At 37.8% G+C, this 72,089-nt stretch overlaps 1 long non-coding RNA gene across 1 annotated transcript; it reads left to right on the forward strand.

Moving 5' to 3' along the window:
* The first annotated feature begins 8,564 nt into the window (after window positions 1-8,564).
* On the forward strand, window positions 8,565-57,897 carry LOC106026926 (uncharacterized). The gene is made up of 8 exons (XR_001200528.2): window positions 8,565-8,610; window positions 18,719-18,757; window positions 19,812-19,941; window positions 21,254-21,415; window positions 23,286-23,415; window positions 41,334-41,429; window positions 41,892-42,002; window positions 56,994-57,897. It is a non-coding gene; the product is annotated as an uncharacterized LOC106026926 (long non-coding RNA).
* The last annotated feature ends 14,192 nt before the right edge of the window (window positions 57,898-72,089 follow it).

Here is a 72,089-nt window from a genome sequence, read left to right on the forward strand (position 1 = left end):
GGAGGAATCTGGGTAGAAGGAAGAGAATCTCCATTGATCATCTCCCATGATACAGCATTGCTTGAATCTTTAAATAAGAGTTGCATTTGCAGTGGCCTTACCAATGAGTCTATAAATATCATTGCCATTATGACTGTTTTTCTATCTTTGTCTCTACTTTGTTCTATTTTACCTTCTTTCTCTGATGCAAGATTAATCTGTGACCACAAAAAACTGTGTTGCCAGAGAATTCAAATGATTTTAAGAGTGGGCTCTGCAGGCCAGCTTGAGTCATGTGCCTATCTATTGAAAAATTGTCCAGTTCAAGTGTTTGATAAGTTTGGATCTTGGCTACTTTTTAAATAACGATTTTCAACTTTGTAGCTGATAACAGAACCTTGAGTTTGTTTGCAGATATTGAGGGTACAACCTCATGCCAAGGATCTTGATCATCCAATGGATCAAGCCAAGCATTGCCATCTTGTTCTATATTTTTCCATTCATTTGTAAATAAACTGGAGGTATCCTTGAAACCTGTTTAATTCTAGTGAGATAACCAGGAAACTGTAGTGGCAGAAATTTCTAAAAGGCCAGATTTTCTTTTGATAAAATTTGGGAGGGGGTGATGAAATTTGTTGAGGTTGTCTTTTCTATTTCTTTTTCCTTATTCTCTCAAAACAGATCTAATGTTTTCAGCTGCAGTAGACAAATAGCGATTGCAGTGGTTAGGGTGGAGCTTCCACTTGATTGATGTTGAGTTGCCTGTAGGTATTGGCTGAGCACACTTCCAGGTAGGCCATGAAACTGTAACCCTGTAGCTTGGTCCCTCCTTGGTACATTTCCTACCCTTCTTCCTAAGCAGGTGAACTAAACACCTTTGTTCCACTGTCTCTTCTACCGTAATGCTCTTGCCTGGGGACCAGCTCGTCACTGACTGAATCTCTCCAAACTGTGAGCTAAACTGTACCTCTCCTCCTTTAAGTTCTGGGTCTATTACACTACATCTCAGCAATACGAAAGCTCACAAATACAGTGATCATAAGTTAATACATTTATGGGAATTTCCAGTGGAGTTGCAAGGATATTTTAAGACTATCACCAGAGAAAGCAACTATCTCTAAGACTCTTAATATGTGAGAAAAATACATCCTGGTTTGCTTAAGTTTCTTACTATCAGACATTTTTTGGTTGCTTGCAACCACATATATTTCTAAGTGTTGTAACACATTTAGTAAAGATAATATGGCTATGGAGGTAAAGTTAGGCAAGAAATTAATAGCTACTATTCAGAACACAGCATTCAGTAAAATGCAGAGATGGGATAGCTTTCAAGGAAGGAAGTGGATCTTGCATAGAGACACTCACTGTTGGAATGATACTAATTAGGGCAGAAGTCCCAATATGAATTCACTGCAGCACTGTTGGGGAGATTCATTGCCTTAGCAAAGCCATAGGTTCTAGACTATCTTTGTCTAGGGGAATGGGGCTAGAGAGGTGACTGTAGGCATCCCACAAGAAAAAGAAAGAAGAGGCTTCTTTCTCAGGTGTAGTATGTAATGGTTTAATGACAAGGATCACTGTAAGTCTAGTAATGACTGTGATTATGTGTGTGTGGTTCATGTGTGTGTATGTGAGAAAGTTTAGTAATAGAAACATAGTATCAAAGAATTTCAAGGGACAATTGCTTGTCTTTTAAATGTCTGTATGTGATGGATCTATCTAGTTTGCCAGATTTCATATTATTAATCACTTCTTTCTGCAAATCTTGCTCATCAGAGAATATTAGTAATTCATAAAGAAGCATGATTATGATAAAATCAAATGAATGTAAATTAAGGTTGCAAAAATTCATACAAAATAATAAAAGGAGCTACGCATGAAGTACGCTTGGAACAAAATCCCTTATCGCTGCTTGGATGGACCAGTGATTGTAGTTAAGTGAGAAACAGAGAGAATAAGTGGAGAGAAGTAAATACCAGTTTACAAGGAATAGAATTCCTTAACCGTGCAGTGTATCCGTGTATAAGGCAAGCCAGATGCTTCCATGCAGTACAATTCCTGGTGTGCAGCTAGAAAAAAAATCCTAAAGTCCTCAGAAATATTTTCAGATCAGTATGTTTTCACTAAACCTGGGGACACGTTTATGATATTTGTCAGACTATCCTTCCCTGTACAATGACTATATATGTCAAGTATAACTCCTAGGATTTTCTCTCAGTTTGGAACAAGAAAGGCGAATCGTCTTGCTTTCCATATTGGTCAAGTGTATCTGAGCTGTTTGGCTCCCAGGAGTGTGTTTTACACAGATTAGATACCAACTGAACAGCATGGTGTACGTGTTGTTTTCTTGGCAGGTTCTCCCTGAATGGATAAGTGATTGAATGAGTGTTTTATCAGTGATTATTACTTGAATGAGAGTGCTCCTGTTCCCTGTCAGAGAGCTTTTATAGTCCAGGAATGGAGCGAATACAAATCTGACTATAAATAAGAACAAATGAAAATAAAATAGAAATTTGAGCAACACTACAAACAATATTAGACAGGGACAATTTATTGTTTAGCAAATGACATCAGTCTGTCACTCTCTCTCTATCTAAACAACGGATTTAAAATAATATTTGCTGAATAAATTTTGAAAAAAAGATGAAATTTAAGAATGTTTATTTTGATAATCTGTTATTGTACATGATAGGAGAGGAGACAAAAGAAAAAAGCAAAGGGAAAAAGCAAACAGACACAGGTTAAACTAGATCTGGTATTTCCCAAGGTCTGAAAAATTACCCATTATGTGAGTCATTAGTAAATGAGTAAAGCAGACTTCCAGCATTTGTGAAGAATTACGCTTGGAAACATACAGCATGAAAATGTGGTATGGGTTTATGTATATATCTGATCCCGAGCCAGGGATAGATTCCAAGCATAGCCACAGACTTGGTTACACATGTGAACATTTTGGAAAATCTGGCCATAATTCTATTTCCCCCAAGTTGCTCAGCCTCTGCCTGAAATATTCTTGGAAATATAAATACGCAGAAAGCAGTAGAAATCAGAACAATTTATATGAATGTTTTTATAGAGAAAAATGTTTCAACTGCGTAGCACATACGATGATTATACCCAGAGAAATTATTCACCAAATTCCGAATAAAATTCTAGTAGTACTAAGAATTATTTACCTTTTCTCTAAAGCATTTTAATAGTTTCCACTTTACTCAAATTCATAGTTTATTTTATATGCAAAAGAGAAAGAAAATGACAAGCCAGGCTACACAGAAGTTAAACTAAAGAATGTAGCCACAAAATTCCAAGTATTTTAATGGATGTTCTTGGTTTTCCCTGGCTTTTAAGAAAAAAGAATTGCTACCGTAGCAATCTAAATCAGATTAGTTTGTAAAATCATGACTATTTACAATTTGAAGTTCACTCAGCCTTTAGGTGAGAGGAAGTGTGCAAGTGTGCACCCACACAGAAATCCTTCCCATAGCTTGGCTGCTCCTTGCCCATCCAATCTCTAGCCAAACCCTTCCACCAAAAAATAAATCAATAGTGCACAAGTCAGCTCATTGCATTGCTGGATTCATTAGATGGCAGAAAAATGCCTTCCCGCATAATTCAGATGCTGTGTGCTTCAGCCTGCGAATATTTGTAAGGTCGTGTTTCTACTAAAGTTCCATGGTGACTTTCAGCCGCTATGCACCCTACAAGGAAGTATCTTTTGTTACAACACTGGTAAGTACTTTTCACACACACACACACACACACACACACACACACACACACACACACGGGCTCTCTAATGCCAGTCACAAGTGTTTTTATTTTGATCCAACCAAGTTCTTCCCCCTGGTCCTCTTGCCAACCCACGGTGGTTCTGTTTTTTCTTTTGGCCATTTATTGTTTTTTTTTTAAAAAAAATCTGCGTAAAATTTTCTGTAACATGGGCTGCAACTCTCACAAATGTTTATTGAAGGTTTGGGATGATTTGTCATGAGAAACGTCTTCTCTGAAACACGCAAGCCACAGGGCTCCCCTGCAGCACCCTTCTCTAACTCGTGGTTCCTCACTTTCCTTGCATTGACCAGTGTCATTTAGTCCCCATAATCGCTAGGCCAGGTAAAGGAAAGCTATTTACCCTTGAACCAATTTCAGGCTGGCATAGTAAAAAGATGTATCCCAAACTTGCTTTTGCTGCAGAGTGGGGTGGGGAATGATCCTGTAAGACCCAAGAAAAATCACATTAGTATATAATATTCTAACATCAGCCGTTTCTTACAGTGTGATTTGTTCAGTGGGGTCATACTAAGTAAAGGACATTCACTTAGCAAAGATTTGTGTTTTAACTGAGAGAAAACAGCAGTGGCTACCTTGAACAGCAAAGAAATGTGCTAGAGGGAAATTAGGCAGCTTCCAGAATCCGGTTCAGGAAACTTGCCAGCAGCCAGCTGCCACCCTGCAGGGAGCTTCTCGGACCTGCAGCCTGGGTGGGTAGCTGCCTTCCACGGGGCCAGCCCTGCCACGCAGTCAGCCTCCTCGGGAAGACTCACGTCTCCCTCATCTCAAACTCGAGGTTGGAGTTCAAAAGCAGTTTTCCTGGTGACACAATTTTTCCTGGGGGTCTAACACAGCGGCCACTTGCCCTGCGTGGCTACTGAGCATTTGCAGTGTGGCTGGTGTGGTTAGAGGACTGAATTTTACTTTTATTTAATTTTAATTCAAATGAATGTAAAGTGAGCTACTAGTTACCACATTAGGTAACACACACTTACCTGTCAGATCTTCTTGTTCAGGATTACTCAATATATTTTTTTCCAGGAGCTATTTTTCCAAGTGTGAAAAATCCAGAAAACTGAAGCCCAGAGTTTTGGGTTAGAATTCTGTCTCGGACAGTACCTTTCAGTGACCTTCAATATGTTTCTTAGCTCAAATATTTGCGCTTTGTTTGTCTCATCCAAAACAAGGATACAGCAAGTGAATGTAACTCAAGGAGTACACGAATAAATTCATTTAACACACAGAAGAGCATCTTGTACTTTGTAAGCTTCTGCCGCTTGTTGGATTTTATTGTCATTAGCACTACAGGCACAGAGGTGACTTACAATGATTAGCCCAGTGGCTTCTGATCCATGTGAATACATGGACAGGAATGTCTACCATACCACTGAGAGTCCCCATAGACACCTTGAACTTAAAGATGCCCCAGTGATGTGGTTGACACCCACAGCCTGACTCCAAGAAGGACAACCTCTATCTTTTTTGATGGCAAAGAATTTATCCTGCTTTGAAATCCCAACCTTCTGGAAACATGAAGCAAGTTGTTTGATAATAAGGTGTCTGTTTAATAGGCCTAAAGATGAGAAAAATTTGGAAAGTTTTGGATTTAGGGTAGAGAATGTGGAAATACACACAGTGAGAGAAACAGTGCCAAGGAAAGTAATTTGTGCTGACTCTGAGGAAAATTTAAGTGGCTTCAGAAATTATTCCTCCACAATAGTGAAGGATTTTATTTTTATAAAAAAATAGAATAAAAAAAGGGGGGGAGAGGAAGGACTTCAACAATCAGAATAATACATGGAGCACGGCAATGGTGAAAGAAATTATGTCTAGCTTGCATTTATGTATGTATTTTTTCAGACTTGAACTTGGCTTACATCTTACTGTGGGCCTTCAGGTGACGTTTCCCACACGGGACTATTTCTGTCTTTCTCTAAAAGAAAAAAAAAAAAAAAAAAAAAAAAGGAACGTAATTCAAAGAAAAGAAAATAATTCTGAGCCTTCAAAGATAGTTTCTTTTGTAAAAAAGATTTCAGAAAAATAGGAAGGATTTTAATATAGTTTTCTTCCTGTTCCTAGAAGTCACTATGTTATCTAGCCGGACAATTTTCTATCTGTTTTTAAAAACAAACACAATGTACTTTCTTTCTGTACTCTGCAATAAGCAGCAAATAAAAGTTATAATGTGATTCATTTTAGAGGGGAAAACCAACCTGGAGAGCCCCTTTCATGGGAGATAAATACATGAGCCCTCATGGGCAGGTCTTTTCCACATGTGTTTCTCAAATGCTACTACTTTATAAAAATAAAAAGATCCTTTAGTTTTCTAGAAACCAAATCAATAAGACACGGAATCAGCGTCAGTCAAGAGCCAAGAACTTTGAAGTACTCATGCGTCCCAGCTGGAAGAAACATACCGTACTGCACTTAAACCTAAACACGTGTACTGCACGATACTACTAAGAAATGGACTATGTTAAGGCTCACAAGTTTCTGGATGAAACACAATATTTTCCTGTAATTTCTACAGTGATAGAGAATTAAAAGAAGATATCTAAACTGATGTTTTAATTTTTTGTTGTTTTCTAAAAGAATATGATAGGTATGTTTTTAAAATATTGTGTTTAAAGTTGGTTTTTTGATAGTAGTTGTGGTCGTGAGATGGATTTTCTTCAATACCTGTGCCTAATGGTTCCCTGACATTCTTGAGACAGCTGGACTGGGTGAAAGAAATTTTTATTCATATGAAGGCGATATATCCATATGTGTATGAACCTACGAGACACTCACGCTAGTGTTCTGTTTTGCCCAACCATAAGATTCAAACTAAGTCTGAAATATTTATATTTACTTGGATTTTTCACAATCCTCTTTGAGATGAAAATTCAGCTAAATTTCACAAGAATTTTCTGCTTTGACATACTACTGGAATCAACAAAGACTGAAAGTCAATTTGTTGTTGTCTCTGAAGACAGAGAGTCAAAGAAAGTATTGGTGACAAAACTAAGCAGCCTTTAATTCTCTGTTTTATACTGAACAGAAACCTGGCCCCTCCCCATCTTACTTTCTATAAAACAGAAGGCTGTTTATCTCACAAGACAGAGGGGAAGCAGTTAGAATTCAGCAAGGAATGCGCTTTCTGTCTCTCAAGTTCTGTAGACAAAAACCTTCAACATGAAATTTATGAAAAATAATATGTTAGTCTATAGAATTGCACTTTCAGTTTACTTAGAAATATCCTCTTCTTCCCTTCCCCACTAGATTTCCCACACACACACTGCTGTGCTAGAACCATCTCTTATTAGTAGAGGAAGAAGTGGATGTGGTATTCAAATGAATTCATAGTCCTTGATGAATAAGAAAGATTAATGAAGACCACTGGAGCCATTTGCTCTTGCTTTGGAAAGAAATTAATAAAGTTATATTATTAATGAGAATTATATAAACGTATATTCTATGAAAATAGGAGAGACCTAGTAGAGATCTAACTGACAGAATTTTCTCAGTGAAAAATAGCGTTAGGAGCTAGGGATTTAGCTCAGTGGCACGGGTGCCTGCCTGGCAAGCGCAAGGCTGTGAGTTCGATCCCTGGTACAAAAATAAATGAATGAATAATAAAATAGCTTTAGGGTTTGGGAAAGCCAAGGATGAATAGATTTCAGAAGCTCATAATCAGACTCTCAAGATTTCCAGTTTAGGTGACCATTTTCTTTGTAAAACCACAGATTTTTTTTTTTTTACTTAACTGTCTAATTGATTAATTTCTCTCCTCTCATAATTCAGGTTTTATGCATGCATACAAACACAAATACATGTCACATATAAGTTTGTTAGGGTATTGGTATAATGTTTGAGTTCTGATAACTTTATGACAATCATATTGTAATTGGATCGCAAGTGGAGTCTTAATGTGAGGATTTAAAAATTTTTTTTTGACACAGGCATTGTAGCTGTGGCTTAACCTTCCCTTTTTTGGGGTGTAGGAATGAATCCCAGTGTAGGCTTTCAAACCACATTTCCAAGGACCAAGATATCCCTTCCCAGTAGTACCCTTCCACACCAGAAGAAAACATGTAGAAACTATAGCACTCACTGCTTGCAAGGTCACCTGAAGTTTATTCTCCCTTTGGCTCATCAGCTAATGAAAACCTCTGGTACCTATTGTAACATGCTGGGGACCTTCAGACAAAAGCAGAGTGGTGAGTCAAAGTTGCAGCTCAAGCCCTGAAACACACTTTCCATTAAAATGGACAACAGATGTGCACAAAGGAAAGCAATAGATCAAAGATGTGAACTCCATCTGTGAGGATATTTGCAAACACAAAGTATGCAGGTTTTTTGTTATTTTAAACTTTCATCAATGCAACTTTCTGGGTGGAGGAGGAAATAACATTAAAAAATAAAATAAATGAGGGAGTAGGCAGCTATGGATAAGAAAGAGATTGTATCCATGCAATGGAGTGAGATTTCAAAGAAAGCAATTTAACACACATTTTAAGGACTTTTTTATACAGACACTGATGAGGTTGCTGAGAATTCAAACAGCACTACAAGATGGCAGGGTCTCCACCTTAAGAAGTCCAAAATTCAAAATAGCTGTACTGAAAGAGAGATTTTTGAATTTATAGCTATACAAAGTCAAGTCATGCATTTTATACATTGATACAAGCTATTGATAGTCTCTGCAAAAAATTTGAGTTGTTTACATAGTTACGTAAGAATTTTCTAAATAAAGGAAAGCTGTTGCACAAGAGCTGAAATAATTTGGAAATACTACAAGTAGATTTTCACTTGTATGACTTATTCTTCTCTTGTGCTAGCAGACAGAAGCAGTTTATGGAGGAAGTAGTGGTGAGCACGGTGAGTTTGGAACTTGTGATTTTCCAGATTTAACTGGATTACTGCTTACAACTGTTTGCTACAGCTCTGAACTGGGTCACGTTCCTATACCTTACTGACTAATTCATGATCAGATCACATGTCATATCGCCTTTTATTTGCTGTTTGGCATTCTTAACTCTAAGCAAATATTCATGAATTAGTACTACGGAGCTCAGCCATGACAGTTCTTTGGTTGTAATTCAGAGGTCTTTGTGTGAAAAGTCGGCGTGATTTTTGTATACTTGTTTGCAGTTTTTATTTTTCTAAAGAAATGTAAAGGTTAGCACCAAGAGTCAGCTAAGTCTTAAAATGGCCTGAGAGCCTTAAAACAACGAAGCACAAAAATACAATGATATTCATTGTTTTTTGATGGTGATTAATCAGATATCAGCAAACCAGGTGGAAAACTTTAGCTTTCTGTAAAGTGAGATAATTGGGGAAAACGTAAGCAAGTATTAGGTTTGTCCTTACCTTGAAACTTTTTTATTTTAAGAAATTTTAACTAGATAAACAGTAGTAGGTACTGTTTATTTTAAGATATTGAAAACTTTCTAAGAGTTGTGGAATAATTTAAGAATTTCTTCTTTTGATAAGGATATTTATACAAGGGGAAAAAGGCTATAGTTCATTATACATCTGTAAGAAAATGAGCTATCATTTAAACTTTTCTGCACAATGAATTTACATAATTAGTGAAACTAAATGAAGTCCACATGCTGTTCCAAAGTCTAAATCAGAAAACAAATGACTTATTCTTAAATATTTAGATAACAGGTAAATTTCAATCAGCTTGTTATGCAAGTCACACAAATCATATTTTTATGTCCTGTATTTCTTTTTAGTGGTGTGCATTTGCACTAATTTTATTAAATGAAAGGCACTATCTTAAGAGATTAAATAATTTGAAAGTTTCTCCTAAAATGTTATTGACTCAAAGCTAAGCCACACAATTGAAGATAGTTTTTTTGTTTATCGTAAGTACCAAAGACTAGTAAAAATAGATAGTATACCTAAATAAATAAAAAGAACAACAAACCAGTATTCTCAGATATTAATTTACTTCTATGAAAAAGTAAGTTACATTAAAAATAGCCTGTTTCGTAACATAGCTTCCACAAAATAAATTATTGCAAGTGGCAAGTTTGTGCCTTTATGTAGTATAACTTCACAGATAAATACACTAATTAATTGGAAAGGGTAGTAGTCAATTTTCTTCTTTTATACAATTTAAAAAGACACAAACCATCAGCAAATCAATAGCATTTTAGACTGATCAAATTGTTTTCACATTGAGTAGACAGATTTACTAATAAAATGAATTTAAAATGGAGACCCAGATCACAGAAAAATAGGCAACTATGATATTTATCACTGGAAGAATATTTATCACTGGAGAGGAAATTAGAATGGGAATTCAACTCAGCAATCTAGTGATTTTGATAACTTATAGTAATGAAAGGTGGGTAAATTACAGTTTATACAGCATTTAAAAGAAAATTTAAAAAGACTAGTAGCTTTTCTAGTAGCTTTTCATACGCTTGCCACCATATTTTTTTTAAAAACCTATTTGTTGATAGCAAAATTGTCTAAAATCAATATGATCCATTCACTTCAGCTTCTTAGTCTGATGAATATAGCAACATATTGAAGTGTTACGGTTGTGTCTAGATGTCCCTCCAAAGCCTCATGCAGCCATGGGGTCAGGTTCCTAGAGTTTGTGAGTAACTCACAGTCCAATACTGAGATTATGGGTACAAGTGCCACTCTAGGGTGGGTAGCCTGCATACACTGTAAGGGACAGAAAGCACTTTCTTTCCTACCTTGCTCCACCCTTTTTGAAAAAGTGGCAGAAGAAATTTCAGGGCAGTCGATTGTTGAGATTGTGACATGGTTATTGTTGGAGACTTTTAGCCAGATTTACATTGTGAATCAAAAGCAAAGAGTCCTGCAGGATGATTTAAAATGTGAGTTTGATCAAGATGGAAGCACCAGGGAGGCTGTGGACTGCAAAGACAGAGCTGAGAAGATCTCAATTACTGAGAAGGCACAGGAGAATACAACAGATGGCCAAGTCTCTATCCTTCGGAGCCTCAAAACTTTGTTTTGAGAAGAAAGTCAGAGTGCCAAAATTGTGGTAGCATAGAGAATTTATTCCTTGGAATTGGATTCAGAGTGTTAAGTGATCCAGACACTCTACCCTATCGTCAAGAGAGAGGAAAGGAATGGTAGGACTCCAGCTGGCAGCAGACCTTCGCATCATCTGCACGGTGTTGGTTTTAGGCAGAGCGTAAGAGTTGAGGGATTAAGAAGATTTCAGAAGGTGTTGGCAGCAAGATAGGTTTCCCCTGAAAGGGCAATGTATAAAACTGTGAGTATGAATCTAAAAGTACAGTGGAGACCCCAGAAGTTTGGATAAGACAGGAATACGAGTTGTCTGAGGAAATCTGCAAGGAGACAGTAGAGTAGGCCTAAGAGAGAAATCTTGGGAACCGTCACCACCAGGAGTGCCACAGGGGTGGAGCCACATAAGCCCTTTGGAACTCACAACTTGCCACAGATTGCTTTGGATCCTCCACCTGGAACCACAGGATTTAATGTTTGCTCTGCCAGATTTTGAATTTGCTTTGGTCCCAATCCTTTGTATTCCCCTGTTTGTAACGTTTGGAATGGAAATACCTATCTTGTGCCATTGTATGTTGGAAGTGTCTAGCTTTTCATCCCACACAGGGGCTCACAGCTAAGATTTATTTGCCATAGATCTCAGAAGAGACTTGAGACTTGGACTTTTCAGTAATGCTGAAATTGTTAGAATTTTGGCAACTCCTGGAGATGAACTAAATCTCTTTTGTATAAAGGATGTACATGGGCCTTTGAGGGGCCAGGGGCAGAATGTTATGGCTTGTATCTGAATGTCCCTTCAAAGCTTTGTATGGCCATCAGGACAGACTTCTAGAGTTTGTGATTGACATGGTCCAATCTGGGATCATGGGTGTGAGTGCTACATGCGACCTAGGTTGGGCAGCCTACATATAATATAAAGGACAGGAAGAGCTTTCTTTCCTGCCCACTGTTCCCTTTTTGCCTCTGTTGCTTTTGCTGTTCTGCCACCATGAACTGTGGCTCCCTCCCAGGCTACCTTGCCTTGGAGCTAGTCCAGTATGAACTGAAAGGTTTCCTTCCTTCATTTTGGGTGCTGGGTATTTTGCCTCAGCAATAAGAGAAAAGTAGTCAAGAAGTAGAGAAATAGAGAGAGAAATAGGATCTACTACAAAGGAGAGAAGTTATAATCTGAAATAGTTCCTAACTGGATGATCAGTGCTTGAAAAATCGGACAATAGTTACACATAGGCACCAAAGAGAATTTAGAGTGAAAAGAAGCCCAGAAAATTTTGAGGGCTGTAAAAAAAGGCTTATGCACACAGTAGAGTTCTCCGGTGTAGATGAGATGTGCAGGAAGTGGGGGTTTTGTGTCTGACTCCCACGTGCTCATCAGGGAAATGGCGCACACAGGAGGAGACTGATTGCTTTCCCTGCCCGGTGCTTCATCGGTTCAGTTCCTGATCTCTAAAAGGCAGACTTTCTGCATCTGCAAGTTCATCTCCTGCCATGCGCAGCACTGTGCTTTCCCCTTCAGAAGGATCAAAGTGTTTATGGTTCTTCCTTCCCTGTGTCCCCTTCCTTCAGCAGGAAAGCATGCCAGGCTGTTTCTCAAGAAATTCTCAGCTCCTGAAAAGGTTTCTGTAAGTCACTGCCACTCTTTAATCTTTTAATACATGCAAGCCAGGAATTCTCTGCTTTGGGAAAGCATCTCTGATTGCCATTTCGAGTTAATTACCTCTCTGGGTACCCTGGAAAAGACTGTGCACTTACAAGGTAGAAACATCACCTTAGATTGTCTGTCTCCTCAAACAGCTTCTTCGCATCTCCACTATAAGTATACACGTGTGCTCCTATACACCTGGTAGTTCTTCATCGCCTCCAACTCCTAGCTTGCCACCTGGTGAAATAAACCCCAAAGAACTGAAAGCTATAGTCGATCAATGCTAGTTAAAATGTGTCCACAAATTGCTACCCCAGAGAAAATGGTGTGTTGATGCTCTGTGACGAGCATATAAACTAGAGCAGACTTTTAGAAAATTTTGTTGGAATTGAACATTGTCATGGTATTCAAGCTCATGGCACAACTTACTACAGAGACCTGAGATGAGCTTGACTGCTTTTGATCTTGTTGAGTTGATGATATGAGATGTGTAATCACCGTAAGCAGTAAGAATACATTACAACACATGATAATGTCAGGTCAGACAACTGTAAGTGAAAAACAGGAGCATTTGTTTATTCATATATTTTAAAATCATATTTATAATTAAGTGTATAATTTAATATTAGGTAATAATTATGGAAATTATATATAAATATATGTATATACACACATTTTTAAATACTTGGAATCAAACTCACAAACTCCCATTTGCTGGTCAGGTGCTTGTGCTGTTAAGCTAAATCCTTGGCCTTAAATTATATAATTCATGCTGTATTTCTAGTGTCAGTACAAGTAAGTGAGCTTCATAAAATGAATTGTTTTGATAAAAAGAAATGCTTCATTAAATATACATACCAAAATAAATAAAAGGATGATAATAATTCCAGATAAATAATAACTGCAAGGAATGGTACTTCTTTTACTTGGAATCATGATCCCCAGTGCACTGAGTTCAGCATAGCTTCATTATAAACAGTGTATCATCCAATAAGAATAGATAAGACTATTGTTGCCATAGTTTGCATAAATATGTCTAAGTTCTAGATATTTTGTAGGGTGTACCAAGTTCCTAGTAAGTATTTTTAGTTAAGTACAGAAATATAACCAAGAGAGTCATAAATGAAAAGAAATGAAAGCAGAATTCTACAAAGTCTGCAATCTGATAATTAAGAATTGTGTTGACGGACAGACATAGTACACAAGGTGAGCATAACATGTACAGGCCATGGCTTTGCTGTGAACAAAGCAGTAAATGCAAATATAAAATATATCCTAACATAACATCAGTTTAACATCCACGCAGCAGTACAGCATCAGGGTTATTATGCAATTTCTATGTGCTATCTTGTCCTATAAAAATATCATTACCATTTTATTTCATCTTGTTATAGAAAGAAAACTGAGATGATTAACCCTAACTAAAAATCTTAGATTTTACTTTGAGTACCAGTTAGGGTATTTAAAGAAAAATGTATAGATACTGTAAAATTAAAAACTATTTCTTTTACTTATTTTTTCCAGAGTTTTCTTCACATTTGTGTTCATCATAAGGCTAAATTTAAATGGTCACATTAGTCAATTGTAGTATATTATATTCATTTGCCAACTATCAAAGTACATTTAGTAGCGTGCCTAAAATCATACCTTCAGATTCATGATAATATGCATAATGATTGAAAAACATTTAAATGCTATGCCTTGATTTGAGGCATGCTTTTAGGTGATGATGATGTTGACAATCAAGAGATTCAGTAAATAACCTGCTAACTATAAAGTACATTAAGAATCTCCAGCTAGGGAAAGGGATGTAGCTAGCCCTGAGAATTTTGCTAATCATGGCTGAAGCTCTGGGTTTAGTTGCTGTTACTGGGAATCAAGAAATAAAAGAACTGTGGGATCAACAAAATCCAAAATGTGTAATTGTCATTGTACAAAAGAAAGGAAAAGAAAGTTCTCTAAAAGATATAACTGCATATACATTTAAGGCACACGCTCTACAGCTGAGCTACAACCCTTGCTCTTGGCTTCTGTGTCAAGGACACTGAACAAGAGATGTGACAAAGTATTACCCAGTCAGTCCTGTTGGTTAGGGAAGCAACACAGTGTATTTGGTTTCACGAGAGAGAACTAAGGTCTGTGTCCTGAGGATACTCAGGCACTCTGTTTTTCTTCAGTGCATCTAGGTTCTTTAAAATACAGGACCCAAGGTAAGGGCTCTCTCTTGCTCAGGTTTTAGGGTAGTGTTTTTTAATTACTTGATGAAAAAGGCTTAAGAAATCATCCTGGAAACAACATAGAACTGTATCCAGCTAAGACATATTTTCATGATGGAAAATGTCAAACTCAAGTTTGATTTCTTTAAAAGCACAGGAATAGGGCTGGGGATTTAGCTCAGCAGCATAAGTACCTGCCTTGCAAGTGCGTGGTCATAAGTTCGATCCCCAGTACCGCTTAAAAATAAAATAAAAACAAAAAACCATTTTGATCATGTTGATGGTATCTCTAGTGTGTATTTACATAAAGCATGACTTAAAGGTTTTGTCAGTAGGATCTTTGCAAAGTACATAGAGTCTGACAAAGATTACAGATCACTGTCAATCATCTTCTCAAGAGAAATGATTTTGATTTTAAGAAAATCCTGAAAACAGTCGATGTGCTCTGCAAAATATATTGTAAAATCATGTTTCATCATAATTATTGTCAATTAGTATAATCATATTTTTAGCTATGGATTGTTATTCCATTGAAAAATGTATTTTTTATATTAAAGAATTAAAAATGAAAAAAAAAAAAACCCCAGAGAAACATGCGAGGAAGGCAAATGTCAAAAGTCTGGCAAGGTACAGAATAAACCTGCCAAGTGCTTGCTGCTGCTTTATGTACAGTCGGTGGCCAAATTGCTCTGTCGTGCATCCTCAGTGCACTTGACAGGAGGAAGTGAAAGGCTCCTCCACAGCCCTATGGCTTCGTTAACAGACACTCATTCAGAACACCTGCAGCTGCTTACATCGGGCACCCTGTCTCCTGGAATGTGCTGGCATGCAACTTAGCAAGACTGAGATAATTCCAAATAGGCATTTAAAGGAACATCTCATTTATTAATTATATGCTTAACATCTACATTTTAGATAAAGGGCAAGCGAAGTACAAGTCCTAGAGGGTTCAATTAATAATAAACACAGCATAAGCATAAACTCCTCTCTTACAGTTAAAAATTTATGGGTTTTGGCTTCAGCAAATGAATTGCTCAAGAATATTGCTCCTACCAAGGTCCAGTGGGCCCTGGTCCTTAAATATCCTTAAATCAGTTTCATATAGGTTTATCCAAGGGTATATAGTAATGCTTATTTTTTTGTATTAGTGAAATAAACAAATAAATAATAGAACTAAGGATTGCAGAAAAAATGAAGAACAGTTCAAAGTAACCAAAGGGGAAAAAACAATAATAATTTTAATCCTAAAATCATAGCATAAGTGTGAGAATTTTAAACCTGGAGTCAACAGAGTTTTGTGACTTTTTGTCTAATGCTTCTCTCCTTGCTGTTTGTCATTTGATAATTTCCTTATAGATCGTGTTAAAATGCTAATTGAATGTCCCAGTGATTCCTGTGTTTAGAGTACAGGAGCAGAAAGCATGATTTTCAGCAGATATCCAAGGAGATTCTCAGGCATTTGGTCTCTGTAATTCAGTCAGCAACACTGCAGGACCTCACACGTCTCTACAGACAGAAGACAGCCCTGAGGACTAGAAGGAAGGTGGCTGACCAGTGCAATGGTATAGATACGAGAGAAAAGCATTTCTCATCTGCCCTGGCCTGGGGAAATGGTATTGAAGAGCAATGACTTTTAATGAGATGACAGTGTTTCCATTTGGACCTTTGAGACAGTCTTTTATTTTTTATTTTTTTTAAATTTTATTTTGAAAGTGGTAAAATACAACAGAACAAGACAGAGTACAGCCAACTAATATCGTACAGTGAAATTGGTACAGAACTTCACAGCAGGTTACTGGGATAACAGTAATAGGTATCACAGTATATTTCATTATCTTTATAATAGTTGTTCTTTCAATCATGTATATCAAAGTGAGATGAAATACAGAACATTATAGAACTTATCAAAACAGAATATTGAATAGAGACATACAATTAATCAGAATACAGCAAAATAGTGATAAAAATATTTGCCTTCAAAGAGATGGTAGAAGAAAGTCTCCCTTATTTGCTATGGCAACCTCCCAGGAGATGCTCAGATTTCTGGTTCCCATTTGTTAATGGGGGGGCAGAAGAAAGGGGGTAGGGGAAGTGGGATGTTTGACTCTAGGCCGTGCATCAGTAGGTTCACTATTGCTTAGCAGGGAGGCAGGCTGGTTGTTTGGTTTCCCAGCGTCCTAAATTTCAACATGGTGGAGATCGCAGGAGTTGCTGGTGGTTCTCCCCCTGGAAGGGCTGCAGTCTGTCACACCGCCACCTTTTCTGAAATGGAGTCTTTTGATTCCTAGTTTTTACATCACATCAGTCTTCAGTCTACTTTGCCAGTTTCCATGTGTCTGTCAATGTCTCCTCTTTCCTAACACCATGCGCTCCTCTGAAGGAATTAAGTATCCTACTTTTGCACCGGCTGTTTACCTCTTTCTCGTACTCCCAGAATTGTTAACATACAGGTCACAAACAAGATACTAGGAAGAAAACATGTTGCTGGAATTTGTCTCCGAGAATGTCATATTCAAAAGTCTAAGTGTAGCCAAACATCAAGCACCTTATCCTACCACATTCTGCAGTCTGGGAAGATGTTTCCAAAGACAGGATTTGACTTGAGAACTGAAAGACGTTTCTGAGAGCTGAGATCAGTTTAGGGCTGGAATTAGTTGTGAATGGATTGAATCCTTTCAGACAATACTTGAGGGCATCCAGTGAAGGCTTCTGTCCAAAAGTAGATCTTCTAGCACATTTGTTGATGCTTAATATTTATTACATTGAATTAAAAGGCACCTCCTTCTTAAAATGAAAGTAGTCTTGGTAATTAGTAAACAAATGTTTGCTGAGGGCAGTTGAACATATTTGATTTATACAGGACTCCTTTCAAAAGGCTGACCTGGTTGAGCTCCTTTGGTCCCAACCTATAGCCTAAGGGCATGAATATTTCAGACCAAGACAATGAAATAAGAGTTCAGAGGTGCAGAATGGAAAAGACTTGAGGTGCTACTTCCCTCACTTTCCCTGCTACCAAAGAATTCACAGGAGTCACCAAGGAACACAGAAATTTAGTGAAGCTAGTTATCTTATGGGCATCACCTGTAACAAAGTGTCACCAATGGTCTGGCACTTCCTTGGTGGTGCAAGATTTCTAGAGTCTCAGGTAAGTGTCACTAATCGGAGGGACGAATATCAGTGGAGACAGTGCTGGATCTATGTGCATGTCTCTCTGTATATTCACTCCTAGGACCATATCCCTATATTAGCAGGAAGAAAAGAGCTATTGTTAGGAGTAACAGAGTAGGGCAAACAAAAAAAGTAAATATGTTTAATTATCTTTTTTCGTACAACTAGTCAAATAATAGAGATGACCAAAATAAATCATCTTTGTGTATTGATTATCACCACACAATCAGTTCTGCAGTGTGAAATGTGGATAATGGTACTTCTTTTTAGGGCCTGGAAAAGTGGAAAAGTTGGTCAAGCAATCAGGTAAAATGGCATTTAAAATACACTGGCCAAAAGAGGATGAACTAAAAGTCTGTTGTACAGGGGAGGCAATGGATACAATTTCTATTCATCTTTGGAACTTGTAATATATGAATGTTCATTGTTAGCCTAGACATTGGAAATTAAAAATAGTTTTCTTCTAATAACTATTCTCAAATATATAAATAAATAACTATTGACTGTGCAAAATTAAACAGATTGTATGACTTATTTTTATTTGTTTGATGTCCCCCTCTACAAATAAGTAGAAATTTAAACTGGTAGATTAGGTAGTATTTATTTTCCATAAGCCTTAATTTGTGTGACAGCCATGGAAAGTCATTACCATACAATTTTGAGAGCTTGCTGCAGTAAAAGTGTTCTAAACTCAGGATTATCAGGTTGTTGTGGGTGCTCTTCAACAGTAGAAGGCACCGGGCATGTTTTCTCTACTGAAACTTGGTAGTCTGATTTCTAAGACGAAGTATAGAGTCTTTGTGTATTTTTGCATTTCAAGTATCTCATTTTTTCTCTAACTCTCTTTAGTTTAGTTATTGTGATTTTAGGAGTAAGTTGTTTTTCCTTTGCTTCAGATGCTAAGAAGAATATCTGTGTCTAATGAGTTGTTTTCTGCCCACAGGATCAGGCAGGTGCTTGACAGAAGAGGACATGCAGAGAGGTGAGCAGGAGTTGTGACTGACTGATGAGGAAAGACTTCCAAATTTGAACTTTTGGTCAAAACTTAAGGTACAAAGAACTGTTGGGAAGAGTAGAAGAAGGACATGAGCAAAGGAAAATTGGAAACCTAGATTTCATCATTATAAATGAGAGATAAATGAACTGGAGAAATAACTCCAATCCACAGGGAAACTCAAGAAAATGTGTTTAATAGATTTTTCATAAGGAAATCATGTATAAATTTTACTCACTTACAATGTGCATCAGTTGAGTAAACTGATGTGCCAAAGATGTAGAGACAAGTAAAATGAACAAAAACAGAAAAAATATTATTTAATATTTCTTCTATATACCTTGGTCTGAAAAAATATTATATTAAGTTTTTCCAATTTAGAGAAAGGATGTGATTTTCCATTAAAAATGGATGGTGCAAGGATGGAAAGAATTTTAAAGATGATAGTTAGATTTAAAAGAAGGGGTTATTATGGAATTTTAAGGTTTTTTTCTCTCCTTCAATATTGTGAATGTAATGGAATATGAACATATTTGTTGATGTTCATTAAAAGGAAGCTTGCAAATGTTGAAATGGATAGTGGCAGATTCCAGGAAATACTGTCTATGATATAGTGTGAAAATTCAGGGCATCTGCATAAACTACAACTCGCAAACAAACAGGGAAATTAATACTGGATTCTTTTATTTTCTGATAAGCTTAATGAAAGTAGACCAAAATGAATTTAGATCTATTTTTATGGACTGATATTTCAGTAATGCATTGATAAAACACAATAAAAGTGAATCTAGTCATCATGATTTGGGAGAAAAGGGGTCAAATTAATATTTTTTGGTCTTCTAAGAAAAAAATCAAATTTTAATGTATCTTGAATAACATGCGCCTTTCAGGGAGGTTAAATTGTATGCAGAGTGATTAATACAAGGACATTTTCCTATGGTCTGTAGATAAGAGCAGGCCAAACTGTAATTGTTTTCAGAAGTCTGAAGTCATCAAAACATATTTAAGCTGCGACTAAAAAGAAAAACTATATTTAATCCAGGAAAAAGAAGATATAGAAGTGACATTGAAGGGAAAAGGTTGTCAGTAAGAGTTATTTCATGATAGAAGAAAATTCCATTGGTGTAGACTCTACTATCAAATCTTCTTCTGTCCCATTGCTAGGAGAATAGGTAAGTAAATTCTGGTTGTTTTCATACTTCAGTTCTAATCAAAAGCAGGATTTATTTTTACATGTACTATAAATCAAAAGAGCAAAAGACACACATTAGTAAATAGGTTGAACCCTCTTTTACTCTTGGAGATTTGAGATTTGAGCCAACTTTTAAAAAATGCATGTACCAATCCAAACTTTGTAGACATCTCTTTTGTTACCTTAAGTAAATTCTCAACTGCCAAGTAGAAAAATTCAACTTTAATAATGCTTGAGTGAATAATTTACTCTTAGACGTGGAATGATCCAAAACACACAAGCCAGGTTGGGTGTTTGGTTGTATGAACTTTTGAACAGACTGTTTCACAAATATAATACTTTGTTGAATTTAAAAAATAGTGTTGACCCCTCAGGGCTCCATTATTAATTATCTCTCTCTGCAGACATCATGTGCTCGCTTTACTGTTTCTTTTTTATAGCACTGTAAATATTTTATGTATTTTCCTCTTTTCTGTCTGTGGGGACCCTCAGAAGGCATTTGAATTTGGGCAGGTGTCTGGAAGTTTTCCCAGGGTGTTTTGGTGTCTTGGTAAAGATATTAGATGTTACCTATTTTCTGTACAAATCTGTGGTAGTTATTAATCTATTCTACTCTACTAAGGAGAAGATTCAATTTCAGGCAGGTTGCTACGTGGTTAGGAGATTTTCCATCCCATGAGCTGCATTTGTTTTGAAGGTCCTGTAGGCCGGGTCTCTCACTGGGGACCATGTTTGCCTGCAGGATCATTCAACAGACCTCATGATATTCTCCCTGTCTGAGGTCTTACAGAAACCTCACCTGGAATCCTGGTCTAAACTGGTTTCTTGTGAGTATTTTTTCCTCACCTGTGTAGTCATGCATTTCTCACTACTCTGAGGCAGTAGCCGAGGCGGCTAACTTTACAGAGTAAATCTGCTTATTTTTTCGCTTCCAGTTTCGGAGGCTGAAAGTTCAAAGACCACAGTGCTGGACCTGGCAAGGGTTCTGTGTTGCACATCACAAAACAAGAAGCCAGGGAGTGAGAGAGCCCTTCCCAAGCCACCCCACTGGTCTAAGCTCTGCCTCTTAAACGTAATATCCACTTCTACACTACCAACCTGGAGACCAAGGTTCCAATACATGAACCTTTGAGAGACTCACTTAAATCCTTCCCAAGCCACAGCAACGTTATACTTGCCCCTCAGCATTTATACCAATTTGGGGTTCTCTACTTGTATGAATGTTAATATGGACGTCACATGCTATTCTACATTTCTTTCATGCTCACTGCTATATCACCTGTGCACACCAGATGTACAACCACAGGACGGGCACCTGGAAAATGCTACCACAGTGTGTTAAGGCAGTGAGTCAAAACTCAAGTCTGTGTGGCTCTGACATAATGGATTTACCCACAGTAGGAGAGGTTGCAGTGTTCCAATAACCAGCTCCCACACTTGGATTCCAAGTCTTGGTGAGTGCATTTGTACTATTTTTTTACTCTTTATCCTATATTTTTATATTAAAACTGGAATGGAAGATCATCAAAAGTAGGTCTGACAATTTACCTTTACATTAAGAAAAGCTTATAGGTGATTGCTCCTGAGTAGGAAAGACTGATTGATCAGAAATTGATCTTAAAGTTCAGTCTGTTCACTAAAGACATATTTCTTTCATCTTTCTCTGGCAGGCTTTGTTCTGATACAATGACCAATGACCAAAAGCAGGAAAGGCTGTTGTAGGGGATTAATTAAGGGTCAACTTGCATGGGACCACCCAGCTGACTGCGGCGTCAGGGTTGCTGCGTGTGGGAGGCCCCCTCGAGGGAAAGACTGTGTGCTGCTGATTTTGTTGGAGCAACTTGCCATAGCTGATTTGCCTGATAGGAACTTGGCTGTTCTCATCTAAGGAGGAGCTTGAGTCCTTGCTATCACCAGTGATGGCTGCTGTTCTGGGTGTATGTGTGTGTTGGGGGTGAGGGGTTTTTGTTCTTCGCCTTGAGCACTGCTTCCTGACTCCAGTGCGGATCCCTCAGCCTCATGGCACAGATCCTCCACTTGGCTAGCTTTCATCACTGGCTCTTGGACCTTTCCAGTGCAAATCCTTGATAAGGACTTGCGTGAGACGTTGCTATGGGCTGTAGACCTTCTAGACCTTAGGTTGGCCTGGTGGAGGACCTCGCTGTGGGATTCTTCAGGTCTCTAGTGCATGAATAGACCTCTTGCACTGTTGTGCATTTAACTTTTTGTGTGAATATGTTGAAATAATCTTATAAATTATGGATCCCGTCTCAAATCTATTCCCTTGAAAACTCTGACCACAACAGCTGTGTATAGTGTTAATTTTTTCCCTCTGTGTTCTCAGCTGGTTGGAATGATCAAGTTTTCTGTCCGTGGAAAAGTGAACAATTCTATGTCTGTGGCAGGTTTCATTTTTTTTTTATTATGCACCATACAACTCTAACAACAATATATAAATTCAGGACAGTTTGTAACCTGAACATTTTCCACACTTAAAAGGAAATTGCATAGTTTTGAAGAAACATCCATTCTTCATCCCACTTATGAAGTCCAGAAATCATGACCAGCCACAAAGCAGGAGATTTAATATTCTTCTGCTTGTGGGTCCTTTTTACTTTTTTCCCCCCATCTCCCATCCCATCCTACCCCATCCTTTGTGAAATTTGCTCATAGTTTGCTGTGAACTTTAGAGCTGCAAACATGCCATTGAACACAGTTTTATATACATGAGTAAGAGAAAGAATGCTAAAATCATTCCTTTCTCAGGCCCTAAAGAGAGATGATAGGTTAAAATGCTTATTTCATAGCTAAGCATACGAAAGCACAGAGCAGTGATTTGAATCAAGAGAGCCAAAAGTGCTTGTTCAGCACTAACAAGAAATAGGAGAACAGGGTCAGTGTAATCTTATATTCTTATTAAATTAAAAAGAGAGAGTGAGAGTCATGCCAAAGTTATGACATGAACTGACAAGACCAAAAATTTAGCATTTTTCTGAGGCTTCCTTTGCTGTTTGCAGGCACATGAAAGAATAAAAATAAGCCCCATGGCATGAGTGATGGATGGAGTATCTGCCTTTAGCTTGGAATTTCCTGGCATTGTTCAGCTTGTGACACAGACTTGATGTGATTAAACAAAGGCTTTTCTCCAAATTTCATGTTTCTCTCTCTCTTTAAAAGCTGAATCTAATACTTTCTAACTTGTTTTTAAGTGGGAGCAGATGGCCGTGTTCCATAAGCTGACTACCAGATTCTGAGAAATAAGTGAACAGTGGAGTCCTGTTTTGGTAGAAGGGAAGGAAACAGTCCCTCATATTTGCCTTGCAGGTCCCCACGTGATCCACCAGCTCCTGACAGCAGAAGCAGCATTCTTCTGCAGGATGAAGCAGGAGCAGAAGATGCTTTCCTCAGATTGGATGTTCCTTGGACTCAGACTCAGCTGGAACAGAGTTTCCTGGTGAGACACAGCCTTCGAAACAAGCTCACCCAGTTATCTACAGCAACACCCTGTCTAGGAGAACAATGTGTGTAAAATAAGTGTTTGCACATGATGACCAATGAAGGCGATTCTTAACTTTTCTTCTAAATCCATTGCTCAATATTTATTCCAATGATTTGTTGAAGGAAGTAGCCTTTCTGGGAGGCCGAGCACCTGATATGAGGCCAGGAGGAAGCTTGGAAGTGTCACTGAGGTTTTCCATTATTCAGTTTTTTATTGCCCGAAATCAAATGTTTTAGCTACTTTTTCTTGTTGAGATAAAATATGCAACACTCAGAGTTAAAGGATGAAAGGTTTATTTAGCTCATAGTTCATAGATCTTTCAGTCCGTGATTGGCTGACTCAAAGGCAAACTGGCATGGCAGACAGGCATTGCAGAGGAGAAACGGTTCATGGTGGGAAGAAGCTAGCAAAGCAAGCAAGATATCTTTGCAGCCTTTTTCTGCACCTTTTATACTCTGTCTAGGCTACCAGGATTAGGGTTGTGGCAAACAAATCAGGTTTAGTAAACCCCAGCATCACACACTTGAGATCGAGTCACTTTTGTACAAGCACCGCTAATGACCACATGAGGCATTGGGGGAACATCTAGACATAAACTATATCATGAAATTTAGTCCCTTAATAATATTATTTTTGATTGGAACTTAAGCTCATTTATTCTTCAGACATGTTTCTTTGAATCTACTTACAAGTAAATATTATCTGTTAGTTTGGCATGTGTTTAAATCCCATCTGTATATATTTGTACATATATATGAATTTGCTTCCTATCCAATATGAAGCTTCTAAATCTTATTCTACTCATGATGGCAATTTTTGTTCACAAATTCTTCACTTCAGAGAATTCAATGAGTACGGCTATATATTAAGATACAGTAAAAATTTTTGCTAGGAAAATCATGTTGAATTGAAAGTAATTTTGCTTTAGAATAAACTTATTTCATAATTGCTTTCACCACCTTTCACTTTTATAAATGCTCTTAGTTATTTATTATTTCTTTCCCAGTTCTAAGTGTTTCTTCTACATTTCAATAGTTGGCATAGTTGTAGCCAATTCTTCAGTTCAACCCTCCATACCACTCTTGATTCTGCTTGTCATTCATTCTGGTTTTTAATTCTTTATCAACCCCTTGCAAACTTATCCTGAATTCATCCACTCTTCATTAGCTCCCGGTCACTTCCTTACAAGTCAGTTTGACTACTAGGACAGCATTTCACAGCTTCCATGTCCTGGTTGCCACCTAAGGTATTCAGCATAGAGTGGCCAAAGTAATCACTGAAGTCAAATTTGACTCTATCACATTCGTGTTATGGCCTCAACAGAATTTCTATTACACTTAGAATAAAATTCTGAATTATTCCTGAGGTTCATAGTCCTGCATCCCCTCGCCTGTTTTATTCCTTTGATCTTATCTTATGCCACTCTGCCTATTACTTGTCATGCTCCAATCATATACGCCTTCTCTCTGTTCTTTGTACTTGAGGCTCAGTTGGACACTTGATGTTTCTTCAGCAACAAGTTCCCTGCTCCGTGCACCCCAGAGCCTGGTTTCACATCAGCTGGTGCCAATCTGTATCTGAGCAAGGTCTTCCCAGACCACTCTGGCTAAATTAGAACCTGCCTAATAACCCCTTTTACCTAATCCGCATTGTGATGGGTTAACTCATGGTCAACCAGCTGGGCTCTAGGCCTTCAACTGGACTTGTACAGGACATTGCCATAAGACCCAGGCCCTCAACTGAATTTTTGGGGTGTCTAGTATGTGAACAGATCTCCTGTACTCTTCTCCATTTGGCTCTTTGGTTGAATATTATAAATAATCCTATATATTGTTATGTCCTGTATTAAATCTATTTCCTTGAAAACTCTGACTCCAACTCAAATCTTTCTGCTTTATTTTATTTGGAACATTTATCACCATTAAACATCATTGTTCATACATATTTCCTACACTAAGCTATCTGTTTTTGCCATGTCACCCACCCTGCTATATGAGCAGATTCACACAAGTAGAAATCTTATCAATCTGATTCTTCACTGTAGTCCTGGAATAGTACCTAGTACATAGTAGGACTCTACAATTAGTTAACGATGGACTCAGTGAATCTACTGTCACATTTCCAATACCATTTCTGAACTCTACCTTTATGAGAAGCATATTTAGACTCTTGGTGATAAGCATAGTGAGACGAGATAAGGAAAGCCTACAATATGCCCTCAGTTCCTCTCTCATCTAGTCTCCTTACTGTGACACTGGCGCCTGGGTGTAGTGGCCAGGTGAGAATGCAGAGCGTCTGACCTTCCTAGGAGTTGCACCCTGGTAAATAGTATTGGAAGAGACACTTTGGAAGAGGAAACAAGAGCAAGTTTCAGGTCTACATCCAGTGTCAAGTACTGTCTTACTGGACTGTCCAGTTATATAGAGCCAGCCCGAATGAGACTATATTGGTGCAGTGATATTCTGTCAATAGCTTTGAAATGGTATCCCTTTGGAAGATGACACTGGTGTATTCCTAAGAGTTTCTATACACACACACACACACACACACACACACACACACACACACACATACACACACATTCTTGTAGCCTTTAGAAAACAGTGCGTGGGGCTCAACAATTTGCTTTCTGATCTTAAGGAAGTTGATAGGTAATGGGAATAGCATATGCACAAAGAAAATAAAAAGAAAATTAAGGAAAAATATAAGAAATGTTACCCAATAACAATGTGGGCAAAAGTGTCAAGGTAAGTAGAAAGAGATGACTGTGAGTAAAAGGAATTATAGAAATCTTCACCCACAGCTTATCAAGACGCACAAAGCCAAAGGGGCTGTGGTAAGACTATTTATTAAAAGTTTTCTTAATAAATTGGATTTTTTTGTAAATTACTATCAGATACAAAGTTGAACTATTTTTAACTAGCAATTATTAATGTCACTAACAGGTATAATGTTCCTATGTCATTGAATATTAATATTTTAATAAGAGAAATGCTATGGGCATATCCACCCTCCTCTCTCTATTATTCAGAACTTGACTTCCCAGGTACAGATTTTCTAGTTCTTATCACCATGTATATTATCTTTCTTTTTCCTTTTAATAACTCAGGGATGAGTTGTTATTTTATGTTATAGGTTTGATAGCTTTAATAAAAGTCTCAGAGTTTTCACATCAGTAATTTAAGTGCAATTTTGAGGTTACCATGTGATTTTCATAGTCTGTGCTCTTGTGATCACTTGAGGTCACTCATAATAGTAGTTTGGGTCCTGAATCACGTAATATATCAAGTAACAATGCAGAATGTAGTATTGGGCTTTTCCCCATAGTTCTTCAATAAGATGCTTAGCCTTCTTCTAAGAATAGCTTTCCAAACTACATGAACTCCAGATCATTAAAGAACACTGCTAGATTTCTGTAGAATCTTTTCATATGACACTCTTGAGATTGTTGCTCCAAACTAGTAAAATTCTAAAAGAAAACAATGAGAAATGCAAAGGAAAGGCAGAAGAGATGAATTGGTTAATGGAAGCTTTTGATGAGATGATAATGAAGATCTGCTCTTTGATGGTTTCTACCAATTTGAGGTGTTACAGTTTTCATTCATTTGCAGTTCTTCAGTAGAGAAATTTTTATGGTGGTTAATGGGATGAGAGTCTGTGGAGAGGTCGCTGTGTAAGACATTTGCTGGTTGAGTACAGTTATCACTGCATCCTTTATTAGAAGGACTTTCTCAGGCAGCTGAATATCTTAGTGCCTTTTCTCAGTCTAGTAACAAGAGCAAATATTCCACTGGGAAACAGATAAACGCATATTCAACTTATATTCAGCAATTTAAAAAGTGTTTCTGGAAATGCCATGGGCATTTTATGGATTGTGAACTCTTCCAAAATTCAATTTAAAATTTATAACAAAACCATAAAAGTTTTGAAAAGCTTTAGGAAAAAAATACTCACTTCTTTCTCTAAATTTATTCTTGAAAATGCTTAGCCTCATGAAATTTCCCCTTTACATAGAGATATAAATTTATAAAATTGGATTTTAAAGTTAGACCTACACCATTTATATTATAAATTATATTTATTTATGCCCAGAATATTCATCCTGGGTTATACCTTTTTATATGATCCTCAGATTATAAAGTGGGAAGCATAAGGCCTGGACAGGAGTTCATTTAGTGCCTAGGCCATGGTGTAGGGCAGGGCAGAGACATGCTGGGACCCTGCTGGATGAAGACCTCTAAGAACACAGTAGATTCACAGGATCACTAAAGTTTATCCTGTTATCTCATCCACAATCCAAGACAATTTTCCAGTTTCCGTTATTATTCATTCTAGAAAATATAGTTGTGTATATTTACAAATAACAATACTTGTACTCATTACCATTTCCTTGGAATATTTAAAGCAAAAATTTTTAGTTAAATAGAGCAAGAATTCTGTTTCATCTTTATAGGGATTTCTTTTGTGTTTTCTTTCATATACAAAATGTACCTTATAAATAAAAAAATAAACTTCATATAACGAAGTCATTCACTTTAAAGAGAAGTTTGAGGAAATATTGATCAGCTACATTGGGACTTTCTTTTCCTTTTAATATGATCTTCTAGCATCAATGTGTACACACACATGTAGTTACATTTAGTATATGTGTGTGTATATAATATAAACACATGTTCTTTCTTACTCTGTCCTACTGTGGTGATAATAAGACAGACTTCAACTCACAATGCGAAAAGAAATGCTTGTTAATTTAGACCTTAAGTTGCTAATTTTAAATTGTCACGCAGAATAGTTAGGTGTTTCCATAGGGACTTGCCACATGAAGGCACTAGAGGTAGAGGGAAGGAAATGCTTGATCTGGGATGGTCAGTGCGACAGTTTAGCATTTCTGATTTCAAGACCTTTTCAGTTCAGGGGCTGCTACCTAGCAACAGACATATTTGGGGTAGAAGATTTGTTTGTATTACCCTATAATATGAAAGTTTTAGCTCTCCAACATTTCAGTCTTCAGGGGCCATCATTTCTTTCATTATGAGTTAACACAAATGGATGTTTATGATATGCATTTTTATCGCCATTGATTCTCACATTCTGTATTAGATATCGGAAAACATGAACAATCTGTGAGGTACCAAGGACTTGGAAAACAATGAAAATTCTCATGGTCACAGTCTCTTAGGACAAAACTGGGATTTATATGCAGCTCCTCTTTATTCAAAAGTCCATATTTTTTCTCTACTGGAATACTGCTAAGGACTCCACAGCTTTTTCTTTCCATGCTTTCGTAGTGCTTTAAATATTTAATTATTCTTTAACATCTCTCTAAATTCTCTCTGGGTTTTCAAAGCCTGGTTGAGAGTGTGACCTGGATGTGTTTAGAGCCTCCTGATGAGAGGCAGGTACATCTCTAGAGAAAGTTTCTACCTGGGATGAAGAACAACATAAAACACAGTGCTGTGAACATTTTCAGGGTACCATGGTTAAAATGCACATAAATGTTAGGCGGCAAGTAGGTGTGTGGGTTTTTCTCATGAGGTTAAAGAGTTGGTGGACCCAAGGTGATTTGTATATGGGTTCACTTGCCTGAAAGGGACTTTGGAGCGGTTAGCCTTAGATTCTTTTCTCTCTGACCTTTCTGATGTTCACACGCATGTGCCGAGGTGATGGAGAAAGGCTGGAGAATCTCCACAGGAACACGAGAGGGGTGGACAAAGGGATCTGCATAGATGGAGTGTGATGTGGTGTGGACTGGGACGAGCTTTCTACTCTGTGGGACAAAAGCGTGCCCTGGTGCAGCCCTGTGGGCAGCATTGGGTGTGTCAGAGCCTGTTTCAAGAAGCACTGACCAATGGTCACTAAGTGTCATCCAGCTGAGGAATATAAGAGCATGAAAAATTATTAACGACACATATACTTAAGACAGCTCCTCAGACTCCCAGAAACATTTAGAGGAGGCCTGCAGGGCTTTTATTGATGTTGCATGGGAAGGTCAGATTTGAGATACTCCATTAGCTCATGACCTGACATCATAGCATCCACAGTATGGAGCACCAGCAGAGCACACAGATCATAACGAGTGGAAACTCTTCACAGTAGGATGTATTCCAAGTTCCCAATCAACACAAATTAAGGCTATAGACATGGGCCATGAGGGAGTCTCTTTTTCTATTTCTTAGAGATGACCCAAAGAAACTACCAGAAGCTCTGCTTTGTTTTAACTCACTCAGCACATATTTTATGTGAGTTTTCTAAAGGTAAGGCTTATACTAGGGGCTCCACTAACTAGACCATATATACACGACTTCCATTAAAAAATTCATGGTGCAAGATGAATGTTCTAGAATCAATCATACAAACCTCTGGTTGTATTTATGGATGTGTTGTTTTGGGCAAAAACCCTAATGTCTCTGGTCTCCAGTCCTCTCCATTGTGACATGAAAATAATATTTTATGAATGCAACATTGAGACATAGGGCTTAATCAAGAATTCCTGTGATATTTCTAGGTATGAGAGTCAAATCATCTCCTAAAAACTGGGCCCCTCTAATGATTGCCTGGGAGGGGATTCAAAATGCTCTGTTGGAAATAGTTTAAGAGCTTAAAACTGAAGAGTAAAGCAGGATTAATAGGTAAAGAATCCCCAACATGCTGGTTTGGTGAGGATCAAGTGAGACAATGAATGGGACTGGGCTTTGAAATACTAGAAGCACTAAATAAATATTAGCCAAATCACTGTAATTGATTCCTCTCTATAATTCCAGATCTTTGCCTTATTGCTAGCTGGTATCATGGCCAGACTTGGTATCCGGACCTGTCTGTCAAGCCTACTTTTTTCAGCTTCTGAGGGAACTGTTGTCCTGCTTTCTTGGGTTCTAGGGAAAAGCACCAAAGGTCACAATGCCTTCCCCCCAATTATGTGAGCCTGCCTTTTTTCCTTATGGTACTTTCCTTCCATAAAAAATAGTCCCAAAGAAAACTCTGTCTCTCTTGTGGCCTTTATCTTTTTTTTAAAATTATAAGACATGTTTGCACTATCTGAAATATAGTCTTTCAATTTTAAATACTATGGGCCTGATCCATGGTGCAGCAGAAATTTCTAGATTTTCTGGTTCCAGGTGCTACACATATCTTGTGTTTTTCTCCAGCACCCCCTTGCCCTGCACTTCTCTTTGTTGTTGTGTTCTGTAAAGTCTAGAGATGTTATACTGACATAGCAATCAGGCTAATGGAGGTCACTGATGACCTGAAAAGACATGTTGAGTATCAGGAAGGTTAATCTGGAATTCAAATATCACCAACTATAAGAAGAAAGGAAAACAGTGAAGCTCACAAGTCTGAATTCCTACCATTATTTCTTTTCAGAGCAAAGAAATAGGGTTTGATTTTGGGAAGTCAGACTCTGTCCATTTGATTGTTGGGCAAGTGAACCACTCAGGGAATAATAAAGACTTAGGCTTGAGTACATGTAAGCCATGAGCAAAAAGTATCTATTATCTTTGATTCCTATACAGTAAACCCTCAGAAAGCAAAACTTTACCTTGGAAAAAATTCCTGACCAGACAATTTGGAAGTTTTCAAGAATTCAAGAAAGCCAAGGCCTTCTGAGTTGTTTCTACATTGCAAAGTAGAGACACACCATTTTCTGGCACCAGGTTGAAACTGGTGACATAGTAAGATCACCCTCCTTGGGACTTCTAGCATCTTGTTCCAAAGTATGTCTCTGCTTTCATTTCTGTGTCTCCTTCACTTCCTTCAGAGGAGAGTTTCCAATTCCTGTTTTGTGCTTTTTGATAAAATTCAAGTCATTTAACTACTTTCTGTCTCATAGTTTATGTAATCAGATGTTATTAGTATTCTAGAACACATCAAAAAAGAAAATGTCAATGTCTATGGCTCTTGTTTTTGATGATCTTTTTAAAAAAAGATTCAAAATCTCCCTTTGTAGTTTGTGCAGAAGTGCTCACTTTTAATCATCTGTTTGGGACCTTAAATATTTAATAAAGTGTAGCTTTGGTTGTTTCCACAGAAATTCCAGTGATTGTTTTGAGAAGATTTCCAGTCTATGTTGTGTTGATCTACCATAAAAGTTGGACCACGCCATTAGGGCTGGAATGAGACAGGACATGGGAGTGTACAGGTGCCTGTATACAGAAACCAAAGTCATGTGTCTCTCTTATAGGCTCCAGAGACTACATAGAATATTCAGTAGCATGTTTCTTGCATAATTCTCTGAAATGGAGCAAAGGAGTGATGTGTGTTAGGGTCTCTGAGAACAGGACTTCAGACACACAGATGGGAAAGCTGGAGTTGGACAATAACAAATGACCACAAGATAAAAAAGGAAAGGATTAGTTGTTTCATTCACATTTTATGTTGAAAAGATTATTTAGATTTTGTCATAGTGTGGGTGTGGAGTGTCCCCCAAAACCCCATGCACTAACGGCTTTGGGGAGGTGGTTAAAGACTGCTCTAAGCATCATGGAGTTGCTTTACACAGGGGTAGATTAATCCATGATGAGTTCAAAGCTGAATGTGCTGTCAGGAGGAGGCGATCACTGAAGGGATGACCGCAAAGCAGGTCCTCTCTGGATCCTCCTTTCTCTGCTTCCTGGCCACCATGATGTGAGCAGCTTCCGCCTGGTAACTCTTCTACCTGACATTCTGCCTTGGAGGCAGCTTACTGGACTGAACTGTGAGCAGAAATAAGCCTCTCTTTAATCCGTGGGTGTTGGATATTGTGTCCCAGTGACAAGTAACACGACTAAGAGTGTCCTGTCTCTCTGTCTCTCTGTCTCTCTGTCTCTCTCTGTCTCTGTCTCTGTCTCTGTCTCTGTCTCTCTCTCTCTCTCTCTCTCTCTCTCTCTCTCTCTCTCTCTTCTCTCATAGGCAAATGTTTAACCCAAAGTTTACAGAACTTTTTTCTGAGAAATATCATTATGGACCTAAAATGGAATCACAATTTCATGGGCAAATACATTTGGGAAACACTGTTCCACAGTCATATTTTGGTACCACTGTGATTTTCAAGACTTTAATATGGTGACAGTTGCTATGAATTCTTCAGTGAGGGGACCCAGCTTGGATGTATTCTACTTTTGTGTGGGGTCATCTTAGGGTCAGTGAAACCACTTTGAGAATGTGGGCTCGCTTGTTGGAGAGCCATGTGTTACGAGTGACTCATTTAGGAAGATTACAGGATCCAGACAGCTAGCAGAAGAGCCATATTTTCCCACAGAAGTATTTGGCTAAATAAATATGAAAGCATTCTTCCTGCCTAACTCCAGAAGAGATTTAAATTTAAATAACTTCCAAAAGTTATCTAGAATGAATGCATCTTAAATAGCAGATACAGATGTGTGAGTTCATAACAGTGCCCTAGAAAAATCAAGCTTCTAGAGTAAAATTTAATACAACTGGCCTGAAAAATGTATCATTACCTCCTTAGGCAATTTAGGGACCACAGAAGACAGCTGAAGATGTTTCCAGAGCAGAAATTAGCACAATGTTTATAGCAGGATCTAGGAATTCTCTCTCTATGCAGAGGTCAGTCCCTTGTGTGACCACAGCTGCCATTTCTAGCTCTCAATGCTTGTGCTGTAGACTCAGGACTCAGACAGTGGGATGTCTCTAAATTCCTCTGAGAGTTTGTACAGAAACGCTTTTTCCCGGATGCTGGCTGCCAAGCTGTGCTTAAAACACACCTGCTGGAAAATTTCCAAGCATAGCTATAGGATAGATACCACAGGAACAGAACTGATGGACAAGAAGAAAGAATAAATAGACGTTCATTTTTAAAAGTTTATTATTTAAGAACCTTTCATGGAATCGTAACGATCTTTAAGAAATGTTCAAAATATCAAGCAAAGAGGCTCCTTAGAATGCTAGAGGAGGGCCATTGCATAGGTTTCTTCTTCCTGCAACTCTGAGGGTCAGACTTCGAGAATTCTAAATGCAGAAAGTGTGATCATAAGCCATGGGCATTAGGAGAGGCTGGGGAGTCCTCCCTCTCTTTGGCCCTTCCGCAGAAGCCTCAGAGAAAGGAAATATTTTCCACAAGAAACTTACTGGAGGAAAAGCCAGGAAAATCGCCTACCTTTTTACTCTCTCTGGTTTCTCGTTAGAGTTTTCTATTTTTCCCTTCTCAGAAAATAAAATATAATGAAAAAACAAGATGGGTTGTAGCAAAGCATGATCCAGGTATGTAATAGATTCCTACAACTTAAGAATTTTTGATTTTCTCAAAATAGGTCCTTCACTATTATGGGAAAAATTAAAGACATAAAAATTAGGCTTTATGAAGTTCTCAATTTGTGATCATTTTCAATAATTATATCTGAATAATGTCATTCTTAAAACTATTCAGGATTGCATGACTTTTTTCACAAGTTAGTGCTCTATAAATTGTAAATAGATTTTAATTTTAAATCAAAAGTAAGAATGCTTTGGCTACGGAGAGAACAAAGGAAAGAAAAAACATTCAAGTTTTTGCTATTAAAAATAATTATAGAACACTCTAGGACTAAAGATTAGAATTCTATTTAGTATCTTTGAAAATATGTTTGGATATTAAGATGACAATATTGATTTTACTTCTCACATTTTATTGATCACTGTAAATGAAAGGACTTGGAAGGCTTTTAACACATTAAGCTAAACAACACAATTATTTTAGATTTCTGCACATTTTACACTTAGCCAAGTGAATATATTTCACACAATGAGAACTATAGTCAACAAAGGGAATGATCAAATTGGAGGATAATTTGATTTTGAGTGGAAGCATGGTGTCAATAGAATGGACAGATTTTAGCAATTTTTATATTATTTGAAAACCCCCCAAAAGGATTGGCTAATTATGCAGGGGCTAGAAAAAGATAAAGTCTAGAGCTGAGTCTTTAAACTTAAGGATCATTTGGGGGATAAAGTATGAGTCCACAGACAGCAAAATTGTTAACAAAAATGTAAAACTCAGTGTGAATAATAATGCAATTTATTAGCAGAGCTCAAGAGAAAGAGATAGAAGACATCAAAGTAGTGGTAAGATGGTAAGCATCTTAGTGGTAAGATGGTAAGCAAAGTAGTGGTAAGTGGTAAGCATCAGAGCGGACTTCTCCAGCTCACTGTGCACAAAGGAGAGTGAGCCTGAGTTGTGGACATCAGCCTCATTCTGGGGCAAGTGACTAATAGTTTGGCATCAAGAATTTCTGTGGGTCAGGAGAGTGTTGTCAAGCTGAAAAGGAAAACTGATTTAAGGATGGACAGCCTTGCTTCCTACATGGATTCCAAATTTTGTAAGATTTGAGACACAGACTGGACAATTTCAGCTGTGTTTTGGAATAGTGAGAACCACATGTGAGACAGGGCTGGGAGTGGAGGTGGGGGTGGAACAGCCTGAGATCACTAAGATTACCTGGCAACCTCCTCTGGCATAGGACCAGTCTGAGTGTGTTTGCAGCTGAGAGAGAGGGCTATCTGATGAGACCCTAGGATTGCCATGGGCTGTTTTTCTCTCTCTCTGTCTCTCTCTCTCTCTCTGTCTACCACTCAGTGCTTTAGAAACTAAAATTTAAGTGTAGTTTAGTCATGAGTTGATATGTTACCTAGATCTCTAAGCTAGAGATGAGATCAGTTGATTTTGACCAGGTTCTCTGTTTTTAGTGATGTTTGCTTACCTCTATTTTACAGACAAGGTAATTAGAAAATGGAGCAGTGAAGCTAGAATCACATTTTCAGCTACTCAGTAAGGAATGGAGCAGGAGCAAGAGGGCTGTTCTGTGGGCTTTTGCCACAGAGTCTGCCCCGTTGCCCTTCCCTGGCAGAGAACTTCTTATTGACCAGGCTGAGAGACTTAGGTTGATAAAACGTGCGGAAGCCAGGCATGGTGGCAGAGGCTGCAATTCCAGCACTGGAGATGTTGATGCAGGAGGACTGTTAGAAGTTCAAGAACAGCCTGCAGGGGGCTGGGGATTTAGCTCAGTGGCATAAGCACCTTCCTGGCAAACACAAGGTCAAGAGTTTGATTCCTGGCAGTTGCACGCACACACACAAACACACACATACTCACACACACAAAGAAAACACCAGCCTGGACTAAAAAGTGAGTTGAAGACCAGTATGAACTACGTAGCGAGATCCTATCTCAAAAAGACCAAATAAATAAATAAATAAATAAATAAATAAATAAATAAATGTATGGATATCAGTGCCTGGGATTTCATTGCAATAATTCAAACTTGCAATTAAAATCACAGCTTGCTCAATTTCATATTCACCTCAGACAGCAATGTTTTTCCATATCAAAAGGATTTGGGGGCAATTTCCAATTTCAAACAACTTTTAAGCAATTTCATGAAAATTAAATTAGTGATGTATACATTCAAGGCATGAATATGATATACAAAATGTGTTTAAATCAAAGTATTTAGCTGGGCATGACAGCCCACACCTTTAATCCTAGCAATTGGGAGGCTAAGGAAGAGAAATGTCCCAAGTTTGAGGCTAATCTGGGCTGCTCAGTGAGCTCGTGGCCAGTCTAGACTATGCATCTAAGACCTTCACTCAAATATACAAAAGCCAACCAACCAGCCAACCTACCCACAAACCAAAAATATATTATGGTAAGAGACACGCTGTCTTTAATTCACCTCAAAATACACATTTCTGCTTCAAGTACACATTGCCCATTTTTTGCCACTTTTTAAAGTAGCTCTATATATCCTCTTTCATGAATGTCTTTGTAAGGCATACTCAAATATACAGTAAGTGCCACTCAAAGGCAGCTGGGTAAATCTATTTGTGTGCCCTCCCACCTTTCACATGAGATATGGAACCCTGAGACTTTGGGCTGGCCCCCAAAGTCAAAAGGACCACAAAACAATTTAATGCAATTCAGAACATCAGCCACAAGAAGACAATTAGACAGCTAGACGCACACAGACACAGAAGCGCGTGCGAGCGCACACACATGAGTCCTAATACTTCTAAGTGAATGCTGCATAACAAAGCTGAGAGCAACTAAAACTAGATTTTATTTAATAATTTGAATATTAAAATAATCTTTGACTTTCCCCAAGATTCTTTGCAGTTCTTCCTGTTACCACAAGCTCCATATCTTGCTTTAGTAGCACCTATTTAACTACTCACATTTTAGTTTTATGGAAGAATAATGAATTTTAAATATGCATAAAAATGACAGCCATGTGACCTTTCATCACTTCTTGGACCGTGCCTTCCTGACACCCACCTCCTCTGCACACATGTTTATATGCACACCCAGGTACACAAGGCATGTATCAACCTGCTTCCTAACTCATCAACAGGCATGTTAAGAAATTGTTTCCTTCCATGACCTTGTTACCTTTCGCTGTCTCTCACCGCTCCTCATATTTATAATCTTGGTTATTGTTTTGTGACATTTGGCACCAAGTAAACTGTGCACATTTCCATTTCCTTTCTAAATATGATTAAAATCGGAACCTCAAGGAAAGTGGTAAAAAGTGAATCATAAAAAATGACTAAGGAAAATTATTTTGAATTGTGAAATTTCACAAATAACATTCTTAATTTTTACCAATGTATAAATAAATAACTATCTGGCCTATGCATAAGGCAAGAAACACAGAGTTATCAGTAGGAAAAGAGCTCAGCAGAGGTCTGGTCACCAATCGTTTGACAGAAATGCAGGATTGAGGACCTAGTGTGTCACAATGAGTTAAGAGAGAAATCCTGAGTCCCCGTCCTGTTTACTTGCATCTTTTCCCCAGAGATGCCATTCCAGACAGATAGACACTGCTGCTTCTTAATGGAATAAAGAGTGGACCAGCAAGCCAAAGGCTCTTGGGAATCTGGACACAGATCCATTCGTAACTCAACTTTCTTAATTCTTGCTTCTTTTGAAAAAATTTGTAAGGATATGTGGCCCCAGGACACTCCTCTTGTGTCTTGTTTTGTCCTCTTGGCAAGAGAAAGAATAGAGAAAGTCTGGAAACCTGACCCAACTCAGTCAATAAAAAGGCTTTTGTCTGTGGACCTGACCACAAGTGATTGCTTAACAGCCCATTGAAAGATTTTTGTCAGAGACTATCGCCTATCTTTTAGAGAAATAAACAATGTGAAACCAACAAGGAGAAGGGGAGCTCAGTTCTCACTTCAAAATAGTGTTCACAACATGTAAAGGTGTTTATTTCTTCAGGACAGTGCCGTAAGTATCTCCTTAATTAAATCTACCATTTGCTTTGTCAAAAGTGAAGGGAAGTTCTTTAAAAATGTCTTTGATACCTTGTGAATGACTCTAGTTAATCTTTAAAAAACACCTTAATGCTGTGTTTTCAGCAGATGATTAATTATGCCATATCTTAACTTCAGGTGGTATTTTCATTTATTATGCTAAAATTCAAAAGAAATTAGGTATTTAAGTTTGGAGTCTTATCAACTATTCTCCCATGCTGTCTACAGTCATATACTATAATTTTTTAAGAAAATGCTTTCTATGTGTGCACTATATTTCATTTCAATAGTATTCTTCTCTGAGAAGTATTTGTGATGTCTGACCTTTTGATAACTAACTCTAATTCAAATTTAAAAACCAGTGGCATTGAACTATAGTCAACATTTAGTGATGTAATATTTAAACTCAAGGAAAATGCCAGACTCCAAAATTCTGACAGTGGAAATTTATCCTAATCAACTGCCCTTTGCAAGAAGTACAAAACACGTAGGGCTTTTTCAATGTAAGTATTCTGAAATGCAGACAGAAGTGCCCATCTGTGAATTTTAAAGATATTTTACTGTATTTAATTTTTAGCAAAGGTGTGGTTCCTCTGTGTCTCCTTCTTTAGATGTGAGATGAAAATGCACATCATCACAAAGGGCCTGGAATTCTAGGGACAACCTCATTCACATAGAAACACTTACAAATTGCTTTCTGTGTGGTGGTATGTGATTTATAACACCGATTCCAAATTTAAATTGACTAAAAATAATTCTGGTACGTTTCGTAAATGATTCACTATTCATCTTCAATTCCTTTTTAAATACTGTATTTCTTCAAGATTCCACTATTCTATCCATTCTGCTTGATAAAAGCAGGCCCATGCCTTCTGCACTGTAAAAGCAGCCTAAGTAAGTGATTCAGATGAAGGACTCGATTAACAGATGCTACAGTTCTGCTCTAACAAGTCAAGCATTTCCTGGAAGCCTTCCCACAGATTGTGGGACTATTTTTAGCAGTTCACCTCCCAGTAAATGTAGCTATTAGATATCCAGATATCCCTGCTCCTTTCAGATACAGTAAAATAGTACATAAAAGGCTGTAATTGAATGATTACAGCTAAGGGCTGTAATCAGGAGCCATCGGGCCCTGGTCTCTCTTCTGAATGCTCTGAGACTCACCCCCAGGAGGGCACTTTCCCTTTCTACTGACTGGCAAAATCTGTGTGCAGGAAGAGGCCCATTGGCCTTGCAGTCACACACACACACACACACACACACACACACACACACACACACACACACACAGTGATGCTAGTGGCATTTTCTGTTCACACACATAAGGCAGAGAGAAAGAAAATGCAAATTCTCATCTTTGCACACCTCTGTTTGCCAGGTCCTATGTACTCCTGTAACTATATCAACAGCCATATGAGTTAGGTGGGTATTGTTCTTACTTTACCAAAAATCCAGGTTTATTGCTATAGCCAGAATATTAGTATCCATATCCAAATTCACATGTTGAAACCTAATCTCTAAAATAAGGGTATTTGGAGTTGAAGTCTTTTGAAGCTGCTTAGGTCATGAGGTTGGAGCCCTTGTGAATGGGATGAGTGCCCTTGTAAAGGAGGCCTTGAGGTGATCCACTATCTCTTTCACCATGCTAGCAGATGGCTTCAAGGCACCATTTATGAACCAGAAAGCAGGCCCTCTCTGGAGTCTGACTCCACTGGCATTTTGATCTTGGACTTTCCAGCCTCCAGAAATATAAGAAATGCAGTTATTTTGCTCAGAAGTCATATAATATTTGATATTTTGTTATAGCAGCTTGAACAGACTAATACATTTCCCTAGCAGACAAGGCTAGTGCTTGTCACTGTCATATGGTTAGCTAGTGGCAAAGTCAGGTTTAATTCCAGCCTGACACTCTAGCCTTGGATGGAAAGCAGAAAAGAAGTTCATGTAGCTGAGTAGCTAAGTAATTTATCATCCAGCACTGAGCACAAGAAAGAAAGAAAGAAAGAAAGAAAGAAAGAAAGAAAGAAAGAAAAGGTGTCATTATAAAAATACTGGACCACCAAGCTTAACCTGAAGAAGTCTTGAGCATGTAAACCAGGACTCATCCACCTGACTAATTTTCTATTGTTCACACCAACAGAACAAGACATAAACAGTTCTACGCTGATCCTCACAGTTTACTATTCAAAAGCGGATGGATTACATCAAAACCTTCCATAGGTGCCTTAGTCAATAAGAACTGGAATTTTTAAACATGCTTTCAAGACTATGTTAAAGTATAAAACTTACATTTTATATTTTAATCTCAGAAGGATTCATCCTGTAAAAGGTGTTCTTTATAGCTCTGCTCTTAACTCTATAGAGGCAGCAAAATTGTATCTTTGAACTGCCAGCCACTTGCATTTTGTGTATATTGAGAGATATAAAATACTTATTTATTAACTTCCCATGATGTGACAGGCATTGTGTTAAGAACTATAAACCTGGTATCTTATTTAGCTTTCTCAAAACCTCTAAGGTAAGTAGATTCACTGTCCCAATTTACCAATAAGGAGACTTAGAGAATTTGGCTTAAGAACTAACAGCTAATGTGACTCGGTTGTGCTGAGACTGGATTTCACCTCCAGAATTTGCAATTACCATTGTGATACAGTTTCAGGCATACTGTGTTGATCTTAGAAGGAGCAAAGTCACAAAACAGCACACCAGTGTCTTTGACCTCACAAAGCTTTTGAATCACTGAAGAGAAATTTCTTTGCATTGCTGAACGCAAAGTATCTCTGTGTTTGTCAGAAGCCAGCGTGTGTATGCTTTTATAATTACTATGGCAAATGAATGACACAGATCACTCTAGGGTATGACAGGGCTTAACAGTGAGAGAATTGATCATGAAATTCTTGAACCCTGACAAATCCTCATGAATCTAGCCTTTGCTGTCCACATTCTTATGAGCATTCTGCTCCTGGAACTCTGATTATTATCACTCATCAGACATTGATTACAAGGCAGAATTATGTGACATGGTATTGAAAAAAGATCCACACTGTGGCATCCAGAAATAACACACCCTTCCAGGTCACACTCTGAAAGATTCACCTCCAGCCACTGTCCACCTCCAAATTCATATTGAGCCACTAAATTCATCCTGGAGAAGTCCACTAATGAGCATAGTACCACACGATCCAATCACCTTCCAAACACATGAGACTTTTGCAGACATTTTTGATCTAAATGATAACAATTCACAAGGACCATCATGTACCTCTTTATAGCTCCAACATCCAACAAAGAATCAGACCCATGTAGGCACTAAGAATTTTGTGCTTCACATTGACTGAAGTTATTAACCAAACCACAGAGTACGTAGACCAAGGAAAGTCATTAGACCTGGAAGACTGTGTGAGTTTTGATTTGGCACTTAGAGTTGAGAAAGAGGACTTTGAGAACAATGAAAGAGAAATCTCACTGGTAGGGGAAAACATTCGAATGACCTCAGACTGGACATTCAAGGAGAAAACAAAGAAACTAGGTAATTTTGATTGAAAGTTGTTATGGGAAGACAAAATCATAGAATCCTCATTGTTGAGCTGGGAAGATGGGAGTTGGTCTTCAGTTCATATTATTCTATTCTATTTTATATTCTACAGAGCAAAGAGCTTACCTGGAGGCTGAATGGTCCTTCTCACATCATGAATTGCTTCAAGAATTTTATTTTCTACTTGGACAGAGGACAATCCAGCCATGTAAGAAACAAAACTTTGTAACAGCTGTTAACCAGTTTTTATCTTACTTAAGAAGAAACTGGAAGGGATTCTGAGAACAAGAGAGTTTGGTAAAATTAAACTCAGTAGAGACAATTGAGCTAAAGATGGAGGGAATATTTTCTCATAGAAGAATCATGGTCCAGAAGGATTAAAGGAAAAGTGGAACATACTAGGGGAAGTAACAAATATTGTTCCAAAGTTATTCATGAGTATCTGTCTATTATGGTTTTTGTCTACTTCCACAATGTGGAAAATTTTATATTGTAGATTCAGAATCAGAAAGCAATAACAAACAAGAATCTTTTAATGGGTATTTATTTCAACAAGCAAAGTTTCATCTGCTTTTTTCATAATCCACAAGTTATAAGATGAAAAATCTAAGTTTCCAAAACTTCACAGACTGATGAAGTTAAAGGCTACATTCTCTTTGAATCCTTACAGCATTTAGAATAAGTATCATGTGATCTCCAGGACTAGGATCGTTCCATGGCCCCCTCTACAGCCAGCCAACAATAGTGTTTCTTTGCAACATCATTTGAGGTGCAAAGCAAGGTAAGAGTTTAATTGCTGGAAATCTGATTGCAGTTCTCACAGACTTTTACAGCTTCTTGACAAGGAATATTATTTATTATCTCTTCTTGTGATTAAACCATTTAAGATTCAATGCTTTCTTGAATATTTTGCATGATTTTATATATATGAGTTAATGTTTTACTATAATTAATGACTCATCCACATGGAGGGCCCCTTTCTATTTAAATCTTGATATAAGACCATACTTCTAAAAGCAAACAAAAATTACATACATATAAGAAGAATTTCTACGCACATTTTGAAAGAAACCTACGCACATTTTGTTTTGGGCAGGACCCTTCCAGACTCCAAAGTCTAGCACCATCTCTGAAACAAGACAGTATTTAAAGAAGCCTATGTTTTGAAAGGAGATGTTTAGAGATGACAGGAGGAATTAAAAAAATTATACTCACTCAGGAAGTAGTTAGAACAAATAAAAATGCATATCCACTTCTCCCTTTTTTCCGTAATGTTTTATATATTTAGGATGTATAACATAATATTGGCATATATAGTAGAAATCTGTAGTGAAGAAAATCAATATATCTATGTCATATCATTATCTGTGTGTGTTAAAAGCACTTGAAATAAACTTGGCATATTTCGTGCATATCATAAAGCATCATTAACTGTAATTATTATCTCCACATTAGATCTCCAGCCTTACTCATTCTATATAACATCAATTTGTATCCTTCAACCAATATGTTTCAGTTTTCCTCATTTTTTGGTGCTGGTAACAACAATTCTACTCTTTGTTTCCATGCATTCAATTTTTTTTTTTAAGTTTTCACATGTAAGTGAGGTATTGCAGCTTTGAATAACTTGGTGGCATCAGTCTCTTGGGTGTCTATATTAGGTGACATGGGTACTACAAACTGTAATGTCAAAGTCCCCAGGTATCTTAACACCTCATAATTACAGATGTTTATTTCTTGGTCAGACCACGTGCCAATTATGGGTTGGCTAGGACTCCTTCCTATCACTTTGGGTTTCACCATAGGTAAAACATTTACCCAGAGCGTATTACTGACTGACACAGACAAAAAATGACAGGGTGAAGCCTAGGATGTTTCTTGAGGCTTCTGCTGGGGAGAAATCAATTGACTTCTGCTTGCTACTGGCACTGTAAGTCACATAGCCTCACATCAAGGGATCCCAAAAACGTATGTTCTTTCAGCAAAAGATGACAGATAATGGTAACTACAGAGCCCAGGAAATAACTGATGCCTTTAAAATTAAGCCTTCTCTATCAGATCAAAATTCTTAAGTCATTTCATACCTGTTCCATTTAACAAATAATAATCAAGTAACTATTAATAATCAAGTAACAAATAATAATCAAGTACTATTTAATTAGGCAGAGTAACGGATAATATATCTTAATCCAATTTTTATGAAAAAATCACTTACAATAATTAACTTCTTTCTCAAAGACATTTCAAAGTTACAATATAGCCTGTGTTAGTTTTCCATCGCTCTGTGGCATATTACAATCATCTTACAGTTTTATTATCTTGTAATTTTTGATGAGCATAATGCTAGCACAGTTTGACTGGATGTTTTGTGGACTGTATTGAAGATGTGAGCTTGGGTTATGGCAGTTGTCTGGATCTTGGAGACTTTTGCACCCACAGGTTGTTCAGAGACTCCACCTCAGGAGGTCCCATTTGCTTACTAGTTGTTGGCTGAGAACTTAGGTAAGCTCCTGGAAACCACCTTGGTTTCCATGCCTCGTGGTCTCTATAAACATCTAGAGGTATGGAGATTTCTACCCTTCTAGGACAGTAGTAAGCCAACTGTGAATCCTCTTCAACCCTCTGCTTTTAAGTGATCACATGATTCAGTTTGATCCACTAGATAATATCTCTAGTGACAGCTGATTTGGAACTTAATTATCTTTGAAAACTCTTCACAGCAGCGATAAAAATGGTGTTTGATTAAACTGAATGTGTCTCCATCAGGGATTAGGGCTATGGAAATCTTGGAGAATTCTGTTCAGAATTGACCCAACTGAAAACTGAGCGGTGTTGAACAGAGGAGCAATAGAAGTGTCTTCTCACTCTTGATAAGGTTCATGGTGAGACTCCTGTAACAAAAATTAGTAAGGGATAAGAACACATACTTACGAACCATGACTTTTATGGGAGATTGTAACCTAGAAATGAAGATGATCCTCCATTAGGAAAGACTATGGGTTTTTTTTTTTTTTTTTTTTAAAGATTGTGTTTTTGTGAACAATCACAGAGAAATAATATTGGAGGATAAAAGAATAGGGCATGGTAATAATGCAATGGTGGAGATAGATATTGTAGGATGGATTAACACAGCTTGCTTGTTGAGAAACCTCACTGTTATTTGACTTGTCAGTGGCAAGACTGCGGGGATGGGGTCTTTTCCACAATCACAGTCTTCCTGGATTAGACATGAAATCATTAGAAGGCAGTGCTGCTTAAGGCTTTTGCAGTGGACTTGCCCAATGAACCATATTCTGTGCTTCCGAGTTGAATTCTGTAAGACTAACACTGAACTTGTTGAATTCCTCAAATTTCTGGTGAGTTACTGCAGCAGGCAGAATCCTATCAAGAATGGACAATGTTCTCCAGCTGATAGCTATAGAGTTTAATGATTTTTTTAACTTACAAAGATATGGGCAAGGCTTAGGGAACACAAGGGACAATGTAATAGCTCTCTGGACCAAAAAGTAGCAGAGGGTGAGGCCGGGTACCTGGCATGGGAGGTATATAGAAAACGCCCCTGACAAGAGATGTGGCTCGAGGTAGAAACCAGAAATCCAAGTAGGGATACAGAGGGGCCTAAGGAGCCTGAAGTCTTTGCAGCTTTCTCATTTTTAGTCTCAGGGCAAGAGAGCCTGCTGGCCCGGTCCATAGGCTGGAGAGATACAGAGGAGGAGCAGAGGAGAGCTACAGGTATTCATACCATCGCCAAAGACAAAGACCTGGGCTGTGGTCAGGACCACGGGCTCTGCTGTGACTCACAGTCTGTTTCTTCCTCATCCGTGCTTTAGCGTGCCTGAACTCTGTGATCATCTCTCCCATTACGTGCTCCCATTTGTGTGTCTGGCTATCTCTTCTGCTTCCTGAAAGTGTGTGTCTTCTTGTTCGTACCCACAGAGCCTGTGTGCCTGGGTCTTTGGAGGTGACTAGCAAGTGTTTGTGGAAGTATAAATACATAAAGCCAATGGCAAACTATCGTCAGACGCCAATAAATTAAGTAATAAGGATACAAGCAAATGCTCACCACTCCTTGGGCTCTCCAAGATGTTCTATTATATACAAGCTGATCGATTTAGAAGATTCCCTTGCCACTGTGGCTATAAATCTCCAGAGAGTGATAATGTGAAAATTGGATACTTTGCTTTCCTTTTCAACTTAAAAGTCATCAGTTGCAGGTTGCAGTACACATTTCATCCTGTGAGCCCTGAAATCTGTGAACAGAGGGAGAAGAAGGCAGACCCAAGGCAAGGAAGACATTCGCAGAGTGGCTAGTACGTAAAGAAGCTGGCTGTCTGTTGCGGTTGGCTCCCTAGGGGTGTAAGATGTGAGGCTTTGCCTTATGACCACTGTCACGTGGCGTTCTGGGTGCCAGAGAGAGCTTAGCTTATGGAAAAACTTTTTTTTTCTCTTATTTTACTTTTGACATTTTCAAAGTGCTAGGTAAGGATAAATGTGGCCAGCTTGATTTATGATCATTGTTTTGGTGCCCGTAAAATCATATGCTGAAGAATCATGAGGACCGACAGTCAGGGGAAAAATGTAAATGTCATAATTTGGCTAATTGTTTTAGCATGTGTTTCTTCCACATGTCTGAAAGCAAATGTAATTGAGGGTTGTGGTTTCCGGGGCATGGCCAAAAGCACAATGTGACCAACACTGATGAAAATATCATGGGCTATCACATGCTGGAAAACCTTTTATCTTTTTTCTCTCCTCCTGCCAAAGTGAAGGTTATTCAGTATTAAGTAAGTTATTGAAGTATGAAAAGAAACACACAAATTGGGCTCTTGGATTGATGTTTTTTACTGGATATTTCTTACTTGAATTTTCAAGATCTGTGGCTATTGCATTTCATCCTGAAGTGTTCTGTTTCAAAAACTGGATTTACAAAAGAGGAAATGGCCTTTTAATTCTTTAAACATTGCCATTATGATACAGGCCTTTGTCAAATGCACAGATACCAAGATATTGAAATACTAGTATAAAACCTTAATCTCCCCTTACCTGTTGCTTTATAGCATAATAACTCTATTGAGAATCCTGAAGCCAGTGAGTGATCCAACTCTGGGTTTCATATACTATTTCTTATTTTTATAACTGGAAGCTTATGATCTCAAGGTAAGTTTAAGAAAACCGTCTATTTCCTCCCTTATACAAGTGATCAGGTTGCTACATGGACAAAACAGAAGGCGTTCACACGGAGCACTCTTGAAGTCCTGCTGGCTTGGGAGAGTGCAAATGCTATTAGAGTATTTCCTGGTACTTTGTCCTTCTGTGAGCCACACAGCAGCTGGTTCTTTGGGAAGCAAGTATCTTCCCAGCAGCCAGCATCCCACGAAAGCTATTCCCGTATTATGGTGAATGTTTTGCTTGCTTTGAGGTTGTTACCTTATTTTCTTATACTGTTCCTTTTCTCTTTCTTCCCATGTCTTTGAGATTCACAAATATGGTTGCCAATGAGGAATGACTGTTCTGTAGGTGGCCTGACTGACCATGTGTTGGTCAGGCCGGTGGGAGGAAGCTACACTGCTACAGCTGACCCCCTGATTCTCCCCTAGTGCGGTTCATTAGCCCCATACCTGCTAACCGAGAACGATATGAGAAAATAGAAAGTCTAACAGTGTGTGGAGGAAAGATTCTGGGGTGTTATCGATTGTAATGCCAGAAACAAACAAAACCAAAAGCAAAAACAAACAAAGCAGAAAAAGCAAATTACAACTAAAATTAAAGAAATATGAAATAAGGGTTCTAGCTTCCTTGGGAACCAGTTAAGAGCTTTGAATGCTCTGAAATGTTGTTCTAATACCTGCTTATCTGACCTCATCTGTAATTACTTTTCTCTCCCTCCAGAAAAAGAATCACAATTTACATTATATTTCAAAAGGGTTTGGCTCTGAGAATTACTACTGTCAAGAAGTAGGTTTAATGAATTGTTTTGCATTTAAAAATTGCAAGAGAGATGTAGGAATGAAAAAAAAAGCAGGAAAGGATCCAAGTAGAATAAATAAAGAAGGAAATAAAGGCTGCAGGTAGATGGGCACTTTATCATTTTGATCTGTTCTCAAGCTGTGGTCTGGCTAAGTGCTCTGTGAGGATAGCATCTCCACTTCATGACACTCATCTGGATTAGCAGTGAGGAGAGACAGGTTAAGTGCTGTGCACAGAGCATTTCAGATGACAAGTATAGCAATCAGCTTTGGGAGTCCGCTCAGAATCACTGCACTGAATCAACCCCTTCTTTTTTTTCTGTCTTGATATGCTTTATAAAATATATTTTTTATAATCTAGTTGCTTATACACTAAAATATTTGTATGTTTTAACTATGAGTGGTTTGAAGATGTATTCTTACCTGATGCATATTTATGATACATCAGCCCTAATTATATAGAAATTTAAAAATGCTTTAAAATTACTTTTACTTTTCCAAGAAATCAAACCTAAAATTGTTAAAACCCTCAGGAACAATCACAATGCTATGGGACAAAGGGTACCAGAAATAACGTGGGCCAGAGAATTGGGAAAATGGGATATTAATCTATAAAGTCCAGTGCCATAACAATGAGAAACAATTTCTTTGTAGTACTAGTAGGATAACCAGCTATAATCAGTGAGTACAACAGAACTGTAACAAGAATGATTTACATTGAAAAATATGTACATTATTTATTCAACTACACACCTTTTATTTATCTACAGTATACACTGATGCTCCATTACCACTTTTCTTGGCCATATCTCCATGGACACCAAGAAACAAGTTCATGGCAAATTCAGTTTTGAAAATCTTTTATATGATTTGAATAATTGTGACCCAAATGTTCAAATGTTAAAGACTTAACCACCATCTTGTGGTGGTGTTAAGAGATGTGGTCTAGAGGCAGGAAATACACTCACCTCACGGGAGGGATGTCCTTGAGGAGCATGTTGAGCCCCCACCTCTTTTCCCTCTGTTTGCTTAGTGATCATCACAAGGTAAGCAGCACCCTCCATTATGTGCTCCTGCCATGATGTACTGCATCGCCACAGGCCCAAAGGCAACAGGCCAAGCAACCATGCCTTGAACCATTTGAAAACATGAGCTAAAATGAACTTTTACTCATTATAAACTGGTTATCTTAAACAGTTTGTCACAGGGGCAGAAAGCTGACTAATGCAATATTTCAGGTAAAGTCCATTTATTATATCCTTTTCTAAGTATGAATCTATGAAACAGGGAACAACTGCTGATGGCTTAATACTGCTAACAAAACCAGAAACGACACCACATGTCCAATAACCCTAATTCTACCCCACCAGCAGGAATCTAGGGTGGGAATGTTGTTCCCACAGTGAAGAATAAAGGCAATTTTTTGGGACTTATGTCATGCAATTAAGACACAAAAATGCACAAAGTGTAGTCAGTAAGCAATTTTATGTTGTTTTAATTATATATTATAATAAAGATTAATTTTGAACATAGTTTTATGGATTCCATAAATAAGTTGCCACTGAAATAAATTACATCAAGAATGCAAAGAACTTCTAAATTATTTTTGATTGTGACCAGCCTTTGAAAATGAAGTGGATTCAACTGAAGATAAATGATATATACTACAGGAGTTCTCTGTTCAAATCACTGAGGACAAATGAACCCTGGTCCAGAGCCAAAAGATGATACAAGATTCATTTTCCTCAAAAACTCATTACAAAATCTGACAGGTTGGACAAACACAGAAGCAATATCATTAAAGAACATTACATTTGTTTTACTTATCACAGTCACAAGCAAACATTATAGTCCTTTGAGGATTTTTAAAGCTGATGACTCCCCTTAGGTGTTTGAGGATCATTTCTCAGCCTTTGGACTTCCCCTGCTGGCAATATGGTACAGTTTTACCTGAGACCCAAAAGGCATGCATTTTAGAAGCTGAGGTGATCCAAAAGGAGGTTGGTGAGAGAATACTATGTGCAGGCACTGTGGCCAAAGTTTTCCATCTCTGAAATGACATGGACACAGTTTCATATTTCAATTCTGCCACAGATTAACTTTGTGCAGTTTTGGTAAATGTCACATCCCCTACAAGTTTCCCTACAAGTTTCAGATTCCTTAGGCAGTAGGAAATACTATTTCTTCCTCTTGAATGATTGACCAGTTATATCAGCACTCTTTCAGAATACGGGGACTGTGTTTGCTGTTTATCTGCTGTTGAAAATCCTCCCTCATATGCCAGCACTTCTATGGAAACTAGATAGGAAAATATCATAAAGCAGAGGAACTCAAGAAATCAGCACCACAGTGGGATCATGCGTGTACTCTGGAGCTGATTTGCATTTGTGAAGGCCTCTGTGTTTCCAGGTGTCACACTAAGTATCCTGACACTGGAAAAATTACAGAACCTGCTAGATAACCAAGAGAATGGGGACAATCCTATTGAACTTTTTCTCTTGAGATTGTCTTACTTTAGAGTCTCACAGTGACGTAACAGATCCTTAACACGTATTAAAACGGTCAGAAGAATCTTTCTGGGGTGATGGTTGAGAAGGGATCTGTGGAATATCTTCTTGCTCATAGTTTATGGTCATCACTTTTTTTAAAATAGCAAAAACTCATAGAAGGACTCAAATGAACCCCCACAATGACTCAAGAACTAAACTGTGACAAAAGGAAGTTTTCTTTCAAAAGGGGGAGGCAGAGTAGGAGAATTCAATTTTATTTTTCAGTAGATAACACTGAGCATTTAATATGTCAAAAGCACAACGTTAGCATAGGCTCTCCATGGGACATGTGCTTGCCTTTCACCCTCTCTTCCACTTCTCTCTCGTCTTCCGCGATCTTTAAGCCACCGTGTTCGTCCACAATCTGTCTCTTTTGCTTTCCCTTACGGCCATGCTTTCTAATGCTCTGGTTTATGAAAACTAACTTTATCGTCAGTTCTCAGACTCCAAGTTTCCTGCCTCGGTGCTTTGAACTGTGCATGATGAATCTTGGATGCAGGAGCAATGAGTTTGTTTCTTAATTTAATATGAAATCATTTTTAAGAGGGAAGCATTGATGATTTTGGATAATAGTATCCAAGCCATAATAATCACAAGGATTTGTGTAGTCACAATTTGGGGAAGGAAACTGCAGGGCTTTTCAACCTCTTCTCCATCTTTGCAACTTTTAGAAACTCTTTAAGGTACTTTTCTTCTAATTGCCTTCTTTATCCTGCTCCATGAAATGTCAGTGAGACAGGTTAACTATTTGTTATGTGATCTATCCATTTTATGCAATACCGTGATTATTTTAGGGTCCACAAAGCAGATATCACCTCCAAGGAGAATGCATGGCAAAAGAATGGATCTGAATTGGAAGAAGTAGACAGAGAATTAGGAGCCACCAAGACAGGTCGGTTCACCCCATTCCACAGATCTGCACCATTTCAGGCAAGCAGAGTCTCTGGTTTCTGAATGCGAGCCTGAAACCCTTCACTTGAGGGTTAGTATACTTTCTCTCATTGGCTTCTCCACGGGCAGAGCTAATGGCGTGACACAGGCCAGAGAGCTAATGACTCCTAAGGACAGGCCAAGGGTAAATGCCTTCCTCACCTTGCCTTTCAGCCCCACCAGCCTGAGGTGTACAGCTTGAAAAGGAACCCTTCCTGTCCATGGCTGTCACACTTGCATTCCTCGGTAACTCCTCCTGACATCTCCTCTCAGATAAACCACTTACGTATCCTTATCTCAGAGCTGGCTTCTGCAGGAGATGGCTTCTTCTAAATGCTTTATACATAAATCCTCTTACAGTTTTTTTTTTTTTTTTAACAGATCAGAGTTCTTACTTGAGATTAGGAGTTTTAATTTTTTGTCACTAGGGAACATTTGGCAAGTTTTGGAGGTATTTTTGTTGGTCCCAACTGGAAGAGTATTATCTGTACTATTGGATGGAAACCAGCAATAATGCTAGACACCCTCCAAAAATTGGATAGTCTCCATGATCTGGTTCAAAATGTCAGTAGTGTTGAGACTGGAGAATTCTGCTGTAGACTTGTACACTTTAAAGGAGAGATTTTCTACAATCTTATAATCTTTGCATTTTCACTAGCTCTGAAATATTGGAAAATCCAAAGATATTCATTTAAAAATATTTCATGATAGGTCAAGGAGGTACAAAGAGAAATATAAAAGATATATCCCTAAGCTTCTACTTTATCAGGAAAGCAGCCATTTCTTATTAGTTGCAAGGAATTATTTGCCATATCTTTCTGTTTATTCCACAGGTATTCCATATACTTTAAGTTCATTGAGGGGCAATCTATTACATCTTACTGCATCACTGACTGTGACTATGTATTTTCTTCTTTAGTTTTTTTTTAATGTGCTTGGACCTTGAGTAGGTATTGAGATATATGCATCTAACATTGTTACTTGGCGTGTACTCATCACAGAAGTAAATTTACAAAAAGTTGCCTTTCCCGATTTTGAACTCAGTGAAGAACTTTATGGTGTTTTAATCGTACAATTTAGAAGGAGTAACTATCCTCCTTCTTCTGTCCCCAAAATCATGGCAAACAGTAGGTTGAAAGCATATTTAGATCATTTTTACTGGAGACAATAAACATTTATTGCCAAGTGGGAAAGGGCAGATTTATGACTGATGGAAAAGTCACTCTGCTTTGACAGTTCATATAAATAATAATTCATCAAAGAAGTATGTGTTGATGAGCTCAGTCTGGTTTGAATTTAAACCACAGTGAATTCTTGAGAGAGAATTGAAGTACCTGGCCTTCATTAAAAATTCTGTAGTACATTATCTAAGCATACAAACCTTTCCTGGGACAGGTGGTGAATCCTCTGCAAAAATCTTCATGCTCAGGGATCCATAGAAGTTGCTTAAATTTATCCTAAGGAAAACACATGTGAACACCGATGTCTGTCTGCGGAGCATTTCAGAAATGTGATCCTGGTTCACTTTTCTAGCAATGCCTAATGATGTGGGCAAGAGGTCAGAAGAATGTTTACTGGACACTAAGAAAAATAACAGGGTTTGGCTAATCAATTTCCTCTAATGATCGTTGTTCAGGGACACAGCACAGAATGTGATTATTTTCTCTGGTAAGCATTCCACCTTCGGGCCACCCCAGTCCAAGGGCCCTCTGTGCTGATGGCGAATTGACAGAATCTGACAAGCCTGCGTGCGTGTCTGGCAGCCAGGTGTCTTGCTGTGGCCGAGACGGGAGCTAACAGATTTGAAACATGGAATTATTCCTTCCAGATGTTCCCAAAGAGGGAGGGACGGCTTTTTCTTAGTGAGCCCTTTCAAGAGGAGTCCACGGCGTTATGTACTGAGATTAGTTCGCTCCGGAGAAAAAGCAATGTATCGTGGGTACTGTTGCATCAGGAAAAGTAAGCGTCTCTAGTGGGCTGTGCTCTGTTCCTTGGTGAAATCTGGTGGCCTGTGTGGGAGGTCATCCAAGACAAATGGAAGAAGAAACCTTCTGGTATAAGGATTATAAAAAAGAAAGAGAACACCAAGATGCGTGGGTTTGATTTGAAACTGAAGAGAAATATACCAGCCTGAGCCCTGCCACAGACACTTAGGACCTTTGCTCCAAAAGTTGGTGTGGAAAAATACAATTAAGAGTTAATACCCTTGATGCCACTACTCTACTAAGCCTAGCTGTCAGGTCTCACACTTCTTCACCTCCCTTGGGAGCAGGTATCAGTCTGAGAAAAATGTTTATGCTTATTTTAGGGAACCAGTTCTCAGTGACTCACGAGGGATCCTTTAGAAACTTTCTCAATTTGTGGGTTCCACGGATTTCTCTGCATTTTTCACCCATCTGAACTTGAGAAAGCGAAGCTTCTCTAAATTGATTTCAAGATGAGTAAATGGCTCGGGAATGACACATACAACGTGCACAATGGAGCTCTTGATATCTTAATTCATCTTGGTGATGGGGAGTTGGGGGAAAGGCCACAGGTACTGGACAGATACACATGGGCAGATTTAAAGGACAATGAAATAAACTGTGACTAGGTTACATTAGTATTCTGTGGCCCATTGTCAAATGTTAATAAATGACTTTGATTGCTCTTTCCGTGATGTAAGTTTATTTTCTTTTATTCTATTAAATGAAATTATCATTGCTTAGCTGGCATATTAAACAGATTGAGGTATTTCTTCTTCCCATTGTTATTTTTAGTCTTCCATGTTCTCTCATCCATCTAATACAGAGGAAAAAAAATTCTATGAAAAATATTTTCTATTATGATTTATGTTTAAAAAATTCTTCAACAATCCTGATAATATTTTAATTACTTCAAATTCATCATTTTGTGCTTCATAAACTGACCTTAAATTCGACATTGCAACTTTAGAAAAAGAGATACATTCTCTCTCAGGATTCAAAACCTGTAATCAATTAAAATCCAAGAAGTATTACTTTGCACTGTTGCAAGTTAAATGTTTTTGGTCTCTAGAGAATTAAAAAGGTGCTGGGGATTTAGCTCAGCAGCATAAGCGCCTGCTTGCCAAGCACAAGGTCATGAGTTTGATTCCTGGAACAAAAAAAAATTGAATTAAAAAGGCATTTAACATTACTTTTCGAAACTGAAATACAATAGATTATTTTTACCTATAGTACATCCTTATTTTTTCATTTTACATCATGAAATGTGGATAAAAATAGAGTTCATGCTTGGTTCCTCATATTGGGGCTCAGATATTCTTACCATATTTTTTAAAAATTAAAATACACACTTTGGCATAATGATAGCTGTCTGTGCATCTCAGTAGCTATGCTGAGGGATACAGGAAGCACTCTGTGCTCATCTTATTACAATGAATGAACAGCAAGGTGTGAGAAAATGTATCAAAGCATAAATTTACATTTTGCAAATTTACAAAGTGAGATTTCCCATGTTATGTACTACTACATTTTTGTGTATCTATAATTTTTTGTTAAATGTTGTCTTCTGATTTTTCTTGTAGAATTAGCACAGTTCAGTACAATATTGCTTGAAAATCCACTTTGACAACTTAGGGAAGTGAGTCTCAAGTGACAGACTAGGCTCCTGGTGATAACTTGGATCATGTAAGCTGAAGAAGCTCACAAGGTAGTCAGAGAAGGACAGAAGGAAGGTCTTGATTTAGATGAAGAAGAAATCAATAATGTAAATAAATATTCAACTAGTCAAAATGCTACGAAATGGTTTTGTATACCTGAACGATATGATGTTACAACTAGGTCAGTAAATGTTGTTAAGTTCTTGGACAGGGGTAAAACCTACTGGACGGAATGCCAACACTGTGATTCAGTTTTGTGAATTCTTTGTAGTGGATGATATGGTACAAGATGTTTTAAAAATACTCTGATAATGAAATACAAATAAAACATTCTATATGCATCAATCCTAGTACTCAAAAATATATTCACTATGACATCTCATTTCTGAACTAAAGGTCTTCAGAGCAAGACACCATCATGCTAAGTGTCAGAATTTAAAGAACAGATGGAGAAATTACAGATGTGTCATTAGGTTTTTAGGGCAATAATGGCACTCAAGAGGTCTGGTTTCCTTCAAAATTGCCTATGTTTTGATGACAAAAAGATCAACTAAGAATAAAAAAAAGTCCAACAATTTGGCTGCTGCTCACTCATTTTTAAAAGCTTTGTTTGAAACTGTCAAGCAATTTATGTACCATCTGAATACATGACCACTGATGGACAATTTGCATCATTTTGTGGTTGCTGAAGGTTTCAGAAATATATGCCAACTGAACTCCTAATATGGTATAAAAGTGTGTACCTTGGTTCATGTGAAGGCACTTTACATCTTGAATTTAGAAATTTGACTGGAACTGAGCATCAGGTATTTATCTTTGCAGTAAAAACTCTATGACTTTGTGAACAGATTTGTTGCACCTATTTTAAAAAGTCCCCAAATCACATTTGACAATTGGTTCATTAGTTATTAATGTGATGTTTGCTAAAAGACCACCAGTTGACCGGTACAGGAACTAACTCACAAGAACAAAGACTAAGTTTCTGAAAAACCATTGGAGGTTCACAATAAAGAAACGTATAGTACAATCCTTGGATTTCAGAAAGACATAACATTGGCCTCTTACATGGTGGAAGAAAACAAAGTAGTGTGAATACTACTATTGTTACATCATGATGATAGATTGATAGTGAAACTGGGCAGGATGGCACACACCTCGTCCCAGCACACAGAAGGCTGAGGCAGGAGGATCCTGTGTGTTCAAAGTCAGCCTGTGCAGTTGTGAGTTCAAGGCTGAAGTGGACTTCGTACTGAGAGCCTGTCTCAAAACAAATAAACAAACAAGCAGATAAACAGATTGATAGTAAATCCTCAATGCAAATGAACACAGAAACGGTTGTATTTTACAATAAAACACAAGGTAGAGTAAATGCCTGTTCAGTTTTTTTTTTTAATTTTAAAAAGCAAAATAGAAAAAAAAGAATAGAAATGATACGGAATTTCAAACAAGAAAAAAAAAAAAAAGGGAGTTAATGCTAGTGAATGTATTCCACAATGGGATCTCGGAGCTAGTTGTTCAGGTTATAAAATCTAGATACAGTCAGGAATTTAGCTCAGCAGTGTAAGTGCCTTCCTGAAGAGCATGAGGTGGTGACTTTGATCCCCCTAAAAATCTAGATGCAAAAGTGATCAATCAAACAATGACAGCACAAACCGTTCTTTTTGATGAACTAAGAGAGATTAAAAATATAGGTATCTACCTAGCATACATATACATACGTACATTTATGTATGTTTACCAACATGCAATGAACTTTTCCTTTCTCCTTTTTCTACTTTCCCCTAACCCAGTAGCTCTGTCCTTTTGAGCAGTTTCTTTCCCTTTCATTATTACAACATCTAGTGTATGTTTTGTTTCTTCTTTGAGTTGTGCAACAACTCTGATATTACTGGAAACATAAAGTGTTTCACTCAACCCTAAACATGACAGGAATAACTAGTTCCATAGTTTACAAAGAAAATAACAGGTGAAAAATGTCATGGAGAAGTTTTCTTACAAGATTGGGGTTGAAATTGTAGCAGGTCAGCTACCATAAAAGAAGAACAGTATGTATCTGTTCAAAGAACGCGAAAGAATTCTGGGGCAAACCAGTGGACAGACAGGTAACACACCACAAGAGCCTCCAAAGCCAACAGGCAGATCAGATAGCTAGGAAGTTATGTCCTGCCAGAGATTACAGGAAAACAAAACACACATGCTATCAGTGTAAGTGATGCTTGTGTATGGAACACGCTCTTCTCGTGTGTGAAGACTGATTAGATGTGATCATTGAAGCAAAGATTATTTCTGTGGTAGAGTTCTGTTTGTATTTTTATGGTCACTCACATGGGAATTTATTTCTGCTGTTTTTTAGATCTTCTAACCAAGCAAATGGTTGATGTTGAAAATGTTGTTTGTTCTAAACACTCATTACATATTGAAAATTTATTATTTTATTTTAGTTTATTGATATTTTACTTACCTGTTAAGTATATATTGTTTAATATAATAAAACTCATAAAATTAAAACTAGTAGTTCATTAATAGAAATACTTCTAAAATATGTCAGCATTATATGCCTGGCATAACACACTTTTCAAAAAATTCTGTGATACCCCTGGAGTTTTAAATAAAATAAAGACTAATAGCAGTAAGAGACAAACTGCCTCTAGTCCTCCTCAAAATATCCTCCAGGTCTGGTCCTCACATCGAGCATTGCTTCCTAGCTCCAAAGGGGACGACGTGTGCTGCTTGGTCTCCAGGATGGACTTGTCACACTGGCTTCCTGACATGTATCCGACTTCTTGTCCTTGGAGCAGCTCGGGGCCTCCATGTTGCTGAGGATGGATGGGTGCTTTTCAGGACAGCTCTGGTCTTTGTTGTGAATGTGACTTCTCGGCTCCAGTGTAGAACCCTCAACCCACCAGCACAGCTCCTTCACCCCGCTGGCATAGACTTTCTGGCTTCTACCACTGATCTTTGGGCCTTCCTGGCATGGATCCATAAGAGAGACTGGCGTGAGTCCTTTTGGTGGGCTCTAGACCTCCAGGTGGACTCATGGGAGGCACTGTAATGAGCTCTGGGTCTTCATCTAGACTCATGCAGGACATTGCTGTGGGATTCCGACCCTTGGCTAAATATTCTGGCTTTAGTGTTGTGGATAGATTTCCTGCAGTTTCTTGTATTAACTCTGGGTGACCACCATAAATAATATTGTAAACTCCATGTCCTGATTCTAATTGTTCTCCTCACAGCCCCTGATTACAACACCTCCCCATTTTAAATATGTTTATCCCATTGTTCTTGTAACTTTCTGAGGCAGTTCTGGAAATCCTCTTTCATGAGTGTCTTCACTTTTGCTGTCATGGTTTACCTTTCATGGTCATTTTGACTCTGAGAAAAACCCAGAGCTTGCAGTAGCCAACCCAGTGAATTAGGTGAATGAAAATGCACCATACTATTGTTAAGAGCTGTCTTTCTGTTGAGTGTCACACAGCAACAGCATTTACTGTATTTTTTAATCACACCTCACAAAGGCTTTCATAAAAATAGACTTCCCAAACTTCTTCAGAAGATGGCAAAGACACATTAGGATAAGTTGTGAGAGGTGGTGTTTTGAGGGGTACTAGTGACACTATGCCTTTTACTAAAATAAAATTTTAAAACTTAAACATTCAGTGTATTTTTTGATCACTCCATACATGTTCATTTCCCTTGTTCTTTGTACCACCTTTCAATTTATTATCTTTCAACTCCAAATGGACCTTTTTTGGGTCTATTTTATAAAAATAGAGCTGAACCTTACAAGCATTTCTCCTTTGCCTGCTGGATTGATTTTAATCTTTGCAGATGGCGGCGCTAATGAGACAATGCAAGATGGTATTAGCAGAAAGATACTTCTCTTTCTGACTTTCCATTTGTCAATTCAGGGAAAGCACGGCGGTCCCATCACTGAGCAGTGGCATGGTTACAGAACGGAGTTAGCATCCCAGGTTATCTTTTCCCTAGCCAGGGGCAGTTTCTGAGTGGGGCAAGTCCATGACATCTTTGCTTGAGATTCAGAACCTGTTTCTTTGGAGAAACCTGAATGTCAGTCTTAAGAATTTCTTTTCTGCCTCTCTGGTCCCTTGATTATCCTCTGGCCTTTCCCAAGTTGTAGCAGCAGCTCTTTGATACCTGCAATTTTGGAGCTGTTTAGCGTTTTTGCTTCTTTTTAAAATCTTGGTTACTAGTAGATGTTTGCAGTATGTAATGTTTACGCTCCCTGTGTGGAGTTGGTACCTATGCACGGCACATCTTAATTTCTTTTAACCCCTTCTCCCTCCCCCGTTTAGACCCTTCAATCCCTTGGGCTCGTCCCTATTTGAGAAAGATCTAGCTTTATGTTTCCTATTTTTCTCTCTATTTATAATTTGGGTTTCTCCAAGAAGAGTAACTATCCAATATTTAAGCTTCTGTATATTTATTTCTCTCAATATTATGGTCTCAAGGTGCATTCCTTTTCCTACTAATGACTCAAATTTGTCTTTCCTTATGGCAGGGCGGTCCTTCATGGAATGTAAATACCACAGTTTCTTTATTCATCTGTCTGTTGGGCACATAGGCTGCTCTCAAGATTTAGCTGTGGAGACTTGGTCACTGTAGACACGTGTATGGATGTGTCACAATGACATGACATCTTCCTGTCCTGGTAAGATGCCCAGGAGAGGTTCAATTCCCTTTTGCCCTCTTAGTAATTGATCATCTTTTACCACTTAATTCCTTTTAATTTTTGAGATTCAGAGAACTGATATCATTTGTCAAAGTTATTTGTATTTTTTAGTGTATACTCAATTAACTCTTCTAAATACATTTTTAAACTCCATAAAGGGGGAACCCTTATTTCTTCATTAAGATTATTTTAAATTAAGTTGGGAATTTCATCTAGTCTTCTATACTTACTAAATGCTTCTGGCAGATAATGGTGAGTAAGATATGTATGTCAACAATCTCTTCCTCTGGAGGAGTGAAAGCCCCATAGACCAGTACCCTCTGCTGCTAAGGTGTCATAGGTATTGCTACAGAAGGCTGTGTAAGAACAGTGGCTGTGCTGTCACATCAAATAGGATTCTAGAGGCAGATCAGACATGCTTCAGAGAAGCTGTCACCGAGCGGAGCCTTTGAGAATTGGGGGAGAGTGATGCACTTAGGTAATGGAATAAAGGACCACACATGCCCAAGGGAAAACGTTAGGAGTTATTAAGGATGTATAAAGCAAAATGAGGTGAACTTGAGGGAATCCTGGCAGCCCAGTGTCACCCTAATATCAAGGACACATACGCATGGTTTTGCAGAATGGTAGCATGGGTAATAGAAATGGCAGCAGTGAGATGTAAGCAGGATGACTTACAGACCGGCTCCAAACCAGAAATAACTCTGTATGCCATGACAGAAAGTTTCAGTTTTATTTCATATGTGATTAGAAATTCCAAAGAACATGGAGAGCATGAAGACACCAAAAGAAAGTGAAGAGTTAATCATTTGTTGTATGTTTCTTTTGGATGTAAAAATCAATGTAAATTTAGCATAAATGTTTTATCTATCTTTCCAAACTACCATCTGAGACGCATGACCTCTTTATGTCTGCACTGTGATTTATATGTAAAAGCAGACTTCAGTGGTTTCTGGCATGCACTTTGGGACTCCTCGTGTCTATTCATTATCTGCAACTTCGCAATCAGAAAAAAAAAAAAAAACAATAGTCAATGATCAGTTGAAAGCTTTTAGTGCAATTAAAAATTTATTTTAAAGTATGTTTACCCATTCATCATGTGGAATTTGCCGTTCAACAATTCAAAGACACCCGAACCCTAAATCTTGCCCTGAAATTAAAAGAGAGGAGACGATTACATATAAAATACTCAATGCACAGACAGTAACAGGAAACACTAATCTGAAAGGTGAGGGTGGCAATGTGGAATGAAATTTGAAGGCAGGAGAGGCTGGAGCTCCCAGAAGAGGGTTAAAGTGTGCAGTGTGACACAGCTTTGGATGGGCTACATTTAAGTAAAAGAGCAAAATGAATGACCTTTTGGAAAAGAGGAAGCACGATTGCGGAATGGCTTGAGTAGCACGTGGGAATTCCAGCTGGAAGGGGCTGGGAGGAGGGTGGCCAGCCCGCAGCAAGGGACTTTTCTTCTCCTAGAGTGTAGCGTCTCTGGCTGAGCAGGACACAGCTTCTCGATCTTTCTCAACTCATTTCCCAGGGAACCCTTTCAAATTAGCAGTTTATTTTCTAGGGTCTCTTTGATTGCATTAAAAGTTTTCAACTGGCTATTTAGTTTTTTTCTGTTTGCAAAGTTGCAGATAATGAAGAGAAGCGAGGAGTCCCAAAGTGCATGCCAGAAACCATTGAAGTCTGCCTTTACATACAAATCACAGTGCAGATATAGAGGTCACGCATCTCAGCTGGTAGTTTGGAATGATAAATGAAGCATTTATGTTGAATTTATGTTGATTTTTGCTTCCAAAGGAAACAAAGACTTAACGTACCAAATGTCAGAGATCGGAATGATCTGTGGGGAAAGCAGTATTTCGTATTTTCATTTCTCTCCTTAGAAGCTGGTTGACCCAAGATGTGAGACCTCAGAAACCTTCCTGCTCCCTTCTCTCCTCTTCCAGCAGGTGCTGCTTCCCCAAATCACGATTAAGCAGGAAGTTGGAAGCAGGCACAGAAGTGTTTTCAAGACTGCAAGTGAACCTTGCCAAAGCCCCGGGAAAGAGCCTCTAGAAAAACAGAGGCCATAGGATTTCAAATGATTGATTATTTTTAAGGGTTTTATTACCTTCCTAGAAATATTGCCTTAATTCTTCACTCTTAATACCAAATGTCATTTATCAGCCAATAATTCTCTTATTAAAGCCTTGAGAGTTATTATTTTCAGGGATGGGTGAATTTAACTGCCCTGCTCTCGCCCTCCACTTTTCAAAGTATTTCAGGGCCAGAGTTCCTCTTGCTTTCTCCCCTTGAATATATTTTCCTTTTATTGTAAAACATAAAACCTTAACTACTGAAAAATAAATGTACCGTAGGAGAAAAAGAGCTATGGTGGCTTGATTGCTTCGAGACATTCCTGTGCCTCCCTTCTAGCCTGAGCTCTATGAATGGCTCAGTTTCTACGGTTCCTCCCAAGGTTATTTAATCTCCTTGTCTTGTCTTTAATTGTTGATAAATGATATTTATTCTCTGACTCTATATTGGACTATTATCAGGATGTAATGGAATAGAGTGGCTTTGAGCTATATAATGTTATACATTAAATTCTTCTCTACTTTTTCTAATTTATACTTGCCCTCGTGATTAAGAAATCTAAATGGCATGCTGAGAAATGTTTAATCAATGTAAGGAGGTACGTGCGTGGTGATATGGACAGTGAGCTGAAGAGCTGAGTTTTCTGTGTGTGTGTGTGTGTGCGCGCACGTGTGTGTATACCAGCCAGCACTTCTCCAGTGATCATCATGTCTGCATGTTTAGTGTATTCATTTATTTATGCATCTTTCACTTATTCCCTCTGTAAATATTCACTAAAAGACTACTATGGACCAGGCATTGCACTCTATTACAGATACTCCATAAAAATAGTATACTCCCTCATGTAATTTATATTCTAGTTGTGAGAAACATAAAGCCAACAAGTTAAGAGCAGTATGGCAGATGATGGTAAGTGTTATGAAGAGAATAAAGCAGGAAATAAAGATATTGGACAGGGGTCCAAGAGCTATGGCCAATAAGCCGTATATGTCTACTGCCTGCTTTTATAAATAAAATTGTGGACAAACTGAGCAGTTCATTTACATTTCCTTAGCTGTTTTGAATTAAGTGGTGGAGACAGACTATTTGTTTTGAAAAGCATGAAATATTTATTCTTTGGTTCTTTACAAAATCAATGTTAGGCATTTTATGTTATCCATTGAAGTCCATTTCAAAGACTTTGAGTTTTACCTTGAGTACTAGGGGATGGAAAATAGGGTTTGTGGAATATCTTAATATGATTTGTGTTTATAAAGCATTATCATGGGGACTAGGGTAAGACCCCATTAAAGGGCAAGGGTAAAGGGATATGAACTATTTGACTGTGCTTGCTGTGGAGTAGAGTAGGAAGGTTGTCCTTGGATGGTGCAGAAAAAAGTGAAATGGAATAAGGTTGGTTCAGGATTTTTTAGAAAGGTAACAAAAAACATCCCAGAAAAACTCCAATGATTATGAGATTAAAATTTATCAAAATTAACTGTCATATTTTAAAATTATAAAGGCTTTTAGGAAGTTAATCTTGGAGACTTTTTCCATATTTTACAAGTGTATATTTTTACACAGGCACATAAGTATGAAAAAGAATTTATAGGTAGGGGAGGTAGAAGCCAGAGAGAGAGAGAGAGAGAGAGAGAGAGAGAGAGAGAGAGAGAGAGAGAGAGATGGAGAAATGTAAACTTTTCCTTTCTGTCAAAGGAAACCATCTAAGAGAGTTATTTGTAATCGATCTGAAAACCACATTGGACAGTGGTACCAAAGGAAATTGGATGCTAATACCAAAAATCGATCAGAAAAGACAATTTATTAGTGCAATAAAAAGCCAGTTAAGCGATGGCAAGATATTAGTATGTTTAGGACAAGACATCTGAACCCTAGAAAAAAGAAGAGATTTATAACATCAGGAAAATAATACTTACAAAATTTTCCCAATGTATTTTTTCCATTTTGTTTTGCTTGTTTTATATTGTTCTTTTATGCTTCTCCTGCTGTTTCACAATTAAAGCTTGACCATGAAGATATTTGCACCAAGACGTGGAAGAAAAAATAAACAAATAAAAATAAATATAATAAATAAATAAATAAAAAGACTTTGCACTGAACAATTGAAGGGATTTCCTCCAACTGAAAGAGGAAACTTCTAGAAAGTAGTGGTTTTGTTTGTACATAGTAGCAATATGAGTTCATTTTGTTTGGCTTATAAATTTGACAAATCTTGTCATCAAAATAGATAAACCATTGAGGCAGGTTATGTGTTAGGGGTAAGATCTAGAATATAGACCTCATAGCTTTTAGTGTAGAGGTTAAGGTTTAATATTATGAAGCAAGACAAAATCGCCATGACATATTTCACAGTTTTATTGATCCACTTCATTTTGTTAGTCCATGCCCTGATGCCATCTGTATTTGCGGGACAGATACACACACTGCATGCTGTGGAGCATCACATGGTCCTGGTACGATTCTTCACAGCTACTTGAACCACTTTCTTTTATTCTTACTTTTAGCTTGAAATAAATAATAAAGACAGAGTTTTAAAATTCAAAACAACACATTGAACCTAATTTTGAAAAGCAAAAGTATTACAAAATGTGTGTCTGCTTCAACAGGTTGAGATATTCTCAGAAGAGATGAACAAAAGAAGAAATCCCAGTTATCCAAAGGCTGCTTTATTCCAGGACTTTTTAAAACAATAGTTTATTCCATATCTCTGCTCTGGAATTTTCAAAAATTGGGATGGAATTACTCCAATATTTCTATCATTTTTTTCTTCCAGATAGAAATTCAGTGAGGACAGTTTCTGGTTCTGATTATTTCAACCTCTCTCAGCTCAACTCGAATATCAAAATAAGATCCAAAATTAGTTGAAACACAGTCTTGATTTTTGTAAGGGTTCACTTTTAGGTCACTTTCCAATTAATATTCTCTTTATCAGAATAGCTTGTTCCATCTTAGTAACGAGCATGCTCTTTCTAAGACTAAATAAAATTCTGAAAAGCCACATCTTGAAGAAGATTAACTATGTAAAGTTCTTGTCTGCATAATGATTATTTTTATTTAAAATAAGCACAGATGTAACCATGGACTTTGTAAGATTGAGAGACATAGTATAAATTGTTCTCCTGTCTTGTTTAAGATACACAGATATGACACATAGTGGAAAATAGAAAGATAGGTACCCTACTGAGTCATTACCTGAAATCACTCTTTAATAAACAGAACCAGGTTACCCAGCTGGGTCAAAAATGCTTCGGGGTTGCACAGTGGAGCATGTTCATGTATCAGTGTCCTGTCAGTAGCAGGACAGTGGCTCCTGGATACTACCGCCTGGACATCAGTAGCATCACCCCTTGTCTGGTTGTAACAACTAAAACTATGTCTCCAGAGAATGCCAAATGGTTTCTGAGGTGAGTGGTGGAGGTAGGGAGGGTGGACCAAATTGATTTAGAAGGTAAGATCTGGTGCCTTAGTCTGGTGTGGGGAATCTTCTTCAGTTTACCCTCAACATTTCCAAGCTTTCTCCCCCAAACTTTTGTCTTAAGAAGCTTGACATATTCACTAGTCCCTCAAAAGTATTGCTTTTGTAGTCCTTCTTCCTTGATGGAATTGATTTTCTTTCTTTTAATCACATGTGATCCATGCTTATCAGCCCAGAGAAGTATTGTGTACATGATAAAATTCTGTCATCAAATCATAGGATCTGAATAGAGAAAGTCCGGTTCTTATTTTGCTGCTGAAGACAGTGAGCCAAGGAGATCACAATGGGAATTGTTTGTTATTGTCAAAGTCAAGTGACTGCCTGAGAGAAGGTACTAGAACCTTCTGGAAGCCTTACTTTTGCTGTGCTTTCCAGCCTGATGCTTTCTTGGGTGCTCTTGGTCCCAAGTTACTTTTGGTTTTCCTTGAAGCTCTTAGAAATTTTGTTCTTCTATTCATTTTAGTAGTGACCTTCTACATCAAAACTTAAAAATGATATCTAATACATGTATGAGGTACAAGGTTGCTGTCAAAGACAAAACAGAAAGACATAACCAACTAACTACATAGATAGATCATGATCATGAGAGTCACATATTTATGGAGGAGGATTTGTTTTTTTGTTGAACTCAATGCTAAGAAAAGAGTTTTACATCAGCACTGTTTAACAGAAACACAAAACAGGTAAAAAATTACTAATTTTCAGTAAGTATTTTTTAAAAAGCCAGAAGAAACAAGTGTACACAACTTTAGTAATATATTATATTTAACTCAGTATATTCACAATGTTATCATTGTCACATGTAATCATAATAAAAATTATTACTGGTATTTCTATGATCTGAATATTTTTTCACTTCAGAAACCAATTATTGGAGTTGTACACTAATTGGAAAGGATAAAAACTGTTTCCAACTATGGAATTTATATACAGGGCCTTTGGAAAAGTGTAGAATTAGATCAGATCTGCGCACTTGTGCCCCTGTTATTGAATACAAGTAGTTTCCTATGGATAGAACAGAAACACACATATTTTCCTGTAGTCTCTGTCTCCTAGAGTGTGACATCTGACATCACCCTGAGACTCTAGTGGCAGAGGAGGTCCTCAGCCTTAGACCCCCAGAATCATGAGACAAGGAATCAACCTATCTTTAAAACTTACCCAGTTTGTGACAGTGTTACTAGACAAAAACATGGACTAATACAGTCCTCTCCTGTCCTCCCCTCCCCTCCCCTCCCTTCTCCTCTCCTCTCCTCTGCTCTCTTTCCCTCTCCCCTTCTCTCTTCCCCTCCCCTCCCTTCCCCTCCCCCTCCTCTCTCCTCTCTTCTCCTCTCCTCTCCTTTCTTCCTTTCCCCTCCCTTCTCCTCCCTTCCTCTCCTCCCCTCCCCTCCCTTCCCCTCCCCCCTCCTCTCTCCTCTCCTCTCCTCTCCCTTCCCCTGTGCTCCTCTCCTCTCCCCTCCCCTTCCCTTCTTTTCCTTACCTTAACTCTCTCTTCCCCCTTCTCTCCTTTCCCCCTTTTCTCCTCTCTTATTCCTTCCTTCTTTCTACTTTTCCACTCCTGATAATTGACCTCCAGGGCCTTAAACTTGCTAGACAAGCACTACCACTGAATTATACCATTTCTTTTTCTCAATATAGGTAGAAAAGCAGATTGTGTTACAAAAACAAGCATTTTTCTGTGTGTTTTTCCAATAGGTTATTAACTTCAAAAAGCATAGACTTTTTAATTTAACTTATCTTTATAAACCATAATTTAGAACAAGTGGGATTGGTCTACAGTAGGAATTGTACAATTATTTATTTTTAGTCCAAATCACTATTTAATTTCTGTGGTATTCAAAACGCATAATAGTTGATGGATCTTCTCTACATCTGGGAATCTGTAGAATGCTCTCCTCCTTGGAGTGAAGAATGCGACACTTTCATGCATTCTGATACCAATGGTACTCACATAGGACAGGACACACACACATATACAGTTTTATGCACAGGCGTGGATGGGTTGCAACTCAATCAAGTTTAAATCCACCATGTTCAAACTTCAAGGAATGCTGGTTAGAAAGAATTTAGTGTGTTGGCCAACACTCAGTTTTAGATAACATCATGAACCACATTTTCAAACAAATCTTTTGAACCAAGTTATTGATAAATCAAAATACTGACTCTTTGGAGATTTACCTTTTCTGATTTCCCAAGCTCAAGCTTTGTTGCTGACTAAATGGACAGTGAAGCAACCAGAAGTCAACTGGGAAAGAGGAAACGCAAGGCATTGAAATATGTCACATATAACTTCAAACCCTTACCCAGTTATTAAATTGTAGCCACAATTTTTGTGTTGCACAAACTGCGATGACATTTTTATCAGTTCATGAATGTTAAGAATATTTTTTGATACTGGGCTGGCAGTAGCAGTGTATCTTTAAGGATAAGAAGGATGGGGTGAGTTCCAACGTTGCTCCTAGTTAGGCTGGAAATGGGTCATGTTGGTAACATTTCACAGATTACACAAAATCCAAACGTAAAATTGTCATTTGTAAAGAATTCACTTTTGTTTTGTTTCTTGTTTCTAAGAATTCATCCTTTAAACACATTCCTTTAGATAAGGTTAAAAGTTACCCATTTGAAGTTTTATTCAAATAGAAATTCATAATAGTGTTTGAGCAGCTGGTATTGTACCCTCACCATTTTATGTTATTTTTCAGAGCTAAGTCTCAAATACATTTTTTAAAATGAAAAATAAAAGGGTTTAACGTGTAGCTAAAAGTGATTTTATATGCTGCACAAATTTGTTATTTTTTTTCTTTGTGTAGGAATTTTTATATGTTAAATATTTAATGTCTTATTTGAAATTAGTGGAAGTCAGGAATGGATATGTTTATACTGGGTCCTGGATTACCTCTTGATATTAATGTTTTATTTATTTTAATATTATATTTGTGTGTGTAAATTCTAGTTAATTTGCTTTTGTCAAGATAACAAAGACACATAAAAACACACAAAGACACCATCTGGGTGAGGTTGCTTGCTTGAAGATTTTTCCTTTATCAGGCTCAGAGGGGCACTGCTGTTTGTGTTCTTGGATAGGTTGAACTTACATGGCATATTCAGCATTGTTTCATGTTCTTCACATGAATCATTTTATTTTATAAACATTCTATAAGTTAGATATTATTTTTAGTTCTCAATTGCAATGTTGAAGAAAATTAGGCTTGGAATGGTTGTCTGTCTATGGTCTCTGTACTAACACCTCCTGGTTTGGGGGTTTGGCCTATTTTCCCTACTGTATTATGGAAGTGCCCTTAACCAAGAGTCACATAATGGAATAAACTACATACTGTGAACAGTAAATTTAAGGAAACTGAAGTAGATGAAAGCCAAGCAAGATAGAATTGGTTATCTCAGCTCATGAAGGTTGTAATTAAATTTTCGAGTGCATCTGTTGAACACAAATATTTAAAAATCACATTTTGTTAATTTAAATGCAATTGATTATGTTTATATGCAAAAGCAATACACTCCAAAATGCACAACTATTTTTTGTTTTGTTTTCTGTTTCCGGTCGCTCTGAAGCCTGAACTCTAGGGCGTGTACACTGAGCTACCTCACGCTCCCTTTTTGTGATTTTGAGACAGGGTCTCACTATGTCCGTAAGGTGCCCATGCTGGTCTTGAGTTTGCAGTCCTCTTACCCCAGTGAGCAAGAAGTCTGGGATTTCATGTATGTGCCACCATGTCCAGCTTCATAATTTCTTCATTATGTTTTACATCTTACCATTACTTGTGTCTCTGTGATAGAAATGTTACGTGATTTACATGATTTCACATCACCACATTCAGTGACTTCACATTTGGATCCATCGCAGGACAACAAAGTACTGATGTTGACCAGCACACCACGGTCAGTGTCTCTTACAAATACTGTGCGTACTTGAGTTCTTTTATACAGTTGTTCAAATTTACAATCATTCAACACCTGTAGAACTCACTTATGCCTGCTGTTGCTATGCATGATGACATAAACATTATCTTGCTAATAGCTATAAGATAGATATATTTATTTTCATTCTATAGAATTTAAAAGTTGTAAGATTTAAAGCAGCTAAATAAGCTCTGTAAAGTTGGGCAGGTAACAAGCACTAGAGCTCCAGTTTGACTCTATTGTGTAAATATTTTTTGCAACAGGGCAGCCTCAGAGACTTATTAATGGATAGCGCAGAACAGGTTAAAGTCAAGGGAAAAGCCCTGATGCTTTTTGTCTGTCTTACAACTTCTCTGTTCATTTGATTAATAATCAACACATCTACGAGTGTAATAGCAGAGTATAATGCTGCAGAGAAAAATGAAGGCTATGCTGTAAGACACAGGAAGTTAAGGAAAAAAGGAACAAAGCAACCCAGACCAGCTACCTCATACAAAGAAAATGTTTTTCATATCCTTGCATTTCCAGCTGGGCAATGCAGTTGTACTTTTATGAATATACAGTTCTCCAGTTAAGTGATTCACTAAAGTTAGAAAATCAACAGCGCCTATTCATCACTGATTATTTTCTGGGAAGCCTACTTTCCATTCTGTAATATAGAGTCAGGATCTTTCAGAGGAGAAATTAGAGACAGACTTCTTAGTTTTAGATGTTTGTAGTTTTAGACATTCTTAGTTTTCATTATTTTCAACAAGCAATGTGCTCAGTGGTTCAACACAACCCCACGGAGTGAACCGAGCCAGGAGAACTGGCCACATAATAATCTGATGCAAGTTAGGTGTCAGCCACTCACAGCTTCTCCGGCAAAGTTTCAGGAGTGCAGCTGCATCCACTTTGCCATGTCTCCAATTCTCTGAGTTCTTCTAGCTAGAGTCAGTAGAGAATTCACATCTGTTCTTAATCACCTGAGATCAGACTTCCATTTGTGTTTTTATGAGCGACCCTGCAGCTACATGGCCACAACCTACCTAGAAGGGGGACTAGAAAATGTAGCAGAGAACACAAGTCGTTGATGCCAAGGATGGTTTCCCCTGGATTCTCAACAGCTTACACAGCCTCCCTTTATTTCACCCACTGATTCTCTGCTCTAATCGAAGTAAGTGTCTGTCTGCCAGACGCCTAAGAAACGAAGTGTGACTCACTAAGAATACATTCGCTTTCCTAATGGTAAGATTTAAACAATACAATCTGAAGGCAGATTGACAGAATAGTCATTGTAGTCCTTGTGTCTCACTAATAGTGTTCTCTTTAAAAAATACTGTCAGATTTCTTATGAGGTTGCTACTTGGTACTTTAAATCAGGGAACCAGAAGAGTATCAAGAAATCCATCATGGTGTTTTTATATCTTAGCCAATAAACCACTCAGTTTCTATAGTTTAATTCTCCTCCTTATATAGTTTATGTACATTTCTTGCTTTTTTAACTTGCAATATTAGAAGTATTTTACTGGGATATTTACATTTACTTATTTTAGTGGACTCTTGGAAAACATCTTTTGAGAACTCCCACTGTAAAATTTAGCCTTATAAATTAATGTGCTGTTTTCAAGACCAGCTCCTCCAGTCTAGCTAAATAATCATTACATATTCATACAGGGTTTATGTGGCCCATTTATAATCTGTGCCTCACATTTCACACCACACACAGTTAAAAGAGACTGATTTGCTGGGAGCTAAGAGGGTTCCTGGGGCCACATAATTGGTTTCAAAGCTAAAACAGAAATTCCAGGACAACACAAAAATAGGGTCCCCTTTTGAGTGTTATTCCTGGAAATGCAGATTTGGTTCTTTCTAATTAATTTTGCTTATATTTTTGGTTCTGCTATGTCATGGTTTATGTCAGTGGCCCCCAGGCTTCATGAGTTTGCATTGTGCATTTGTGGTTGGTTCGTTGTCTAGTGCTTGGATTGGTGGTATCAGTGCAACACACACATAAGGGTGGAGCCAGGATGTGACATGATGGCAGGAAGAAGGTGTGTCTCTCTCTCTTGCCAATTTCTGCCTTTCTGTTTGCAGCCATGAACTGCAGCTCTGCCATGTCACCCTGCCTTGGAGACAACTGAGTATGGACTGAACCCTCCAAAAACTTTAAGAAATAAACCTTTCCTTTCCCAACTTTGGGCTTCAGGTATTTTGTCCCAGCATTGAGTAAAAAGTAACTAAGACATGCTACCTGACATATATCAGAAAAGAGACACAATGACATGGCATATACTAGAGGAAGGAGACAGCATTTTAACCAAATGGGTTGCTGATAAATGCACTTGGGGAAATGAAAGTTCCATCTTGGGAGAAAAGATTCATCATAAATAGTTCCAGGGGAGGGACTATCCCAGGTCATGTCAGGTTCTTATGCCTAAGTTTTTTCTCACTTGATTTTAATTTAAGATAATGTAGGAAATTATTCCCCAACACTTCTTATTTCAATAGGCTTTCAAGCCAGTTTCTTTTCCTATGGGGGGCACAATAAGGAAAACAAATAACAGACAGCCAAGGAGAATTTTAGAACTGGCCACCACAGCCCACACCTTCCACACTCCTCTCCACTTTCCTTTTGATGCTCATTGGCATACAGTTCCCTGGAAACACGAGGTGGAAAGGTGAAATTGCTGGCATGGAACTTAAATGTTACATCTTTGGAAATTTTGCTTAAGTAAAATGGGCTTCACTTTTCAAATGACCTGTTTTCCTACCCATACCCTCTGTTGAGTGAAAATTTGTATTATCCTGAAATATTGTTTCTTATGTGGAACTTGATGTTTTGTTGTTTTAGCAACTTTTTCTGCTGCTCTGTATAAGCTCACTGAGTATTATTCTCCTTTTGAAAACATATGGCACCAAGGTGTAAAGGTAAAATATAAAGTTGTCAGAAAGTCAAGCTTATTTCCAAACAATGAACAGAAGAAAGAAATGTTTGATTTTATAGAGTAGCTTGTGATACGTAGGTGCAGCTAAGCCAGAATGGAAAATAAAGTCCACTTAAAAGAAAAAAGAATAAAGACAGGAAAATAGAATGGGAAATAGTCATAACAACAGTGGTAGTCTTGGCAGCCAGCCAGAAAGTCCTTGCCATGATGATGGCATTTGTGACCTTTGATTTAGTCACACATAATGTTCTTGAATTTAATATAACATAGGTTCCTATTTCTCTTTAGTTTTTAAAGTCATTTGCTTTCAAACCAAAGACATTTAACTTGTTCTGTGTTTGTCAGCTTTTCATTATTATAACAAATGGTCAAGATTATTAACTTATAAAGAAAAAAGGGTTTTGTATTTGGTTTTTATTTTAAAGAGAATAAAACAACACAAAGCAAAACTAAACAAAACAGAACAAAGCAGAGCAGAGTAAAACAATGTGAGTAACAAAGAATTTCAGAAAGAGACAGCAGGAAATCAACAGTGGTCGCCCAGTGTCTCCTGCTCTCCTCAAAATAGTTGTCCAAATCCTGCACACACAATAAGCTAATACAAAGCAAAACAGTATAAAAGCAATCAAAGAAAAGAATGAGAGCCTTAAGGGCTTTCAAGACCAGACACTAGGAAATCAATAATGGCTTGTTTTCTTCAAAACAGCTGTCC

This window comes from Cavia porcellus, unplaced genomic scaffold (assembly GCF_034190915.1).
Source record: "Cavia porcellus strain 051 isolate PalLab524CR breed Dunkin Hartley unplaced genomic scaffold, mCavPor4.1 scaffold_7, whole genome shotgun sequence".
In the NCBI taxonomy this organism is placed as follows: Eukaryota; Metazoa; Chordata; class Mammalia; order Rodentia; family Caviidae; genus Cavia; species Cavia porcellus.